The 68791-nt window shown below is 39.8% G+C and overlaps 1 non-coding gene and 1 pseudogene across 1 annotated transcript; both read right to left on the minus strand.

Annotated features, from left to right (window-relative positions):
- Window positions 1-31812: 31812 nt before the first annotated feature.
- On the minus strand, window positions 31813-32757 carry LOC145114047 (cyclin-dependent kinase F-4 pseudogene; annotated as a pseudogene).
- A 720-nt stretch (window positions 32758-33477) lies between these two features.
- TRNAL-UAA (transfer RNA leucine (anticodon UAA)) lies at window positions 33478-33560 on the minus strand. Its single transcript has one exon. It is a non-coding gene; the product is annotated as a tRNA-Leu (tRNA).
- Window positions 33561-68791: the final 35231 nt, after the last annotated feature.

Here is a 68791-nt window from a genome sequence, read left to right on the forward strand (position 1 = left end):
CCAAGGAAGAAGAAGTTCATAATTTGGTTTATAGATTGGTACACTTAAACATGTCCTTGATTATAGTTTTTGTTTATTTAGTTGTTAGTATGTCCAGCTAAATCTAGCTGCTTCTGTTAGCTAGATGAAGCTGTAACTCATGGTTTTAATGCGTTAGACTTGACTTTACTTGTTAGTGATACGCTTGTGTTGATTGATTTTACCTAGCATGCTTGAATTAATTATTTGATTGCTTTAAATTCTTGTTCTGTGTAGTTAGTGAACACAAATCTGCATGAATTTGAATACCTAATAATATAGTGAACACTAGTTATTAGAGCTAAGATCAAACCAATCTTAGATAAATAATTGAATCATTGAATTAAGCTGTGTTAGAGAACTCATATTATGACTGTAATTGTGTTTTGATTAATCAATCTTTCATGGCTCCAATCTTATTTAATAATTGATTATGTGTTAACTATTGTATGACCATACATAGATTTACATGAATTGATTAATAATTAGTAGATTTAGAACTAAATTGCTAATACTTCTTAATTTGGTAACCAACAGTAATAGTCCTAGCTAATATATAACTATTGAGTGAAAGCGGATTCGAACTAACAGAAGTGTTTTGTTTATTGATTGAGTTTTTGTTAAAGAATTAAGTTCATCTAAACTTGCAAAATTAGATAAAAACCCCTTTTTAGCTCGTTAGTAATTAGGTTAGTTTAGTAGTAAATAAATTAATTAGTCAACACCGTTCCCTGTGATCGACACCCGACTTACCAAACTATTCTATAATTCGACTAGGTACACTGCCGAGGTGCAATTTAGTTAGTTAGTTAGTTAGGTTATAAATTATAAAATTAGTGGGTACTATCGTGCACATCACTTGTTAATATGATCTCTGTTGTTGATCACAAAACATCTACACCCAAAGATATGAAAGAAGCGAACATTTGGCTTGCGGTTGTTAAGGCCCTCATACGGTGTTTTATTGAGGCGTTTGCACACAATGCTTCGGTTTTGTACAAAGCATGCGGTTGCTACTGCTTCAGCCCAGAAGTAGAGAGGAAGGTGTGCGAAGTTGAGCATGGATCTGGCTGCTTCTACTAGAGTGCGGTTCCTTCTTTCTACTACCCCATTTTGTTTCGGTGTGTAGGGAGCTGAGAAGTTGTGAGTGATGCCCTTGGACACCAAGAAACCGTTGAGGAGATGATTAGTAAACTCGGTTCCATTATCACTGCGGATGCGTCGTACTGGCAGCTTGATCTGAAGTTCTATCTCCTTGATGAAATTGATGAGAATCTGCGGTGTTTCTGACTTGAGTCTAAGGAAGAAGACCCATGTGAAGCGTGTAAAGTCATCTACAATAACCAGTATGTATTTCTTGTGATGGAGACTGGCTACAGTGGATGGACCGCAGAGATCAATGTGCAAGAGCTCCAGTGGTTCAGAAATTAAAGAGTCAATCACCATAGGGTGACTTGCTTTGGATTGCTTTCCACATTCACAAGCCGGACAGAGAGTATCATTGCTGAATTTGAGAATAGGGAGACCTCTGACTAGTTCTCCGGTGACCAAATTGTTGATGTACCTGAAGTTGAGATGAGCTAGCTTGCGGTGCCATAGCCAGCTGACTTCGGATACGGATTTGGATAGGAAACACAACTGCGGTTTGCCTATGATCAGAGAGACATCCAGAGGATACATGGTACCTTCGGATCGAGATTTGATCAAACATGTGTTCCTATCACTTGTCATTACATAGCAAAATTGATCATCAAATTCAAATCGATGGTCTGCCTTACATAGTTGGCCAACACTGATGAGATTGTGTTTAAGGCTTTCTACATAAGCAACCTTTTGAATAGAGAAGTTCCCCGTAGTGAGAACACCATAACCTCGGATGATCCCATTCGCATTGTTGCCGAATGTAACATTTCCACCATTGCAAATTGGCTTGAAATCCCGAAGGTATTCTAACCTTCCGGTCATGTGCAAGGAGCAGGCACTGTCAATTAACCATTCATCTTCTTGTTCCTCCTTGCATAAAGCCTGAGAATTACACGGTTAGTTTAGGCATCCAAACTAGTTTGGAGCCCGGGGCAATTGGTGAATTTCTGAATGATGCATGGACCGAGGTTGCAGGGACGGGTTTCTTGTCAACTTTCAATCCTATTCCTGGGTGTTTGTGCTGTTTTGGAGTGTTGTGATTTTTTGAAAAATTACGAGGTTTCTGACTCCGACTAGATTTGACATAGGATGAATCTTTTTGGCAATTACACTGACATTTACAGATTATGATTTTGTCTTTCGTTCTGACACCATGCTTGGTCAGCGGTCTAAAGGATGAGTTGGGCTTGTGACCGGTCCGAGGTTGGTAATATCTGACATGAGTGTTGTTGGACTTTGAAAAAGTTTGTTTTGAAAAAGGTTTAGCACGTGTATATCTTTGTGTCTTTTTCGTTGGATTTGGTAGAATACCCTTCCACTTGTTAAAATTTTGATGTGACTTTAAAAGTGTTGGAGTGGGTAAGATACCCTTCCATTTTGGGTCATCTGAGGAATAGATTTGAAAACCATTGTTTCGAAAGGACTTTACACTCTTTTGGGTTGTGTCAGATGAATTAGGAATGACTGTTGAAACTGTACATTCCTTTTTGTATGTTTTCTTGATGGCAGAGTTTTTCGAAAAATAGTGTGAGAAAACAAATTTTTCTGGACTTTTGGACTTTGGAAATCTGATATGCTTCTTGTTTTTCGAAAAAGTTTATCTATTTGTGCCTCGGGATCGAATTTCCTCTTTGAAAGCCTTTTTTGCTAAAGTTTTTGGGGAACCGCAGTCTTTGATGTTCAACTGCGGTTTCCTGGAATTCTTAGACAGATTTTGAAAACGTGGGCTTGAGTCGTCCGAACTTGAAGATTCAGGGGTTTGAGAGCATTGACCCACTTCAAAGTTTTCTATGGGTAATTCATGATGAATTGGCTGAAAAGTCACAGTTCCTTTTACTGATGACTGCGGTAGTGATGATCTGACTACCGCAGAGGAAGTCTGAGTTGGGACTTCAGTGGGACTTTTGTGGGACTTTTGACTACAGTGTGAGACACTGCGGTCTGAGGGCAAAGATGGGAAGTCTTTCGAGACTTCGGGGCCCTCAATGACAATTTCTTCATCAACTACAGATGAGGTTTGAGAATTTGGGTAAATGGTGCTACAGATAGGAATTTGATCACTTGTGTGACCCGAAACCTCAGGCACAATTTCCTCAATGACACAATTATTGCTTAGATTATGCAGTCTACCGAAGTGAGTTTTGATGTCTTCGGGAAAGGTCTTGTCATTGACTGGGAAATGAAATTCTCGGTCTGGAGGGACATACAGTCTGTCTTTGTTGAACCGGGGTGAGGAATCCATTGCGGTAGGATATCCATTTGACCAACCCCAATTGTATGTATTGTCCACGGTTCCATTATTTACCAAATTTTCAATAGCTTCACTTTCATTGAACAATTTTTCGATTAAAAGATTTAAGCGTACAATTTCACTCTGAGCTAAATCTCTCTGGTTCAAAGCTATCTCTAATTGTGTTTCACTCAACATTCTTGCATCTTTTTCTAACTCTAAGTCCTTTTCTAACATAGCCAGTTTGAGTCTTTTGTTATCCAGTCGTCCTCTCACATGGAACATCTCTTGGGACGCAATGTTCTTCTCATCTAAGGCTTTGTTATAGTCTGTAAGGACGGCAGCACACGTGTCATTAAGATCATCTATGAAAGGTTGACAGTCATGCATGCTATAGTTTAGAGTTTGGATCATGAGTTTTACCTGTTCGACGATGCTTAGGGTTCCATCTTTTGCCATGTAGCAGTAGTTCTTTTCCAATTTTGTAGACCCATCATCATCTGCAGTTGCCAGCATGCAGATTTTCCCTTTTCCTTTGACACTGCTGATGGCTTCATCTTCGTCTCCGGATGACGAAACTTGATGGTCTCTTTTGACATGGGCTACGTATGCCCTTGCCTTTTCCTTATCTTCCAACTCTTGAGCCATTCTAAGGTAGAATACTCTGTCTTTTACTACATTGGCCTTACAATCTCTTGCAAAATGATTCTCTTTGTTGCATTTGTGGCAAATCACAACATCAGTCTTGTATTCTGAGAGAGTACCGGAGTCAGTGGTTTGAGTAGACTGCGGTGCCTCCTTTGGTTGAGTATTTTGAGATTGCGGTGGTGGATGAGAACTTTTGGGGTAACGAGAATGGTTATTCTGTGAGTTGAAGTTACGGTTGAATGGAGGTTTGTTGAACTGCTGATTCTTGCGGAAGGAAGAAGGTGGTAGTCGATTGAACTGTTGGCTAACTAGAGCAATTGCCTTCTGAAATTCTTCTTCATCATCATACTCTGAATCAGCTTCGTATGACTGTGGTGGAGTGTCATACGAGGGAGAGTAAGATTGATTGTGTGGAGCTTGTGCTATGAGAGCAAGTGGTCCTCCGAAGTCAGCACAGTCTTTGAGTACGGTGGATTCTTGTGCTTGCAATTCTCCATAGAGCTTGTAGAGAGACAAAGAGTGAATCTTTCTATCGCCTTGGACTATCATCTTAGCTGTAGTCCAGTGTCTTTCCAAACCATTAAGAAACTGAAGATTTGTTTCATGGTTACTGCGGATGGTGCCCGCATTGGATAACTTTGTGACTATCAGCTTGAACCTTTTGAAGGAGTCTTCCAAGCTTTCGCCAGTATGAGATTTGAAGTTGTTGAACTCATTGAGTGCGGTTGTAAGTTTCTTGTCTTGTGCTTGTTCTGAGCCTTCGTATAAATTCTTGAGAACTTCCCAGATCTCTTTTGCTGATTTGCAATTTATCATAATATCGAAGTTGTCAGGAGCAACTCCACAAGAGATTTCATAAAAAGCAACAGCATCATTTTCCATTTTATCGAGATCATCCTTGGTGGGACGGTTCATGACTGGTTGACCTCCTCCTAGTCTGGTTGTAGCGCCGTCAGTTTGGACTGGTGTAAGAACCGGGACATGTGGTCCTTCTTCTACGGATCGCCATACATCTCTACCAAGTCTCCTTAAGTATCTTTCCATTCTTTGAGACCAATGATGATATTCATTTGCTACCAGTATTGGTGCTCGATTAGAACCACCAACACTGTTGGAAACATTCAGAGATAACGATTGTGCCATATTTTTTTTTTTGAAATGAGCTTCAGTGGTATAGAAGGCCCTTTGAAAATCAGAGTTCCGTTTTTCAAAAAGCAACCACTATGGCTCTGATACCAATTGTTGAGAGAAAAACTTTGAGACACACTTGAACAAAGGTTAGAACAAGTATATTGCGGAATAGTTAATCTCGAAGGATCTAAAAGCTCAACAATAATATTAATAAGTTAGAGTTAGATAGATAGAGAGTTAGCTGCGGAAAAGTAAAGAAGTGGAAATGACAACAATTGTTATATCAAGTATACACATAAGTTGATTCATAACAAGGAATGCAATCAAACCAAGTTAATAAGTAAGATCAAACTTAGTGATTAAGTCACAAGAGACTTGCTCCGAAGAGAGATTGTAATCAGTAATATTCTAGTAAGATTTGAGAGTAAGAAGTGATGCGTAGATAGAGAGATAGAAAAGATAACTTCAGAGATGTGTATTCAGATTGATAGATTGATAATAAGTGAGAATGAGCTCTATTTATAGAGACTCAAGAAGTTACATTTGAATCACTCTCTAAGAGTAGCCATGCAAGGCATACTGGACAATAGAGAGTATTACAGAAAGACAAATAAACTAAGTAAAGTAAGAATGATTGCGGTTGACTAGATGACTTCGGATGCGGTTGTTGAAGAGGGAGCTTGACTGCGGTAGCTTGTTGGCTACGGTAGCTGAAGTTCAAGAGGGTCACTTTTCATGATTCAACAAAAGAACATAATCCGCCTCTTGTGCCCTCCCTTATCACACTATTAGCCAGAGAAAACCCTAGTTCGACCTTGCACCTTTTGAGTGAGAGAAAGAGCTTTTGTGAGCAATTGTGAGGTATTTGTGAAGGATTTTAGAGCTTGAAGGAGTAAGGAGAGAAGCAGTAGATCCGACATATATTCTATATTGGCCATCATCTTGAGGTATAAAGTCGTTACCTTGATCTCTAGTTGCTTAGATCCCTTTTCTTGGAAGTAAATGGCCATTTTTGGTGCAAAATGGAGTCAAACTCGGATCTGGACTTATCACAAGGATATGGTTACAGATCTGGACCTCTCTAGGTCCCCAATGACATAAAGTTGCTCACTTTATGCAGCTTAGCCCCTTTCCATGCACTAAAACCTTGTAGGAAGCTTAGTTTTGATGTTATAGCCTTGGAGGGCCTTGCATGCACGTAAAGTTTGCAACTTTACGTGGTATCTGCACTAAGGGAAGTTGGATCTGAATATTCGGACCATAGATCCCACTGAAAAGGGCTGAACATGAAAGGGACTAAAGGAACTCGTCGAGTCCTTTAGCTGACTCTACGAGTCGGGGTAGGGTTTGCCCGTTTCTGAGTTTCTAGGTGAGTGCAGTGAAGGAATAGGGTTTTGGTCTGAACAAACTTTAGTTTTCTGGATATTTGATGAACTCGACGAGTCACTAGGGTGACTCGGCGAGTTGATGCGGGATTCATAGGAATGGACTTGGGAGGAACTCGACGAGTTGTTGGATGCACTCGACGAGTTAAGGTCAACATGGACTGTTGACCTTGAATTTGACTAGGGTTGACTTTGAGGGTATTTATGGTATTCCGGGATCGTGACAAGTTAATCACATGTGGGTTATAGGCAGTTGAGGGGGAGCAGTGCGTGGGACATATCTGATCTTAGCTTGACAGTTCAGCACACGAGAGGTGAGTCTTCTCACCATACCAATGGGTCTACGACACCAAGGTCGGCCCATTTTATGATATGTGGTACACTAGTTGTGGTAGAGATATGTGGTATGATAGTTAGCTTTATGCTAAGTGGTATGCTAGTGATTATGTGATATTTGCATGGAAGATCCCAGGGGGAGCCCGTGTCAGTTGGATATAAGACCATGTGGGGGAGCCCGTGGCATTCCTAGGTAAACACCATGGGGGAGCCCATGGCATGATGGTATAAGATCATAGGGGAAGCCCACGACCTCCTTATATGTTTATGTATGAGTTATGTAGTATGATAGATACTTCTGTGATATATGATATGCTAGTTGATTATTGTGTTATTGCATGGAAGACCCCGGGGGAGCCCGTGGGACTTGGATATAAGACCATGTGGGGGAGCCCTTGGCATTCCTAGGTAAAGACCAACGGGGAGCCCATGGCATGAAGGTATAAGACCCTGGGGGAGTCCACAACATCCTTCTTTGTTAGTATGCATGACTTTTGTGATATATGTAGTTTTTATAGCTGATTTGATATGTGTTATGTGGATTGTGTGTGGGGGTATGCTCTGGGGGACTCACTAAGCATTAGCTTACAGTTTGTGGATTTGTTTCAGGTAGATATGAGCCCAAGGGAAAGGGCAAGGCTTGATGGCGCGGCGTGCACTCTCTCATGCATTTTTATGGGACACTCTGATGTTTTTGAAATAAAATTGTAGTTGATATGAAGTTTGAAAACAATTGTATTTGGATTTAATGGTTTATGGAAAAGTGTTTGGCTAATCAAAAATGAAAAATTTCTTTTGAAAATTTGGGTCGTTACAATTTGGTATCAGATCCTTGGTTTGAGGGATTCGGGCACACTCTCGGGTGTGTCATGACTCAAACTAAGGAAATGGTAAATTGTTTTCAAAAATAAAATAAAAGTTAAAACTTTAAAAGTATGGAAAAGATGAGAGTTCAACGCGCGTGATCGGTCAGGCCAAGTAAGTAGTTCCCCAATGTGTTAGCCATGTTATACTGATATTTGAGCTATGATAATCGTATGGATCTTGCTATGTGTATGCTTTTAAAATTGTATACGGTTAGGAGCTTATAACCTTAGAATGATTGATTTGGCCTTATTTCCTGTTCCTCGTTTGGTTGTGGTCCTAGGGTAGAATCTCTTATTCGAAAGTCTATTTGATCCTTTTATATGTATAATTTGCATGCATAAAGGCAACCTGTTATGATTGGTTTGATTAATGTGAGTAGAGCAAATCGGGTTTGAGATATGCGGTGGTCTGTGGGATATGATTTATTGTGGGACAAATCGGAGTTATCAGGTAGAGCTTTGGGGAAGGTACAGGTAGGTGTGGAAGGTAGTATTGGGCCCGTACTACTGAAAGCACAGGACCTGTACCCGAACCAATGTTAGATCTGACAGCTCTAAGGAGGATCGGTGTGGGAAGATCCCCTATATAGATATCCTGATCGTTATGATTTATGACATTTCAGTTCAGCATGGTGGTGACACGATTTGGGACAGGGGGATCAGGATCAGGATCGGGATCGGGATCTGGGTCAGGCAGCGGCACTGAGCCCATTGATGAGAGGTTGCACGAGCTCATCCCAGCCGAGATGATGAAGGGCATCCTTGACGCCACCCCATTGATCTTTGGGACGGTCAAGGAGGGCATGATGGAGATTATGGAGGAGAGGCTCAGGTTATTCAAATCCGAGATTGCTATGAGTCAGGTCGGGGCCCGAACTCCCTCGTTCCGGGAGTTCAAGGCGTACGGAGCGCCAGAGTTTTTCGGAGTCATGGACCCCATTGTTAGCCGACGCTGGGTGGCGGATATCGAGAATGCCCAGCGCACGAGTTCTTGCCCGGATGCGGCAAATGTGGGTTTTGCTTCATGTATGCTGAGAGACAGAGCCCGAGACTAGTGGGACGAGGTGACTAGTCAGGTGGGAGCAGCCGGTGTGGCTGAGATGACATGGGCCGAGTTTGTTCGGAGATTTGATTTGGATTTTTCACCAGCTATTGAGGTGCAGCGATTGGTGAGAGATTTCCAGGAGCTCCAGCAGACCACCGAGACTGTGGTGGAGATCACCGCCAAGTTTCGGGAGCGAGCATTGTTGATCCCACAGTATGCTACCGATGAAGACCTGTAGAGGATGAGATATCATTCCATGCTGAGGGATGATATCCGAGAGTTTGTGAGCTTCACAGGGTGTAAAACACTAAATGAGATGGCGGAGAAGGCCCGTGAACGGGAGATAGAGTTGGACTTCCGCACCAAGCGGAAGCCGGAGCAGGCACATGCAGCAGTAGGTCAGGCTAAAAAGCCTAAGACCTCAGACACTTCCAGTAGGGGCTAGTAGGGTCGGGGCCGGTGTGCCAGGTGTTGTAAATCGCACAGTGGGGCTTGTCGGATAGTAGGCTCAAGGTGTTACGCATGTTGCCAGCAGGGTCACTTAAGCAGAGATTGCCCCAAGAAGGGCCTGAGATGTTTTCACTGCAACCAGACTGGCCATAAAATGCCGATTGTCCGAGGTTGTAGGGAAGGGGAGGAGCAGTGGCGGCGCTTGCTCCAGCGGTGAAGAGCCACCCTGCTAAGGCGGATGCTCCAGCGGTGAAGAGCCGCGCATTTCAGTTGACTGCCGAGGAGGCTCGGGCAGCGCCAGACGTTGTGACTGGTATGTGTTTATTCTTCCCTGCTCTATGATTATTTGCATTGCTTATGTGTTCATTGTGATTGTATAGGGACCTTTTTGGTCAATGGTATGTCTGCTCATGTTTTGTTCGATTCGGGATGCGCCGGGAACTTTGGATTCCACGCTCGAGGTAGAGATTGTAGATAACCGCACTGTGAGTGTTGAGAGGGTGTATCAGGACTGTGTTCTGAATGTGCTTGGGGAGAGGTTTCGTGTTAATCTAGTCCCGATACCATTGCGAGGGCTGAAGGTGATTGTCAGGATGGACTGGTTGGGGACCAATGGGACCATGATCAATTGTGAGCGCTAGTTAGTGAGGGTTCGAACCCCAAGTGGAGGAGAACTGGTTATTCATGGTGAGAGGGCCTCGCAGGGGACAACGCTTTGTTCAGCTGCTAGGGTTAGGAGATTTCTACAGCAGGGATGTACGAGATTTCTGGCTTATATCTCGGATACGAGGGTTGAGCCCACGACGGATGTGGGCAGTGTGTTGATTGTACAGGAGTTCCGAGATGTCTTTCCCGATGAGTTACCAGGAGTGCCTCCGGAGAGGCAAGTGAAGTTTCGCATTGATTTAGTGTCGGGTGCCGCACCGATAGCAAAGGAACTGTACCGGCTAGCACCGCCCGAGATGTAGGAGTTATCTATGCAGCTTCAGGAGCTGCTAGACCGAGGGTTTATCCGATCGAGCAGTTCCCCGTAGGGAGCACCGATCCTGTTCATGAAAAAGAAGGATGGGTCACACAGGATGTGTATTGATTATCGAGAGCTGAACAAACTAACGGTGAAGAACCGTTATCTGTTACCGAGGATCGATGATTTCTTCGATCAGCTACAGGGCGCGTCTTTGTTTTCCAAGATTGATCTACGGTCGGGATACCATCAGATGAGGATTCGGGATGAGGATATACCGAAGACAGCTTTCAAGACTCAGTATGGGCACTATGAGTTCGTGGTGATGCCATTCGGGCTCACCAATGCCCCGGCAGCATTCATGGATCTCATAAACAGAGTGTGTAGACCGATGCTGGATCGGTCGGTGATCGTTTCTATTGATGATATCCTGGTCTATTCTAAGACCAAGGAGCAGCATCTGAGAGAGGTGTTGGAGACCCTGATGGCGGAGAGGTTGTATGCCAAGTTCTCCAAGTGTGATTTCTGGTTGCGGGAGGTACAGTTTTTGGGGCACATCATCAACCAGGAGGGCATTTCGCTTGATCCAGCCAAGGTTGAGGTGGTAATGCGGTGGGAAGTGTCGAAGAATGCTTCCAAGATCCGTAGCTTCTTGGGTTTAGCGGGCTACTATCGGATATTTATTCAGGATTTCTCCAAGATTGTTGTGTCGTTGACTTACTTGATCAAGAAGAGCGTGACATTTCGGTGGGGCACTGATCAGCAGTTGGCTTTTGGGACCCTGAGACGGAGGTTATGCGAGGCTCTGATTCTAGTACTACCTGAGGGTTAGAGCATTTAGTGGTGTACTATGATGCATCGATCTTAGGGTTAGGTGCGGTATTGATGCAGAAGGGGGCATGTGATAGCTTACGCCTCAAGGCAGTTGAAGCCTCATGAGGCGAATTACCCCACTCACGACCTGGAATTGGGGGCAGTGGTGTTTTCCCTCAAGATTTGGAGGCACTACTTGTATGGAGTGCGGTGCACCATCTATACTGATCACAAGAGTTTGAAGTATTTGATGGATCAGCAGAACCTCAACATGCGACAGAGGAGGTGGTTGGACGTGCTGAAGGACTATGATTGTGAGATCCTATACCATCTAGGGAAGGCCAACGTAGTGGCCGATGCTTTGAGCTGCAAGGCGGCAGGTTCCCCAATTGGGAACGTTTGTTTGAGGATGAAGGTGATCTATCCATTGTTGGATATGATCAAGGAGACTCAGGTCGAGGGGGTGAAGAAGGAGAATTGGAAGATAGAGCGGATTCGGGGACAGTATCCATTGTTTGTTAAGGATAGTCGTGGCCTTCTGACACAGTGTGGCCGGGTGTGGGTAGCGGTGACTGGAGGAGTGAGACAGAAGATATTGGAGGAAGCACACAAGTCTAATTCTCTATACATCCGGGGGATACGAAAATGTATAGATGTCTAAGACTAAGTTACTGGTGGCCTTGCATGAAGCGGGAGATCGCCTGGTTTGTGGAGCGGTGCTTGACCTGCAGGAAGGTCAAGGTCGAGCATCAGCGGCCTCATGTCAAGGTTCATCTGCTACCCATTCCCATGTGGAAGTGGGAAGAGATCACTATGGACTTCAGCATGAAGTTACCGAGGATGGCGAGGGGTGTGGACGCCATATGGGTGATTGTGGACAGATTGACGAAGAGTGCCCACTTTATTCTGATCTCTGAGAGTATATCCGCTGAGAAATTGGCGGATATTTATGTGTGAGAGGTGGTGGCTAAACACGGGGTGCCAGTGTCGGTAGTCTCTGACAGGGATGTGTTGGATAAGGTGTCCAAGTCCACAACTTTATTTGGTATATACTTGACCCGACCCGGCATGGTCCATTTGGGTTGCACTTCGCCCGAACTATTTGTATGGTTAAACCTTTTAGAATTGTATGTTTATGATTTGTTAATATATTATAAGTTATAATATATTAATATGAAATCATATTATTTAATTAGTATTGATCATAAATTAATTTAGAATTAATTTGGTGATCAAAAAGGTGACTAATTAAATATGGGCTCTTGTATTTATATAAGTGTGGGCTAATACTTATTTGGAATGGGCTTGGCATGCATGGGAGTCCATGGATAGTCCATGGAGATTTTAACCCATGGATCCTTGGAAAGGAAGAGTCATGGGTATTAGGGTTTACATGGATGTAACCCTAATCCTCCACACTATATAAAGGAGCTTATGATGCTTGAAATGGCACTAGTTGTGTGTGTGCAAGAGGTGGCCGATTTCTACAAGCAAACATACACTCTCATAGTTTTTCCAAGTTTGTGGTGATTTGTGATTTCCATTTGAGGCATCCACATTATTGGTGCTTGGCTCTCAAACTCCAAGGAATCAACTCACTATTGAAAAGGTATATAATTCTTCTAGCTTTTATGTTTAAAGTACCTCATGCCATGCTAGATAGGTTATGAACCTTGGAAAAACAAATTTGCATGTATTCATAGTAAAACATAGATCCAAGGTTTCTAGGGTTGCATGTACACCATAGGAGTGTTAGCATGCTCAAAACCCATCAGTGGTATCAGAGCCTCGGATTGTTTTCTTGAATACTTGATGCAAACTGTTGAAAAATCGAAAAATTGAGCTGTTTGGACAGTGGACTCACCGAGTCCATGGGGGGACTCGACGAGTCCAAGCACAAACTCATCCTACTCGTCGAGTAAGTTCATGCACTCGACGAGTAGGAGGCTCTGACTGCAGTTTTTCGACTTTTGCTGCTGGAAATGGACTAGAAACATTACCCTAAACTGTTTTGATGTTTTAAAACCTGTTTTAGTTGGTGTAATGGTTGTGCAAATCCATTTACAATGGCCTATATCAAAATTCCATGTTTTATATGTGTTCATATGATTATTGAAATTTTGATATGATATTCATGTTCTTATGAGTTATTGTTGGATCATAGGAATTACTTGTTGAATTGTTTAATGATTAATTCTTGATCAATTATGTGTTTTAATGGAATCCATAATTTGTCCTCAAGTTATGGATTTCCAAAGGTCACTTTCTTTAATGTACATTTAAAACACATAAGTTACATAAAAATGAAGAGTCTTCACTTTTATGAACCTTAACTCATAAGTTATGAAATGAAAAGTTTTGAATAGTTTCAAAACTTGCCCTCAACTTTTGGAATTTGTAAAGTCACGCACACTTTAATTCCAACCCTTAGGATTTTAAAAGTTAAAATTCAACCCTTATACTATTATAAGATTAATGGTTAATATTTATATATATGTATAAGATCAAGTCGTTTTACCGTTAGTAGGCCTCATTCACGAAGCCGGTCTATAAGGGGGGTATAAGGTTGTTGCCTATAAAATGGCAGCTTAATGGGTGTCCATTCTCACTCACCGCTTCCTTGATCGGTGGAGGGTCGTTAGCCGAACGGGTAGGACAATGACTTTAAATTCTCATTAAAAGTATAATGATTATTATAAAGTAACTAAATGTTTTTATAAATTCCCAATCTTAGTTACTTTAGGAAAATGTGAAAATGGTGCTAACCCATGAAATTCACACTTTGTACCTTACCAAGTCGTTGGTGGAGCGTGTGTGGTTAACCGACACACTAACTTGGATTAGTAAGGATAACAAAGGGTGACTTAATGTTTATCATAGATCGGTGGAGCGCGTGTGGTTAACCGGCACATTGATTAGGTGATAATATTAAGAGTACCAAGTAAATTTGCATGGTTATTCACACCTTGTTTTGTGATCCTCGGCATCCCAGTCACAAAACCTGAAGGGCACAATCGAGATTGAAACATGCCATTGAAAAGTTCAATGAATCTCAAAAGAATCTAGGAATTTCAAAACCAATTAAACCTAATAATTCATTTCGTTTTCATGGTGGAAATTAGTGAATCGTCATTCACCTACCTTCAAATATGTTATAACTTAGATTACGGCATCCCTCTTCTAAGTTATAATATATTGTGTTGGGTCCTAGCCTTAATATTACATTTGGGTGTCTTATTAAGGACTCTATACATCTAATCTAAAATTGTCTTTCTTCTTTTCAGATGTCTTCCAACAATGCTTCGGGTTCTAACCCTACCGGCTCCTTCTCTCTCATGAACCTTTGTGGGAGAGTCATCTTCGATGGTTCCAACTTTATGGATTGGATCCGGAACATCAGGATGGTCACTCGTTATAAGGACAAGGAATATGTCCTCGACAAGGAGCTTAAGGAACTCGATGAGACTACTGCTACTCCTGAGGAGATCGCTGAATACAGGACACATGAAAGAGATGCCACCAAAGTGGCATGCATCATGATGGCCATGATGACAGATGAGTTCCAAAAGTCCTATGAGGACTATTACCCTTTTGAGATGCACCAGGACTTGATGGAAAGGTACCATCATAGTGCTCATCAAGAGCGGCATGAAATAATCTCCTCCATGATAACAATCCGGATGAAGGATGGTGAACCCATCACGGGTCACATGCAGAAAATGCAAAGGTATATGGACCGTTTGCTGAAACTGAATGTGAACTTCCCAGAGGAGTTAGCAATTGATATCATTTTGCACTCCCTACCCTTGAGTTATGATCAATTCTGCATGACATACCACATGAACAAGGAGGAAGTTACACTCAGCAAGCTTCAAGGACTTCTGAAGACTGCCGAAAGTGGTCTTAAAGGTAAGTCGGTTGTTACTACTCCTACTCCTACAGCTACCCCTGTTTTGGCTATCGGGCAAGGCAAAGGGAAGAAGAGGAAGACCCGTTCGAAGGGTACCAAGGGAAAGTCTCTTGATGGCTCCTCATCAAGTGGAACCAAAGGTGGTTCTGCTACTCCTTCTGCCATCCCTAAGGATGTTGATTGCTTCTACTGTCAGAATAAGGGGCACTGGAAGCGAAAATGCCCAAAGTACTTGCAGGATGTCAAGGATGGGAAAGTGAAACCATCCCATGCAGGTATTTACACTATATTGTCTAATAACTCACCATATTTTAACTCTTGGGTCCTTGATACAGGTTGTGGTAATCACATATGTTCTGGTGTCCGGGGCCTAAGAAGAAGTGAGGATGTGGATTACGGGAAGATAAACTTAATCATGGGGAATAGGAAGGTTTCACCTGTTACCAAGATTGGAGTTTATACTTTGTTGCTAGATAGTGGGTTAAAGTTAGATTTGAATAAATGTGTTTACTCGTCTGAAATGGCGAGGAATATTATTTCTTTTCATGGTTTGTACAAACAAGGGTTTACATTTTCTTTTGATAATGAAGTTGGTGGTATTAATGCTTTCTTTAATAATGTTCTTTATTTTAAAGCATTACGTTGTGATGGTGTGTATGAAACTGTGTTGGTTGTAGATAATCTAGGAAATAATGTGTTGTGTATTGATTCTTCTACTAGCTTGGATAAAGCATCATTGTGGCATTGTCGTCTTTGACATGTAAGCAAGAAACGCATAGGCCAACTCCAAAAGGATGGAGTCTTGGAATCATTTGACCTAAATTCAGATGATAGTTGTGAATCTTGTTTGCTTGAGAAAATGACAAAATCACCCTTCACTGGTACTTGTGAAAGGGTGAAGGTTTGTTGGACCTTATACATACTGATGTATGTGGACCCTTCAAAACCGCCACAAGGGATGTTAATCGCTATTATCTGACTTTTACTGATGATTATAGTAGATATGGTTATGTTTACTTAATCAAGCATAATTCAGAGACTTTTGAAAGGTTTAAATAGTTTAAACAGGAAGTAGAAAATCAATTGGGCAGGAACATTAAGATGCTTTGATCCGATCGAGGTGGTGAGTATCTTAGTACAGAGTTCCTCGACTATCTTAAGGAGTGTGGGATTGTCTCACAATTGACACCTCCCAGGACACCACAGTTGAATGGTGTAGCTGAGAGGCGTAATCGGACCTTGTTGGACATGGTTCGCTCCATGATGAGTCGAGCTTCGCTACCAATCTCTTTTTGGGGGTATGCCTTAGAGACTGCCGCCCATATCCTTAATCTAGTACCTACAAAGAAGGTTGCCAAAACACCTCATGAGATGTGGACTGGGAAAGTTCCCAACTTGGACCACATCAAGATTTGGGGTTGCGAGGCTTTTGTGAGGCGCGAAACTCACGATAAGCTCGAACCTCAAAGTGAGAGGTGTATTTTCATCGGCTACCCACATAAATCCTTTGGTTACCTCTTCTACAGACCCAGTGAGAATGTGGTCTTTGTGGCAAGGAGAGGGGTCTTTCGTGAGAGAGATTTCATGAGCCAAGGAAACAGTGGGAGGAAAATTGACCTTGAAGAAATTCAAGAGTCAAGTGGTGAAGGAACCTCAAACCCTAGCAATCAACCTGAGGAGGAAACTCCTGTTGATCCGACTGACGAGTCTGTACCTCTGAGGCGTTCCACAAGAGTTAGGAATGCACCTGAGCATTACTATGGTTTCCATATTACTGCGGAAGGTGATACACTTATCAGTGATAGTACACTGGTAAATCTGGATTAACCTAACAGCTACATGGAAGCCATGGCAAGCCCTGAGGCTGCTAAATGGAAAGAGGCTATGGACAGCGAGATACAGTCCATATATGATAATCAAGTTTGGAACTTGGTTGACAATGTGCCAGGTCGTAAGACAGTCGGGTGCAAATGGATCTTCAAGAAGAAGACCGACATGGATGGTAATGTACACACTTATAAGGCGCGACTGGTTGCAAATGGCTTTTCTCAAACTCCGGGAGTTGATTATGATGAGACCTTTTCACCAGTAGCAAAGATTAAGTCTATTAGGGTTATGTTAGCCATTGCTACATTTCATGGCTATGAAATATGACAAATGGATGTCAAAACCGATTTCCTTAATGGGAAGTTGGCTGAGGATGTTTACATGAGTCAGCCAGAGGGTTTTGTCGGTACAGAGCACCCTAATAGAGTGTGTAAGCTTGAGAAATCCATCTATGGATTGAAACAAGCACCTTGCAGATGGAATCTCTTTTTCGATGAGAAAGTAAAATAGTTTGCCTTTTCGAGAAGTGAAGATGACTCATGTGTATATGTCAGAGCTAGTGGGAGTATAGTTAGCTTCTTGGTGTTGTATGTGGATGACATAGTGCTCATAGGAGACGACACCCCAACTTTGCAGGAAGTGAAGTCCTGGCTTGGGAAGTGTTTTGCTATGAAGGACCTAGGAGAGGCTGCTTATATCCTAGGGATAAGGATACTAAGAGACAGGAGTAAAAGACTAATTGGACTTAGTCAGAGTACCTACTTGGATAAGGTGTTGAAAAGGTTCAACATGCAGAATTCCAAGAAAGGAGAATTACCGATCTAAAGCAATGCCAAACTGAGCAAGGCTCAGAGCCCGAGTACACAGTCTGAGATAGCTGAGATGAGTCGATTACCATATGCTTCCGCTGTTGGCTCGATCATGTATGCTATGACTTGTACCCGCCCTGATGTGGCCTTCGCTTTGAGCATGGTCAGCAGATATTAGGGGAACCCTGGCAAGGCTCACTGGACTGCAGATAAAGAATATTCTCAAGTACCTGCGGAGGACTAAGGATTCGATCCTTAACCTTGGTGGGAGTGATGACATGAGAGTAGTAGGGTATAGTGATGCTAGCTTTCAGACTGATAGGGATAATTTCCGCTCTCAGTCGGGCTGGGTCTTTACTCTAAATGGAGGGGCAATCACTTGGAAGAGTTCCAAGCAAGAGACGATAGCTGATTCGACTTGTGAATCAGAGTACATAGCAGCGAGTGAAGCGGCAAAGGAGGCAATATGGTTGAAGAACTTCATTGGAGACCTTGGAGTTGTACCAGCTATTAAGGAGCCTATGGAGATTTTCTATGACAGCAATAGTACGGTTGCCTTAGCCAAGGAACCGAGAGATCATGGTAGATCCAGACACATTGACAGAAAATATCACTTCATAAGACATAAGATAGAAGAAGGACTCCTCGTGGCAAAGAGGGTATCATCAGAAGAGAATCCTGCAGATCCCCTCACGAAGGGACTGACGAGGGTTAGGCATTTACAGCATGCGAGACGCATCGGGCTGAAGGATGATATTAGTTTTACAGATTAGATAGCTATTTCTGAAACTTGTAAAATTTAATCGACATTTGATGATGAATAAAAGGTGTGCTTATTTATGAGTAAGATGTTACTGTCTTTTGTCAATTATTTACTATTGTTTCAGCTTTGCATGTTTTGACTTCCAGAATAAATTACTTTATTCAAACTTCCACAGTCGGTCATACGTCGGAAGTAGGTATGAATTAAGACTGTCATGAATTGGGCTTGTAGATGACTAAAGGTGTTTAGCCATAGCAATTGTTGCTACAGCATTCATGAGTGCTCATAAGTTCTGAGTATTGGAATAAACCCACGCTCACTTGCATCACTTCATGGAATTTATCTCGAGTGATCGTGAGACGGTAATATCATATAAGTCTTCAAAACTAGAGATATGGGTTGTTGCCTATGAGTTGGTTGTGCATTGATTGCACGAAAACGCATCAGTAACTTGATGTTATAAAACGTGTCTTTGTGCATAATTCAACAAGTAGTACAACAAGTATATGAGTCGAAGTTTATCTGTTCCTTCTAGTCTTTGGAGGATTAGAAGCGATATCTGGGCCCCTCGATGATTTTGTTTTGACCTATGTACCGGGCCCGGTCAGAACCTAATTGATGTGTTTAATTTAGTTCTATGTCAAACAAATCGGAAATCGGGAAACAAACTATTGGACAATAAGTACGACGTTGTTCCATGTATTTGTCCGGCTGATATCTTGAGAACAGAGGATTATATGATCACTTATCTAAAATGGCGCTTCATAACTTTATTTGGTATATACTTGACCCGACCTGGCATGGTCCATTTGGGTTGCACTTCACCCGAACTATTTGTATGGTTAAACCTTTGAGAATTGTATGTTTATGATTTGTTAATATATTATAAGTTATAATATATTAATATGAAATCATATTATTTAATTAGTATTGATCATAAATTAATTTAGAATTAATTTGGTGATCAAAAAGGTGACTAATTAAATATGGGCTCTTGTATTTATATAAGTGTGGGCTAATACTCATTTGGAATGGGCTTGGCATGCATGGGAGTCCATGGATAGTCCATGGAGCTTTTAACCCATGGATCCTTGGAAAGGAAGAGTCATGGGTATTAGGGTTTACATGGATGTAACCCTAATCCTCCACACTATATAAAGGAGCTTATGATGCTTGAAATGGCACTAGTTGTGTGTGTGCAAGAGGTGGACGATTTCTACAAGCAAACATACATTCTCATAGTTTTTCCAAGTTTGTGGTGATTTGTGATTTCCATTTGAGGCATCCACATTATTGGTGTTTGGCTCTCAAACTCCAAGGAATCAACTCACTATTGAAAATGTATGTAATTCTTCTAGCTTTTATGTTTAAAGTACCCCATGCCATGCTAGATAGGTTATGAACCTTGGAAAAACAAATTTTCATGTATTCATAGTAAAACATAGATCCAAGGTTTCTAGGGTTGCATGTACACCATAGGAGTGTTAGGATGCTCAAAACCCATCAGGATGTTTGGTTTACCTCTAGGTTCTGGAAGAAGTTCCACGAGGAACTTGGCACTCAGTTGCATTTTAGCACGGCGTACCACCCCTAGACAGATGTCCAGAGTGAGAGGATGATTCAGACACTTGAGGATATGTTGTGGGCATGTGTGTTGGATTTTGGAGGGAGTTGGGATACGTACCTTCCATTGGAAGAGTTTTCGTACAATAACAGTTACTATGCCAGTACCGACCGACCCCCGTTTGAGATGTTGTATGGTTGGAGGTGTAGGACCCCGATATGTTAGGGCGAGGTTGGACACCGGCTCATGGGGAGCACTGAGGTAGTGCTCAAGACTACCGGGCTGATTCAGCAGGTACGCGACCAGCTGCAGTTCACGCAGAGTCGTCAGAAAAGTTATGTTGACTGGCGACTATCGGATCTAGAGTTCCAGGTGGGGGACTTTGTGTTACTAAAGGTGTCACCAAGGAAGGGAGTCATCAAGTTTTGGAAGAGGGGAAAGCTAAGGCCCCAATATATAGGATCGTTCAGGATTTCGGCCCGGGTGGGCAAGGTGGCCTATCGCTTGGATCTACCGGATGAGCTGAGCCAGATTCACAACAACTTCCATGTGTCCCAGCTTCGGAAGTGTGTCACCGACGAGGTCGCAGTCGTTTCTCTGGACGACATTCAGGTGGATGAGAGCCTGAACTACATTGAGAGGCCTGTTGCGATCCTAGATAAGAAGATCAAGGTTCTTCGAAACAAGGAAGTGAAGAGGGTAAAGGTGCAATGGCAGCACCGCAGGGGCTCCGAGTGGACTTGGGAACCGGAGGACGAGATGCGAGACCACTACCCGGATTTGTTTGGGCCAACAGACTTCGAGGACGAAGTCTAGTTCAAGTGGGGGAGACTTGTAACCCCTGTTCTAGGTATTGATTAATTTATATAATTGTTTTGTGTATGGACTCTGGGAGTTGGGGTGCCCCAACTCGTCGAGTAGAGACTATTATGAGGATGCGGGATTTGGGTTCTACTCGACGAGTCGGAAGGCCCCGACTCGACGAGTAGGAGCTGTAAAGAGAAACCCAGATTTTTAGGGTTTGCACCCTATATAAAGAACATAATCCGCCTCTTGTGGCCTCCCTTATCACCCTATTAGCCAGAGAAAACCCTAGTTCGACCTTGCACCTTCTTGAGTGAGAGAATGAGCTTTTGTGAGCAATTTTGGGGTATTTGTGAAGGATTTTAGAGCTTGAAGAAGAATGAGAAAGGAGAGAAGCAGTAGATCCGACATCTATTATGTATTGGCCATCATCTTGAGGTATAAAGTCGTTACCTTGATCTCTAGTTGCTTAGATCCCTTTTCTTGGAAGTAAATGGCCATTTTTGGTGCAAAATGGAGTCAAAATCGGATCTAGACTTATCACAAGGATATGGTTCCAGATCTGGACCTCTCTAGTTCCCCAATGACATAAAGTTGCTCACTTTATGCAGCTTAGCCCCTTTCCATGCACTAAAACCTTGTATGAAGCTTAGTTTTGATGTTATAGCCTTGGAGGGCCTTGCATGCACGTAAAGTTTGAAACTTTACATGGTATCTGGATTAAGTGAGGTTGGATCTAAAGTTTGGGACGATATATCCCACTGAAAAGGGTTGAACATGAAAGGGACTGAAGGAACTCGTCGAGTCCCTTAGCTAAATCGACGAGTCGGGGTAGGGTTTGCCCGTTTTTGAGTTTCTGGATGAGTGCAGTGAAGGAATAGGGTTTTGGTCTGAACGAACTTTAGTTTTTTGGACATATGATGAACTCGAAGAGTCACTAGGGTGACTCGGCGAGTTGATGCGGGATTCAGAGGAATGGACTTGGGAGGAACTCGACGAGTTGTTGGATGCACTCGACGACTTGAGGTCAACATGGACTGTTGACCTTAACTTTGACTAGGGTTGACTTTGAGGGTATTTATGGTATTCCGGGATCATGACAAGTTAATCACATGTGGGTTATAGACAGTTGAGGGGGAGCAGTGCGTGGGACATATCTGATCTTAGCTTGACAGTTCAACACACGAGAGGTGAGTCTTCTCACCATACCAATGGGTCTACGGCACCAAGGCCGACCCATTTTAGGATATGTGGTACACTACATGTGGTAGAGATATGTGGTATGATAGTTAGCTTTATGCTAAGTGGTATGCTAGTGATTATGTGATATTTTCATGGAAGACCCCGGGGGAGCCCGTGGCAGTTGGATATAAGACCATGTGGGGGATCCTGTGGCATTCCTAGGTAAAGACCATGGGGGAACCCATGGCATGATGATATAAGACCCTGGGGGAAGCCCACGGCCTCCTTATATGTTTATGTATGAGTTATGTAGTATGATAGATACTTTTATGATATATGATATGCTAGTTGATTATTATGTTATTGCATGGAAGACCCCGGGGGGAGCCCGTGGCAGTTGGATATAAGACCATGTGGGGGAGCCCGTGGCATTCCTAGGTAAAGACCATGGGGGAGCCCATGACATGAAGGTATAAGACCCTGGGGGAGCCCACGGCATCCTTATATGTTAGTATGCATGGCTTTTGTGATATATGTAGCTTTTATAGCTGATTTGATATGTGTTATGTGGATTGTGTGTGGGATATGCTCTAGGGGACTCACTATGCATTAGCTTACAGTTTGTGGATTTGTTTCAGGTACATCTGAGCTCAAGGGCAAGGGCAAGGCGTGATGGCGCGACGTGCACTCTCCCAGGCATTTTTATGGGACACTTTGATGTTTTTGAAAAAAAATTGTAGTTGATATGAAGTTTGAAAACAATTGTATTTGGATTTCTTAGTTTATGGAAAAGTGTTTGGCTAATCAAAAATGAAAATTTTCTTTTGAAAATTTGGTTCGTTACAGAAGAGTTGATGCCTGAACATGAAACCCTAATTTTCTGGGTTTTGCACCCTATTTAAAGACCTTATGACCCATTGTTAGCCTCCCTCACCGTCCCCTCAGTCCAAAGAAAATCCCTAATTGTGCCTCTTTCCCCATTTTGAGTGTGTGTGAGCTTAAAGAGTGTTCTTTGGTGCTCTTTTGGAAGTAATTTGAAGCTTGAAGTGGATTGATATAGAGGAAGGCTTTAGATCCAGGATTTTCATTGTTGTTGCAGTCATTCTAAGGCGGTTGAGGTTGGAGCTGTGTTTTGGGAGTTTGACCTTATCATTCAGTGATGCTTGTGTGGTGAGTTTTCCTCACTGTACTAACAGGGTCTAAGGCACAAAGTTCGACCCTTTGGATTGTTATCCTGATTTGTCGTATGATTGAGTACTATTATGATCTGTTAGATCGGTATCCTGGTAGATAGGATGTTGCTATGTTGTAATGATTTGTATCCTCGTAGATAGGATGGTGTTATGCTTAGTGATTTGTTAGATCTGTTTGACTGGTTGTAGACCGTTATATGATTATCTGTTATATGTGCACATGTTTGATTGGTGGTTGAGGCTTCATTGCTTTGTGCGTAAGCCCACAGGCCGGGGTATTCCAACCTGATGGTTGAGGGCCCAGAGTATTCCATCCCGAGGATGATTGGACTCGCAATATGTTGCATTCCAACCTGATGGTTGAGGGGCCTGGGGTATTCTAACCCGATGGTTGATTGGACCCATAGTTTGTTGGAATTCTAACCCGATGGTTGAGGGGCCTGGGGTATTCCAACCCGATGGTTGATTGGACCCATAGTATGTTGGCATTCCAATCCGATGGTTGACGGGCGTGGGGTATTCCAACCCGATGATTGATTGGACCCGTAATATGTTGTTTGTGATATGTGTTATTTTGTGTGTGTTGGTACTTTGGGGGAACTCACTAAGCTTCGTGCTTACAGTTGTGGATTTTATTTAAGGTACTTCGGATGATCGTGGGAAGGCGAAGGCTTGATCGTGCACCTCCTCATATTTTATGTTATGATTTCTGGGATTACTCTGATGACAAACAATTTTGAAAACAATTTGTAATAAATGGTGGTTTTTGCATGTTTGAAAAAGTTTTAAAATTTTGTGAATTTTATGGATGTTACATGTAATGCAAGGAAGGTGTTCAAGGAGTCTATCTTGAATTTGAGACTTCGTTACCATGGAGTTGTTTTAAGTAACAAAGTTTCAATGGAACTTTTTGTAATATTGTTGGCAAAGTCTATGTTACTTTTGAGGCCTCTACATCACAAAATGAAATTGCATGTAAAGTTGGAATTCTAACACATTTAGAAGTAACTAGAATTTGGAATTGTGAAATGAGCATCATTGGAATAGCGTCCAGTAGATTTGTTCACAAAAGAAGGAACATAGAGATACATAGTATGTATTTTCATAACATGGCATGACTGATGTTTAATTCAAGAATTTAGTTGATTACTCGAAACATTATATAATGAATAAAGTCTAATTAATACGATGATTAAATAATAAGAGTTTTATTTATATTCAATAGTTTTGAGACCATAGTTAATTAGGTTATTATTGTGTTTCACTTCACATGTTTTACTTCCTGAATAATTTGATTATTCGAAAATCCACAGTCGCTTGTACTTTTGGAAGTAAGTAGCGAATTAAGACTGTCATGAATTGAATTGTAGATTGTCTATGGGGATTAGACATAGCAATAGTTTTGCTGCAATGTTCATGAGTACTTAGAAAATGGGGATTTTGAATATTAGATTAACCCATGCTCAGAGAATTACTTCATGGATTTTATCACGAGTAATTTTGAGACGATAATATCTTATATTCTTGAAACAGAGATAAATGAGTTGCTATTTACGAGCCAGTTGTTCATTGATAATGCGTAAACGCATCAGTAACCTGATGTTATAAAAACGTATTATTGTGCATGATTTGATGAGTAAATAGTACAAGCATATAAGTCGAAGTTTATCCGTTCCTTTTGCCCTAACGGGAAAAGCGATATATGTGGGCCTCTCGATGATTTGATGTCGACATCTGAAGTGCTTTGCCAAGCATGGACTGAATTGATGTGTTCAATTGGTAGTCTGATTTCGGTCGTCATAAATCAGAAATCAAGCAACAAAACTTGGACAATGAGATTGATCATAATCCATGTCTCCTGTCTATACAATATCTTGTAGAACGGAGGAATATTTGACCACTTATCTTAGGACACGTAACTGACTGGGTCAAAGTTCGACAGCGGCTTTGAGAGCTACAATTTGTTGCTCGGTTTTAGAAGTTATATTGGCAACTATAGTGATTAGACTTATCTAAGTGGGAGACAGTTGGATTAGGTGTCTAAGCTCATAACTATAATTGGTATATACTTAAATTGATGGTAGCACAGTCCTTCTGGGTTGCCCTCAAAACTAGAAACTGGACAGATGATTTTGGAGAAAGAGGTTGATTTATTGTTTTATTAATAAATTGAAATAAATAATTTGTTAATATATTATGAGAATAATATATTAATTAGAAACAATAATGTTTAATTAATATATAATCAGAAATTAATTGGAATTAATTTTGGGATTGAAAGAATTAATTAAAAGTGCAGGGACTGAAGTGCAATTGTTCAATAGTTGAGCAAGAGGCAACCTAGAACCCTCCATAGGCTCTGGATGGTTTTCATATGCCTTAGGGTTTCTAGAATAGTCTTTGGTAGATAAACAGGAAAGTGGATAATTACCATGTTTAAGATAACCTTGGATTTGGGCTTATCTTGAAACATCCCAAAAATCATGACCAAAAATTCGTTTTTATTTATTAATCAAACCATAGTTAATAAAACATTTCATCAAAACATTCAATCATGTTCACAAATCATAGTATCCATATAAAAAACACATGTCAATATATCATAGTAAAACATCCCAGGCTAAAACCCTAAAACCCTATGAACCCATGCCTATTTTCGTGTATATGGTAGATTTATGGAATCTAGGATTTCTTTACCCTTTCTTTAGTTGGATTATGGAGCATGTGAAGTCCCATTGAGGAATAGACTTTAGATCTGGACCTTGAGAGGTCCAAAGTGTCCCAACAACCAAGCTTTATGATGTTACATGAGGGTAATGAGCCTAGGACTCCATTTTTAGAGTTATTTCATCAACTAGAGCTATATATGAGATGCATGGATGTAAAGTTCAGACCTTTACGTGACTTTAGGGTGTTAGAAGGTCAGAACTATAGGTTAGAGAAACAGATCTGACCTCAGAAGGTCGTTTGAGCATTCTCATGGAAGAAACTCGCCGAGTCCATGAGCGGACTCGACGAGTCGGACGTGTTGCACCACGATTCGCGATCAGTGGTAACCCATCGAGAGAAAGGTTAACTCGACGAGTCGAGTGAGGCCCTAGGAGGATTCAGAGGACACGCATGGACTCGCCGAGTCACCCGAGTGCACTCGACGAGTCTGGTCAAAGTTGGACCGTTGACTGGGGTTGACTTTTAGGGTTTGGTCAACATTTGGACATTGGACCATTTGAGGGGTAAAATGGTCTTTCCCCCTTCTGAGAGAATATAGGGAGGGACTAGTCTAGCCTTTGAGAGCCGTATTAATTAGAGATAATTACTTTATGTGATTAGGCGGAGGCTAGATCAGATATTCGAGTTCGAGACTTTCCGAGATTTACCCGAGGTGAGTCTTCTCACTATACATTACCTAGAGTGGTAGCTATGTGCAGACCGGAGGGTCTTATGTGTTATGTGTTATGTGTATGTTGAGTTTATGTGCATTGTGATATATGTATGCTATGTGTTATATAGACCGGACCGGAGGGTCCTACGATTTAGACCCGATCAGAGGATCCAACGATTTAGACCGGACCAGAGGGTCCAACGAGCTAGATCGGATTGGAGGGTCCAATGAGCTACGGGACTGGAGGGTCCCGCTGAGACACATTGACCGGAGGGTCATACCGAGTTATAGCCTCGAGTGGCTTATGTGTTGTATGTGGTATTTTGGGGAACTCACTAAGCATTTATGCTTACCGTGTTATGTGATATGTGTTTCAGGTACCAGCGAGGATCGCGGGAAAGCGCCGGCATGATTTGTACACACTGGCAGAGGATTATGTGTTGAGATTCTGGGATATGTTTTATTATGATGACATTTGAGACATGAGATTTGAGAATATTATATGAGTTTTATTATGTTTGAAAAATGAAAAATTGTTTTAAAATTTACGTCGTTACATCAGGACTTTAACTATATTGTTTAAATGAATTAAACAACCTGAATCAAATGACTCATAAAAAGCATATAGACGTTACATGTATAATAGTTATGAAAACTCAATAATTCTGAAATGAATGATTGACAGTATGCCCCTGAATTAGTATATGAAAGATGTATACTCTTGATTAGTTTTGAATCAAACCTTTGTTTTTGTAAAACAGTGTACTTTAGTATACTTGAATCGTGAATTAATGTCCTATGAATCATAAATTATACATATTATAATTTATATGTACTTTCTGAATTGATACTAAGTGTTCATGAATGCAACCCCTTGCTCAACATGTTACAAAGGGTATTTGAACTGAATGAAATAACTTTTATACTTATATACATATACAAATATATATAAGTAAGATTTAAATGACACTCGGACAAATAACCGATACTTATAATCCCACATCCAAACAAGGAAAAGGAACCAAAGTGGATTATCAGTCCTAAGCCTTTTAAACCTTATTTATATAAATATATATATAAATATGATTTCTGGAGAAAAATATAAGTTTATAAAACCATTTAAAAGAAGTTTAATATTTTGAAATACTTTTGGTGACTTGATGTCATTTTAAACACAATCTTTGAAACCATTTAATTTGATGATAACTGAAATCCATTTTGATAAGATATTTTGAAACCATTTGTTTATAACACAAAATCTTTGTGTTAGACTTGTATCCCCCCCCCCCCCTTAAAACAGTAAAAACTATGAAAATACGGGGGTATGAACTCACCTTTTGGAGGGTGATTCAAATGATGATTTGATATAGGATGCTTAGTTCCACGAGTGAAATCCCGTAAGAAAACAAGTCCTATATAGTGATTTGTATAGCATATATGCATCCAATTAGCTAAAATAATCATAGAAATGATTAAAAACCGGACTAATTTGTAAGTATAACTTACAAATTGAAGTGTTTGAAGCTAGATTGGAGGCTGAAATGGGTTTACGGCCAGGAGTTTACGGCCAGGAGGGTTTACGGCCAGGTGTTCTTGATGAATGAAGAACACTTGATGAATCTAAGCAACTTGTTAAGGAGATTTAAAGGTTTTCAGGTGGTTGTTCTTCGTGTTCTTCGCGTGTTCTTCGTGAAAACTAGCGAAATCAATGGATTCTAGCCTAGTATATGAAGATGGAAGGGTGTTCTTGAAGTGATAACAAGATCAAGAATTGATACCTGTTAGATCTTGTGAAGAACTAGTGTTTAACACTTGAATATGATGAATAAGGATGATCTTGATGTGTTCTTGAGGAGATATGATGTTCTAGGTGGATGATACTTGAGAGAAAAGGCTTGAAATCTCGAGTGGAAGTGAAAAAAATGAAGTAAAAACTAGCTGGAACATATATATATATATATATATATATATATATATATATATATATATATATGTGTGTGTGTGTGTGTGTGTGTGTGACTAGGGTTCACGGTCCGAGGGTTTACGGCCGTGAACCTCGTTTACGGTCCGAGGTCGGCTAGTGTTTACGACCGAGAACGTGCCCCAATGCGATAAGGTTCGGTTTCCGAGGCGATAAGGTTCGGAGAGTTTACGGCCGAAGCCTAATTACGGCCGAAGCCATTCACGGCCTCGTTCACGGCTGCGAGGGTTTGCGGCTGCGAAAGTTTGCGGCTGTGAACCTTTTTTCGGCCCGAAGGCTTTAAGCCCTTTCCTTCTAAATTTAATTACAGTTGTTTTAAGGATTTTTTATCAAACAAAGGTTATTATTATAACCTACATAAAAACCCAAACAATAAAAAGGACCTTAATTGACCCTCGTTTGACTTTGGTTGACTTTACAAGATAGAAATTAACGGGATGTTACGCTATTGCACACGAGCAACCTCTATTCCCTCATGTTGTCGCAGGAATACTACCTGACGATGAGGTTTTTGGGTCGTCTTCCTCACAATCTCCTGTGTCTCCTCCCGACCGTCGTCGTCTCGCCATTTTTTTTCTAGCGTCTCTTCCTTCTTGCAATCGCTAGTAGCAACAGGTATTTACGCCCTGCTCCTTATATCCCCTTCTTTATCGGAGACAACAGTTGGATATTCCATTTAAAGTGTTCAAGGTCAGCATCGCTTCCTAATTATCAATCATCTGGTCAAGAGTTTTTCATTTTCCTCTGTATTCCTTCAATTGTTAACTTAACAATACATTACATTTAGATTCTTTTTATTTGTATTTTCTGTAAGCTTTAAAAATTGCTAATACATGGAACTTAGCTTTACTAAAAAGGCAGAATTTGGTATATACTCTTCCTAAATATCTAAATATCATCTCATTTTCCTTCAATTGTTAAATCAATAACAAGGCATAGAGCTCCAAGAAATGGAAAATCAAGGTGCGAAGAAGCCAAGAGATAAGAACACTCGTCATATGAACAATCTCTTTCTCATCATTATTATCTGCAATGTAAACTTTTATACTTTTGGTCCCTTTATAAATCCTTTTATACATAGTTTATTTTCATTTGCTTGGTATATAGTATCTTGATCAATTATGATATCATAGATTCTATGGTAATCAACAAATTTAGCTTTCCTAATAACAATATTTGAAGCAAAATGTGTATCTGATTCTAGATTGTCAATGTGTATCTAAAACTAATGTTAACATGTTGACGACAAAAAGAGATACATAGAACGATTATAATAGTTTGTTGTTTTATCCATGGTTTGTTTGACTTTGGTTTTCTGGTTTAATGAAAGTGATTATATTTTTAATTCTTTGTAAGTAATACTTCAGTACGAGTCTCAGTTATAATCCCTTTAGAGGTAAACAAATTGGTCTACAACTCATTTCTTTTCTGCTCTTAAGCCTACTGGGATGTTTATGGTTTGATTCACTTGAAGAAGCGGGTTGCGATTTAGATATTCACATGATCTGGTGTTGTATTGGAATTTAGAATCAAGTACAAAATTGTTCATTCAAAATGTTTTTTAGTTTTAATGATTTTAAAATGATAAAAAAAAGATTATAAATCAATAAAAAATGTTTAAAAAATAGATTTGGACATATATGATATTAAAAAAAAAACATTAAGAATGACAAATACAATATTTAAAGTTTAGGTTGGGCAAATATGATATTTAGATGTTTAATAAGGGTATATAGGAAATTATGTCTACTAAAAATACAATAATAATGAGACCAATAGAAAAACCAGTTTCAAAAAAGCATAAAATAAAAAATAAAAAACCAAAAAAAAAATATTACTAGAAAATGAGATTACAACGATGATTTCGTCTTTTTTGAAGTTGGCGAACTGACAAAACAACTAATTGAACTATTAAAAAGAAATGCAATCCCATCATAAATAAGAAATATAATTAAAAAAAATTCAAAAAACCGAAAAATTGACTGAACTTATACAAAACTAAAGCGGGGCCGAAATTACGTAACTACGGTAGGAGGCAAACCTACAAATATACAAAACTCATGTGACTAAAGTGTGAGAACAAAAAACTAGAGAGACGAAACATGACAATATATTGCGACCAGGGGGAGCCGGGGGGAGTAATCTGCAAATTTTCTATTATGTACGGACTATTTTGTAATTTTTTTAAACACATTGATTGTTTATGTAAAAAATAATGCACAATGACCTTTTTGTAAATTACGGGACAATTTTTATACTTTATTTTCTATACAGATAACAAACTTGCCGACATATTAAACATATGAATTGTTTCCGTAAAAAAGACCTCACGCGGACCTTTTTGTAAATTACAAAATTATAGGGATTAAATGTGTCTATAGTGAAAAGATGTGTGACAAAAATCTAAAATGTATAAAATTCATTATTCCTAAGCTCATTTATATTTAATATATAGTATAGTATAATTTGTTGTTTGCTGAAATTACAAAAATATCAAAAATAGTTTATAGTAACTTATTAAAAACAAAACTTAAAGGGGTTAAAACTTAAAAGTGTGATAATTAATGAAGTGGGCCCAAAACTATGTTTACAAAAAATAAAACTTAAAGGGGTTAAAAATGTGTAACTTAGGTGGGCCCAAAGCCATATTTGTATAAAACAAATTCAAAATGCTTTATTTCTACAAATAGATTTAGAAACGTTTGCAAAAAAAAAAAAAAAAAAAAAAAAAAAAAAAAAAAAAAAATCGAAGATTGTTCTAAGTGATATTATACCTAAATAGTTATTAAGGAATTCGATACTATTGGTTTTAAAATTATTGGTATTATTATTATTATTATTTTTAAACAAATTATGATCATATTAGAACAGTTATTACTGATTTAAAATAAACAAATGTATTTTGGGTGACCTCCTTCGGGTCAAAATAGGATTAGTAAAATGTAAATTAAATCCTGTTTAGCATGTTGATTTTGGCAACGAAACAAGAATATATATTCATTTAAGAAAACATGATAAATTTTTTAAAAGCCTTCAAATGCAATCATGATATAACAACTTGTATCGAATATAAGGACAATGATATGCTATTATCGAAAAAAAAAATGACGAACGATTTTAGATATTTGATAATTGCCAAGCTTTTAATTACCAACAACCATCTTTATGATTGATTAACGAAAAACAAATTGAATCCATGCAAACTAAAACCCATAACCAAATTAACGCTAAATTTGCAATTAACTCGTCCGATTATCTAATTAGAATCTATGCAGGCTGTGCAATTATCAAGTCAAAAACAATTACTTCTCCGATCTCAAAAATCAACTTAATTTTTTTGGAGCATAAAAGTATGATCATATCTTCAACTAGATCTTCGAACTTCTTGCCGGCTTCAACAACGCCCGCTTCCATGGTAGATCTTTGTTCACGTGGATTGGAGGTGTGACATCATCGAAGAAAGGATGCTCAAGTGCCTCCATAGCAGTCGGCCTCAAACATGGATTCCAAGAAAGAAGTGTAGCAATCAGACACAATGCTTCGCTGCTTGCAGATGGTAACAGGGACGCAAGAGGCACACCAAGAAGATCTGGGAACTGATAATTCACATTAACTGCAAGTTGAAGTCCCAAACTCCATTTGCTTTCTGTTGGACTTCCGATCACACTGCAAATCTTGTACAATACTTCTCCGCCATTATCACCTTTAAACAGTGGCTGACGGGTGAATAACTCCGCCATGATTGCACCCATTGCCCACATATCAACCGCAGGATCATGTACAGAAGAACGGAGAAAAACCTCAGGGGCACGATACCAGCGCGTCGTGACATAATCGGTGTATGGAGGTTCCCCATCTGTCTCTCGAGCTTGACCAAGATCAGCAATCTTTATGATGCCATGATCTTTAGAAAGAAGAAGGTTATCTGGTTTGAGGTCACGATGAAAGTAGCCATTGCCATGCATGTGTGCAAGACCTTGAAAGAGTTGGAAGCACAAGTTTTTGATCTCGCTTTCAGAAAAAGACACCATTCTGATATTTTTCAAACGATCGTAGAGACTGCATTCCATGCATTCGAATACCAAGAATACGTCAGCGTTTTTTCCGTTGATTTCTTTGAGCTTTACGATATTGGGATGCTTCATCTTCCGCAGTGCCTTGACTTCTATCAGATTTTTGCATTCTTCCTTCGAGCTACACTTTCTCTTCAGTTTCTTGATCGCCACCACTTCACCGGTTAGTTTATTCAATGCTTCGTAGACAATCCCATATGATCCTTCCCCAAGTTTCTTGATTTTGACATACTTTTCCATTATGTATGTCACTTTCTTTCTAACGAAAAAACACAAACGAGGAAGAAGAAGTGAAAGAATTTTTTCACTTCAGAAAATATCGAAAAAGAGGCTCAACAATGGGGATGGAAAACGAAGAGATGTGGAGGATATGTTCGGTAGTGCATTGTGATTTGTGAATGTGGATTGTGGAAGTAGAGTATTATTTATACTAGTTTGTGAGAGATTTCAGATATGGAAAGATTCTGGGTTAATTAGGAGTTTGAGTTATCATAATTAGGATCTATCAATTAATCGATTTACTTTCCTATTATGAGAAGATTGATTGGGCTCCAAGGTAGCTCTTCCAGATATTCCCACAAATAGTTAACCAATCGTATAAAAATGTACAAACAACGACACAAATTTGGAATTTAAAATTAACGAAATCCATGAAAATCGTAGGGTTTTGAGATCATATATTTCAAGATGCGTCCACGTGGCCATAAACTTCGTCATATTTTACTTCATAAACTCTACGAAACAGAATTCAAGCACAAGTCAAAATCAAGTTCAAACAGCCTCCAAATCACAAACGTTTAGTAGTGTAAATTAATTCTTTGGGAATTAAATGGAAATATTGACTTGTGAACTCTGGGAGAGTAGTAGGGTAGTAAATTTAAGATATTTATTAGAAAATAATCATTTAAGATAAATAAACAATCCAGAGAATAAAAAACCAAAAAAATACTTTAAATATTTTGCTGGCTATGGGGTTCGAACCCATGCGCACTTATGTGCAGAAGATCTTAAGTCTTCCCCCTTAACCTCTCGGGCAAACCAGCTAATACGTGCTTTGTCTTGCGAATTGTGATAAATATACGTTTTATTTGGGCCGATTCTTTGGAATCCAAATTCTCCGTATTATTTTTCACCAATTGGATTTGGCGTTTGAAACACTTCAAAGTTCAACCCGGTTCGTTATTCTGTGCACCAGACATTTTCAACATAAATCAAGTAGTTTCAATTCCAAGAAAGCCCTTATTATTATTATTATTTTTGAAAAACCTTTGATATTTATTTATTTTTTGTGGTAAAACATTATTATTCTCCAATAACGTTTGTTTTAACTAATTATTATTTATTGAGCCGGTTGAAATGTTGATATAGGAGAAGGTGAAAAAAATTTATAAGAAAACCCTATATATTATATGTTAATGTTTTAAAAAACTTTTTATAATAGAACACTTTCACTATTATTTTTTTGTGAAACCTCCTAAATTATATATTTTATCCGGTAACCCTAGGTTAAACTGATGTCATAAATCGACGTGACTTACCCCTTACCTTCAAGCTTCAAGCTTCAATACCGTTCTTTTAACCTTCAAGAGATCACGCCTATAAAACAGATTTTCTAACGTCAAAAAGGGCAAAGGTTTGTGAAATTAGGCAGTAAAATCAGTCCAACATGCTTCATCAACAGGAAATCAACTTGAATCCAGGCTCGTTGTCTTTTATAATATAGTTAGCGGGTCTTATTTTGTTGTTTGTATTGATTCTTTAACAAAGCTTTAACTGACACCAATGCCTTTAACTTTAAATGTTGAAGAAGTTGATATGAATGGTTTGAATGGAACAAATGATGAGTCCAATGAAACTTGTGATGTGTTTGGGTTTGATATTGACACCAATCCCTATGATGAAGAGTATGTTGCTTCTTTAATGAAGAAGATAATATGACATCCTTTTTTAGATGACTTGGTATAAGAATATATGAAATTGCCTGAAATATCATCTAATGACGATGATTAATCCCTTCAGATGAAGAGTTTGACAAAACAAAGGACGGAGATCAAGATATTAGGGTTCAATTCCTTGTACACAACCTTATGATATCTTGGAATAAATTGGAATCATACTTGGGGAAAAAAGCACATAATAGTTCAAGTTTTGTTTAACAAATTATGTGGTGGCTAATGGGTACCAATTGAGGTTTTTCAGGTGTAATCATTGTAGGATATTAGTACGTTGTGGAAAAAGAGTGACGATAATAGGTGTCTATTTCAATGTTATGCATCTTGAATGGGGAATGAACTAACATAGCAAGTGAATCCTTGGAAAGTCAAAATTTGACAACATGACCTTAAGGAAAGTTGTAGTACTGGTAAAGAGCTATACAAATATATAAATATGGTAAGAAACAAGATTCATAAAAGGAAGATGTGAATTTTTATAAAAGATTTAAGGGTGCACACCTAGTGCGCGCCATGCCCGTCGCGCACACCTGACACCCAGATTTGTCGAAGATTAGGGAGACGTGGACCATCAGAAGTGTGACACGTGGCAAGCTTTGGATGGAGCCACAAAACGAGTGCACGTCGCGCATGAAGTGTGTCGCGCGCACAACCACTATAAATAGAGGTGCTCACTTTCTGATTTTCTCATCCCAAACACTCTCCCAAAACCCTCTCTATACTTCTCAAGCTGTTTCGGAAGTCCTCCCAATGGCGCGGATCTCCGGGTGCAATGGCTTGGATGCTTCAGAATACGCTACAAAAGTGAGTTCACGACCCCTATTTTACAATTTTAAATGTTTTATGGGGGGGGATACATGATTATCAAATGGTTTTATTAAAATAAATTTATGTTTATAAATATCAAATCATTTTATAATGCTTAAAGCCTTAAGATAATATAGCTATAAATATTATGCCTAGTTGCTATGATATTATCTCTAAGATATATGATACCTGGTAGTCTAGGAAGAGATAATACCTAGAAGTTATGTTGGTCAAATATAGGGATGTGCAACGTACCTAATTGTTACTCTGCCCAAATATCATGTTTTCAAATAACCATAATTAGGGTATATATATGAATACTTATATATACAAACTGATTATGAGATCAAAAGTTATAATTATCATATATAAGATAAAATATTTATATTGTGATAGTTTTAGAAAATACCTAGGAAGGATAAAAGATAAAAGATAAAAGATAAATACCTAAGGTTAATACGTTAGTGAGCTGATAATATTCATCCAAAGGCCTTGATTAAATTCGGCATTCCCCGATACTTATAATCGTTAATCTTGCGAGAGCTAGAAAGATATGTATAGATCTATACGGGGATTGACGCCCCCACCTGCGATTGCTATCTACAATCCCGGCAGGATAACTTTCTTATTATTCACTATTCAACGTCCGATGAAAGCGTCATGGCGGGGCAAATTATTAGTCAAACAACGTCGATTATGGGGGCTCATGGTAATACATTACAAAATCATTAGAGATCTGACTACCATTAGGGACGCCTTAGAATGATAGATAAAATACGTTAGGGTTGTTAGTTATCCTACAAAGATAGTAAATTAGGATTAATAAAATATCCTAAAAAGACAATAAGATAGGATCGTTAGATATTCTATAAAGATAGTAAGTTAGGATTAATAATACATCCTAAAAGTTAATAAGATAGGGTTAGTAGATAAAGAGGTGATATAATAAGACATAGGAAACTAGGAATCTAGGAAGATAAATATTTCTAAAAAGTTTTCAAAAGATTTTATTATACATTTTACCTCAAAAACTGTGAACTCACCAATATCAAGTTGACGTTTTCAAAATTTGCATGTGTTCCTAAGATGGAGAAGAAATTGAGTCAAGAAAGGATTATCAACATGAAGACTTGTAGATTTTTGTTTAGTTAAGGTAAACTATGATTGGTGCTATGTGATTTGGTAAATCTGTGTACCATCACCACTCGGTAACCAGACACTGCATCATGTCATGAAGAGTCGGCTCCGGTTGGTCGGGCTCCGCATACCTAGGCCTCTGAAGCCTCACGAAGGCAGGATTAGGGATGTCCTTCGGCTCCACTTGCTGGATTGGCTCCACGATATCTTCCTTCGGAATCCTCCACTGCTACCCCACTCCACGAACCAACACCCGCATCTTCCCGAGAACGGTAGTACCCATCTCTCGGATAGGCATAAGAACCATCCCAATAGTATCAACCTCATAAGATAAGGCCAACATAGTAACCCGGTGACCCCTGCAAATCCTACTCAAAGGTGTAGAACCTAGAGCCATGCTAGATAAATAAAGAGCAAGAGAAAAGGGAAGATGAAGGCAAACCTCAGTCTGAGTGAGGCACCACATATAGAAAAGGTCGTCGGAGGGAACCTTGTCACACTCCTATCCATGACAAATGGTAGAAGCGACCAATCGGTGAATCAACCGATAGATAGGAGAACGGAAGGCGCTTTCCTTGGCCGTCCTGGAAACATAAGTCCCCCGAGCGTGACCCCAGACCTGCATGTAGGTGTACTCTCATGGTGGCGCAGTAATACAGCTATCAAGATAAGTATAAAAATGAGGACTCAGAGTCTCCTCAGCAGTATAGGTCCCTAGATGCCTCCCCAGCTCAATCAGGCTGCAGGAGCGGGATATGCCTCCCAGGCAAAAAGTAAAAACCGATCTATCAGCCCATCTCTTCGACTCCGTGTCGAAGCAGACTATCGAAAAGAACTCCCAATAAAGCTCCTTGTAGACCACCTCCCGAACCCCGACAACCCGCTGCCATCCATGGCAGACAAAAAGCTCCAGACCGCTATCACCTCGCAATACACAGGTAAGGAACGACGCCAGTGGAGCCGTCATCCCAGAATCGTCTGCCACTCTCCAGGAAAGAGCCTGGGGAATATTGATCTTCTTAGACAGAAGAGAAGTCAGGCGAGATACAAAAGAGCTCCGATCAGGAAGATCATTGGGGAACTCTAGAAATGGATGTGAAGGCCATTTAGGAGGTAATTGACCCACAACTTGTCGACCTTGTCTCGCCATACCTATAGAAAAATAAACCAAAAAGCAGTTAGGAATAAGTTAGAAAAGATAAAGGTTGAATTAGGTGTTGAAATGGGACAAACGTGTCAGATGCACGCTGCATGCGAGTGCACGTGGCGCACATGCATCTGTATGGCGCGCTCGAAGAACAAGAAGAACAGAAGGTATGGCAACCTGTTTTTTCGTCCAATTTAAACATAAAAACCATATAGGGATGTTCGACTAGCTTCCTAGAACACATATAGGTAACCCATTTCGTCTAAAACATCACAAATTTGCAGATTTAGTTGAAAATTTTTTAAAATCTAAAAATTCAGAAAGAGGATCAATGGATGAATTAAATCCAAAATTGAGAAAAAAAACTCAAAAACTAACCCAAATTCATCAATTGAGATAAACCTCAAAAACCCTAAAAAAAACTAAAACTTAGCCCAAAATCTAAGTTAGAATTAGGCATGGAAGTTACCTAGAAGTAGAGTAATCGAACGAGATGAAGAAATCGAGGATTGGAGGTAGGCGAGCGAAATATGCGTCGTGCGTGTGGGACCCAGTCAAGATAAATCTGATGGGGACAAAAAGAATGTTGGAAAGTTTTCGAATGAAGCCAAAACTAAACTTTAATGTTGATCTGCAAGTGCACGACACGCGTATTGTGTGCCCGGCGCGCATGTTCAAGATTTCTAAAATTTACACTTTTCATCCCAAAAAACCATTAAATAACCTAGATGCTAAAAGCCTTTAGGAGTTTAATTTAATTAAAAGATGAAGGGCAAGGAAGAGGGATTTCCTTGAAGTAATAGGAAATCTCATTCGTAATAAAATTTGTTAGGAATGCAACAGTAGTAGGAAATTTCATTTGTAATAAAAGTTGCTAGGAAAGCAAGAGTACTAGGAAATTTCATTCACAATAAAAGTTGCTAGGAAAGCAACAGTAGTAGAAAATTTCATTTGTAATAAAAGTTGCTAGGAAAGAAACAATAGTAGGAAATTTCATTCGTAATAAAAGTTACTAGGAAAGAAACAGTAGTAGGAAATTTCATTTGTAATAAAAGTTGCTAGGAAAGCAACAGTAGTAGGAAATTTCATTTGTAATAATAGTTGTTAGGAAAACAAAGGTAATCTAGGAACCCAGTTCATAATAAGAGTTGATAGTATGTCGTGATACAAGAGAAAACGACAATAAAAGAAAAGATACCAGTAAAGTCTCTATTTAAACAAGTAATAAGGAGAGAAGTTGTTGGGAGAGCAACTATAGTACCCTACAAATGAAAAAGTAGTGTTAACCCCTTAGGAACAAAAAATAACCTTCTTGCCGTTATTTCAGGACAACAACCCTGCTATGTTAACCTTGATTGACCCGACCACCATTCAGACAATGATTCAGAGTCAAGTCTTTGATACATTAGAGAATCTCAGAGATATTAAGGAAGAGGGAAGCAATAAGGAAGGTGGTCAATTGACAGGAACCTATCAAGATTTTCTCAACAGCAAGCCGGGATCATTTTATGGAGACATGGGAATAGATAGTGTGATCTATTGAGCGAAAGAGATAGAGAGCAAGTTTGCTAGTGAACATAGAGTTACGTTTGCAACTTGCATGTTTATGGGATAAGCTCTCCTATGGTGGAGTATCCAGGTTAAGGATTTGGGAGTAGACGGAGCCTATGCAACTCCCTGAGAAGAGTTGAAGAAGAAGATGATAAAGGAATTCCATTCTGGCAGAGATGTGGCACGACCCGAGCAGGAATTCAATAATCTGAGCACCAAAGTGTCAGACTTGGCTTTCTATACGGTACGCTTTGAGTACCTAGTCACCATATGCCCTGAATTGGTCAACTTGGAGATCCAGAAGATCAATGCATATCTCCAAGGGTTAGCTCCCCATATCAGAGTCGAAGTACAGTCGCACCAGCCTAATTCCTATAAGGAAGCTAAATATTTAGCCTTCAATCTCAAGGATCATGTGCCCTGGAACCTAAGAATGAGTAAGAAGAAGTTCAAAGAACTTAAGAACAAGTGGGGAGGAATCGTCAATGGAAAATCTAGTCGACCCTTGTGGAAGGAAATATAGGAAAGGAAGCCTCATGAGATATCACCCACTTCACCAAGGGGATACTTGGGAAGACTCCCTTGTACATCAATCTTGGAATTCATCATCTGGGCAAGTGTGAGAAGTTTGGGTGTAATAACTGTGGAAGGACAGGTCACATAGATGTTAGAATAAGGAGGTTTAGGAAAAAGACCCATAGGAATAATTATGTAATGTTTGAGCAAGGGAATTGGAAACCCTTGAAGTTGTATTCAATATTTTTATATATAAAGGTCTATTTTGAATGCATGTAGTGATAGACAAATAAAAATAGAAATCCTTCTAGAAATCCACACCAATATAGAGATAAAAGATTTAGGTTTCCTATTGGTGTAAAATAGGGATAAGATCAAGTAGGATTTCAAAAGACAAATATTAGATGTTAATGATAAAGTTAAAGAATTAGAAGTAGAAAACCAAAAAGGAAATTTAGTTGTCCCAGCAGATAGGAAATGGAATCGATTTCCTGATTAAGAAACCTGCCCCCCACTTAAGATTACCATAAGTTCCGACTTTCAAGGACGAAATTCCTAAAACAGGGGGAGAATGTAACAATTGGGAATTTCCCGTCACCAATTGTCACTAGAGATTAACATCAACCGATGATAAGGATAAAACTTTTCATATTGAAGGAAAATATGATCAGTTAAATGATTATAGGGTCAAAAATGAGCGACCAAAAAGTTATATCAATTTTATGATTGTTAGTGTATTTGGAAAGTACACAATAAAGTGGTTCCAATGATATAAGTGTTGCAAAATCTGACTCTGATTGGAGGAGTTATGATTTTATAAAAAGATAAAAACCAACCGCATTAATAACGCTATTAACGTCAAAATAGCATAAAGAACTTGGTTGAGTTTCGGATAACGTCACTAAAAGGAAATTTGTAGTACTCTGAGAGATAAGGACTTTTAAAGAAAAAATAAAATAAAAAATGGAGTTCTTATGAAGGAGATATGATTTTTAGAAAAATATAAAATAGGGGTTAAAAATGAAAGTCAAAATTTGGCAACGCGACCTTAAGGAAACTTGTAGTACTAGTAGGGAGCTACACAAGTATATAAAGAGGGTAAGAAACAAGATTCATATGAGGAAGATATGAATTTTTGTAAAAGATTTAAGGGTGCACGCCAATTACGTGCCATGCCCGTGGCATATACCTGACACGCAAATTCATCGAAGATTAGGGAGACGTGGACCATTAGAAGTGTGATACATGGCAAGGTCTGGATGGAGCCACAAAGCGAGTGCACGCCGTGGATGAAGAGTGTCGCATGCACAACCACTCTAAATAGAGGTGCTCACTTTCTGATTTTCTAATCCCAAACCCTCTCTATACCTCTCAAGCTGTTTCGGAAGTCCTCCCAATGGTGCGAAGCTTCGGGTGCAATGGCTTGGATGCTTCGGAATACGCTACAAGAGTGAGTTCACGACCGATATTTTACTATTATAAATGTTTTACGGGGGGAATGCATGCTTATCAAATGGTTTTATCAAAATATATTTATGTCTATAAATATCAAATTATTTTATAAAGTTTAAAGCCTTAGGATAATGTAGCTATAGATACTATGCCTAGTTGTAAGTTATGATATTATGCCTAAGAGATATGATACCCGATAGTCTAGGAAGAGATAATACCTAGATATTATAATGGCCAAATCCCTAGGATAACGTAGTACCTAGAAGTTATGATGGTCAAATATAGAGATATGCACCGTACCTAATTGTTACTTTGCCCAAATATCTTGTTTTCAAATAACCATAATTAGGGTATATATATGAATACTTATATATAAAAAATAATTATGAGATCAAAAGTTATATGTAACGCCCCAAATTTCAACCCAAAATTTTCAATTAAAACATTAAGTGTTTATTCACATCACAACTACAAGATCTTAAAACATTTATCATAGTATCGTTAAAAGTTATCATGTGCACAAGTCCCCCATTGATGCGATGCAATCGCGTCGTGCCCCTCCTTTAATATAAGAAAACCTGATACATGTAAACCACAAATCGTAAGCAAAAAGCTTAGTGAGTTCCCCAAAATACCACACACAGCACAACACAAATTGTAACATCCCGTTTATTAAATAAATAAATGGATAAAATTAATAAACGAATAGAGGCCTTAAATCCGTAATAAGTTACCATTGTGTGTCATAAGGGCTAAATAACATAATTCCTAAAAATTTGGGGTCTTTATTGTAAGAAAGTTTGCGAAGCAAGGGCTAAAGAGTAAAATAGGGACTTAAATTGTAATGTTTAGAGAAGGAAGGGCTGAACATGTCATAAGTTAGATTTTTGGGGGCTAAGTGTAATTCTAGGATTAAAAGGTAATTTCGGGATTAGTTTTGCAAAAGATTCTCAAAGCGGAGGGTTGTTTGGTTAGTATTGGAACTGAATTGAAATGGATTTTGAATGTTGAGGGCTAAAAGGGTAAACTGTGGATTCATATTGAAAGAAATTGATAAGGACGGATCCCATGACGTGGTGGTATGATCACCACGCCATGGTGGCGGGACTTCTCATGATTGTTTTGTCGTGAGGCTGCCATGATGTGGTCTATGCTTGGCCATGATGTAGTGGTCAACTGAGGTTGACTTTGATCATTAATTTTTGACCAATTTGACCTTGGGTCTAACTTAAAGGATTTGAGTTGATTGATTAATGTTTGACCTTTTTTTAGGTGATAGTCGGTTTGTGGGTCTGTCCAGTACGAGGAGTCGTGAATGTAGCAGTGTTTCTCCAGTTCTGCAGATCAGGTGAGTTTCCTCACTATACTATGTGTTACAATGTATATCCTTGCATTGTACGATATAAGGGGTAGTGATATGTCGGTTAGAGTATCAGTAGGTTGGTGGTCATCCAGTTGAGTGCCCTAGGGGTTATATGTAGTAATGTATGATAGCTTGAGAACTCTTGATCTAGGTTTTCTTGCATGTTCCTTGTTTGTTGTGGCTCTAGAGTGGGATAACGTGTTCGAATGTCTATCTCGCTACTGATTATATAAACCTATACACTCATTTGGTGATCTACCAGTTGTGGCGTAGTGTGCTGTATGAGACCATGTATGATGTATGTAACGACCACAAAATTTCAAATAAATTTTTCATTTTTAATTAACCAAACATTCCCATAAAATGTGAAGTAACATTAACCACTATTTTCAAAATTCATAACATTAACATTTTATTCAAAACATCAGAGTGTCCCATCAAAACAAATGCCAGAGAGTGCACGTCGTGCCATCAAGCCTTGCCCTTTCCCTTAGGCTCAGATGTACCTGAAACAAATCAACAAAATATAAGCTAATGCTTAGTGAGTTCTCCAGAGCATACCCCACACACAATCCACATAAACACATATCATATTAGCTATAAAAGCTACATATACCACATAAGCCATGCATACAAACATATAAGGATGTCATGGGCTCACCCCACATGATCTTATACCAAAGTGTCATGGGCTCCCCCCATGGTCTTTAACCGACAAGCCATCGGCTCCCCCACATGGTCTTCCATTCGACTGCCATGGGCTCCCCCATGGTCTTTAACTATTAAGCCATGGCTCCCCCACATGGTCTTATCCAAGTGCCATGGGCTCCCCTATAGTCTTCCCTGCAAGTATCAAATAATCACTAGCATACCATTTAGCATATAGCTAACTATCATACCACATATCTCTATTATAGCTAGTGTACCACATATCACAAAATGGGTCGGCCTTGGTGCCTTAGACCCATTGGTATGGTGAGGAGACTCACCTTTCTCTGCTGAATCCGAAAGATACTCTCCTAACAGTCTGTAACCACCAGTGCTGAACAATAATACCATTACCCAAGGTTAGGGCTAAACATAATCCAATTGAAGAACCCAAACCCCAAGTCCTTTCACAATGGCCCAAAAAGTCCTCCTTTGCTAATAGGCCCAAAGTCCATGTCCAAAATCATTAATGGGACTCATGGCCCAATAAATCCAAACCATAGGAACCATGGCCCAAAACATATAAGTTGGCCTACTAACTCCAAAACGTGACCAAGACCAATGACTAATTAAGGCCCAAAGGCTTACAAGCCCAAAACAAGTCCGAGTCCATATGATGTGCGTACGCCTTGAGTACCACCCTGGTACGTGCAGCGTACTGAGTCCTGAGTCGTACGCGCTGCGTACTCTAAGTTACGCCCAACGTACAAACAGATTAAGCACATTTTCCCTTAAGTGCTTAATACTCAATGTTCTAACGTCCAAACTTTAGATCTGATTTCATTAAGACGTCCTAAGGCATAAAGTTGGCAACTTTATGCCTTTGCATGTCCCATATGTTCCCAACAACCCATTAAGACCTTTCCAAGAGTCTAAATCCATGCATGAGGTCAAAACACCCATCAAGAGTCTATTTTTATGCTATGAATGGACCAAAGGACTTCAGATCTATCCTCACTAAGCTCTGTAGTTGCTCAAACTCTCAAGAGGTGGTTCAAGAACACAAAAAGGGCCTAAGGAGAAAACCCTAGCTCTAGAAATGGAAATGATAACCAAGGTGAAAGCTTTTTACCTCGGTAAGCTTCCTAGACTGCTCAAAATGTAAGATCCAGAAGCTCCTCTTCGTTTAAGCTTGTTTCCTCTTCTTCTTAGTAGCTAACAAACAAAAGGATGGTGTTTAAACACTTAAAAGCTCAAGAACACAATCTCTAATGATTTTAGGGTTTTCAGGGACGTTTGAAGGTGAAGGAGGCTGGTTAGGGTGAAGCTCAAATGAGATAAGGATGCTTATATAGGTCTCAAGTCCAGAAATTAGGGTTTGAACATCTGTCACGTACGCCCCGCGTACCCTTTGGTACACCCAACCTACATGCTGGCCCTCCGTGATCATCCATGCATGGTACGCTAAGAGTACCCATGAAGTACGCCCAGCGAACTTAAGGGACTTATTATGCAATATTTAAAATTCCAAGGGCTTCAAAGGTAACACCTGATTTGGAGTGTTACAACTCTCCCCCACTTGAACTAGACTTTGTCCTCGAAGTCCGTAGATGCAAACAGATCGGGGTAATGCTCCCGCATCTCAACCTCCGGTTCCCATGTCCATTCGGAGTCCCTTCGGTGCTGCCATTGCACCTTTACTAGCTTCACTTCCTTGTTTCGATGAACCATGGTCTTCCTATCCAAAATCGCAACGGGCCTCTCAATGTAGTTCAGGATCTCGTCCACCTGAAGGTCGTCCATAGAAATGATCGTGGATTCGTCGGTGACACACTTCCGAAGCTGTGACACATGGAAGGTGTTGTAAATCTGGCTAAGCTCATCCGATAGCTCCAAACGATAGGCCACATTGCCTACCCGGGCCGTAATCCTGAACTGTCCAATATATCGGGGCCCCAACTTGCCTCTCTTCCGAAACCTGATAACTCCCTTCCATGGCGACATGTTTAGTAACACGAAGTCCCCCACCTGGAACTCAAGATCCGATCGCCGACGGTCAGCATAGCATTTCTGACGGCTCTGCGCGACTCGCAGCCGGTCGCGCACCTGCTGAATCAGCCCGGTAGTCTTGAGCAGTACCTTAGTGCTCCCCATGACTCGTTGTCCAACCTCACCCCAACAAATCGGGTTCCTACACCTCCGACCATACAACATCTCAAATGGAGGTCAGTCGATACTGGCATGATAATTGTTATTGTATGAAAACTCTGCCAACGGGAGGTATGTATCCCAACTACCTCTAAAATCCAACACCCATGCCCGAAGCATATCCTCGAGTGTTTGGGTCGTCCTCTCACTTTGGCCATCTGTCTGGGGGTGGTACGCCGTGCTAAAATGCAATTGAGTGCCCAGTTCCTCGTGGAACTTCTTCCAGAATCTAGATGTAAATCGAACATCTCTGTCAGAGACTACCGATACTGGAACCTCGTGTCTAGCCACCACCTCTCGCACATAAATATCCGCTAACTTCTTAGAGGATATACTCTCAGAGATTGGAATAAAGTGGGCACTCTTCGTCAACCTGTCCATAATCACCCATATGGCGTCCACACCCCTCGTCGCCCTCTGTAACTTCGTGATGAAGTCCATAGTGATCTCTTCCCACTTCTACATGGGAATGGGTAGCGGTTGAACCTTGTCATGCGGCTGCTGATGTTCAGCCTTGACCTTCCTGCAGGTTAAGCACCACTCCACGAACCAGGCGATCTCCCGCTTCATGTAGGGCCACCAATAGCTCAGTCTCAAATCTCTATACATTTTCGTAGCCCCCGGATGTATAGAGAACTTGGACTTGTGTGCCTCCTCCAATATCTTCTGTCTCACTCCTCCAGTCACTGGTACCCACACCCCACCACACTGTGTCAGAAGGCCTCGACTATCCCGAATAAACAAGGGATACTGACCCCGAATGTAACATACACGTTCAATTATCGTGTTATGTAATTTTAAAAGTGAATAATATAATAAAATATAATATGAATTTGAGCGTTGAGTTCTAACAGATAGTTTTTACTAGAAATGAAGTAAAACTATGTTTAGAATCACTCGGAAAATATTGGAAGTCTTATGAGATTCGAATCTAATGTCAAATATCGAAATTAACGAAAATATAAAGTTGGAAATAAGTAAAAATAATGTTATTAAAAGTTTTAAAGAATCTTGTTAGAACCATTTAGGCGAAAACCTCATCGAAATCCGAGTTATAACGAAGAAGTTATGACTTATTGAAGTTTCGCGACAGAACTTGCACGACGCCGTATGACGTAAAAAGTGAGTTTTCGATAAACTACTTTTTAGCTTTAGTGATCTAAACGAAAGTCGTAGTATTCGTTAAACCGAGAATTTTCATAAAAAGAACGTCCAAATCTGACTTCGTATGAGGAAGTTATGATTTTTCTGAGTTTCGGAATAGCAGTAAACAGCTAAAAACTCGAAATAAAGATCGAGTGATTTTTAGCCAACGCAACCTAAACGAGAATCAAAGGTCTCGTCAATAGTAGTACAACGGTAAAAAGACAAAAGAAAACGGACGTCGGATGAAGAAGTTATGAATTTTTAACAAATTTTTCTTGTCCCGGCCCGTTAAAAATATAATAATAAAAATAAAGTCAAAATTAGCCAACGGAGTCTAAACGAAAGTTGTAGAGTATATTCTCTCCTACGCGTGGATATAAAGAGCGTCAAAAACGGAGCTCGTACCCAAAAGATATGAATTTTCGAAGTTTTTAAATAAAAATAAATGAAAATTCGAAGCCTTATCCGAGGAGGTACACCCAGCGTTCGCATGCGGGGTCAGAAGTCGGCCACGTCCTTCTCTCTTCGCACGAAGCACACGTATCGGATAAGACTGCCACGTCCGAGACCCGGGTTCCGATCAGAGGACACGCCTCGCATGTACACCCCGCATACGAAGGCTACGCCCCACGTAGATGGTCGCCTCGCAGTACGCCCAGCGTACAGAGGACTTACGCTTAGCGTAGTCAGCAGCTTCGGTCCCCTATAAATAGAGACCGAGGGTCTCCGGATTTATGTTACATTTTTTGATCTCTTTCACCCTTTTTCACATTTTTAGCCCACTTTTAACCCTCCGAAGTCCCGGTATCATTCCCAACACCCGAAGCAAGCCCCGACGCTCCGAAGTTCCCGAGAAAATTTTATTTACAAGCCTAAAATCTGCCCGTGTAAGGCCGGTTTTCAACTAAAATGAAACACCCAAAAATGCAACCCGAAAATTTTTGTTTTAATATTACTAAAAACCCACAATATCAAATGCCATATAATAAAACCATGAATCGTATGTCTCAAAACGCCATAGTAAAAGTATCAAATCAAACTAATGTCACTATCATATCAAACATCTGAACAAACTCCCAGGATAAAACTGTGGTGTGTGCCATGCCATCATCCCGAGCTCTTTCCCTTGCTGGCGGAAGTACCTGAAACCAAAACTGAAACTGTAAGCACGAAGCTTAGTGAGCTCCCCCAAACCACCACATACCATACAAACATATACACACATATTGGGCCTTGCCCACTGCATCGGACCGAAGTCCAGAAACTGCATCGGACCGAAGTCTGGAACTAACCAGGGCCTTGCCCTCTGCATCGAGCCGAAGTCCGGAAACTGCATCGGACCGAAGTCCGGAACTACCCAGGGCCTTGCCCTCTGCATCGGACCAAAGTCCGGAAACTGCATCGGACTGAAGTCCGGAACTAACCAGGGCCTTGCCCTCTGCATCGGACCGAAGTCCGGAAACTGACTGAAGATAGCATAGCATAATCGTAACTACTAGCATGAACACATATACTGCATACTGCATCAGACCGAAGTCCGGAACACATAACACAAAGACATGCTTGAATCACAAAGACCTCAAGCACACTGAACTGCTGCATCGGACCGAAGTCCGGAACTACTGCTAACTAAACGGGTCGGCATTGTGGCCGTAGACCCATTCCTACTAGAAAGGAAACTCACCTCGTAACGCTGGCAGCTGAGATGCTAAATCTGAAACTGGCTGATTGCTGCTCCGGAACTCCCCGGCTACAAATTCCATAGACACTGAATCAGATACTGATAACTGTTCTCAGGGTAAAATGACTAATTGGGCCGCCAACTCGCCGAGTCCCTAACACCTCTTCTAATCCTCTATTCGCTTCAACTCGTCGAGTTTGGCAACAACTCGACGAGTTCTCCTTCCGTACTAACGTCGAATCTAGCTTCATCCGACTCGCTGAGTTGTATGAACAACTCGTCGAGTTCTCCTTCATCATAAGAACACGTCCAGACAGTGACTCGCCGAGTTGTATGAACAACTCGTCGAGTCTGTTCTTGAGGCAAGAAGATTGCCTTGGACTCGCTGAGTCACGACATGGACTCGCCGAGTCTCTTGCATGCATTCTTATACAGTCGATTCTAGTCGATTTCAGTGCATCCAATTCATAGATCTGGGCTTCTAGGGCTGGTTTTGCACGTAAAGTTTCCAACTTTACGTGCATGCACACGAGAATGGGGCTAAAACACCAAAATCATCCTACACTAAGCACTTAGGGTTTGGAACAAGGCTATAATTGCATAAAGGTAGCTATATTGAGTTCCTAGAGCTCAGTAACATCCAGATCTATGGTCTCCATCCTAAGGAGAGCTCAAATCTCGAGTTTGAATCATATAAAGCTCCAAAAGAGACATAATCAAGCATAAAAGAGGGTTTAATGGAAGAACAAGCAAGGTAATAACTTTATTACTAGAATAAGAAGCAGATGGAAACTAGCTCTTGGATCTCCTTTCTCTTCTATTGATCTTCTTTCCTTCCTTCTCTTCTACAACTCCTAAGCTATCACAAAACACTCAAGCTAAACAATGGGGACTAGGGTTTTACAGAGAAATGCTCTAAAGGTGCTAGAGGCTGGGGTGGGAGGCTATAATGACGTTTAAATAGGGTACAAACCCTGGGATTTAGGGTTTCATCCAGACTCGCGGACTCGCCAAGTCGGGAATAACCGACTCGTCGAGTCGGCACGCCCAAACCACGTGCAGACCCGCTGCTACTCGACGAGTTAGGGCTATTGACTCGTCGAGTAGCTTCTAAAACAAGAAGAATAATAATTAAAAATGCGTACCAGGAACGGGGCGTTACATAAAATCCCCGGTTTCATCATAGAAAATCATATTTAGAGCCAAAGTGCTGCCCAAAATATCATTTATTCCTTCGGTTATTTCACGGTGAGTTCAATATATAGGAACAATTGTATGTTATGTGTTATATGTGCTATGTGCTTTTCCGTGTTATCATCTTGTGTTATTATTTCTGCTATTTTGATAGCAAAGCTGTACCTTTGGCCATGTGATCAGTGAAAGGACTTAGATTCACAGTGGTATTGGTATGTAGCCTCTGGCCATGTAGAGCATGTCTCGTAAGAGAATGACTTCTATTCTATGACATTGGCAGAAGGTTAGACAGAGTTGAAAGCCTGAAATCTACCAAAATGTTTAATCAGAAATTGTATGTCTTCTGTGCCATTTGGGCCGAAGTGTTATTGATGTATATCAAGTATTGAAATTGTTATGTCTCATTGATTGTATATCATTGAATCAAATCATCGATTGATATTGAAAGCTTGTTGCATTTCACATATGCCTTTGTTGTTCCTTGTACCCCTTTGCTTCTGCCATATTAAAGTATATATATGGCATAATGTTATATTGTATCTATTATTGAACTCACTAAGCGTCACCGCTTACCCCTCTCAGTGTTTAACATTTGCAGGAAATAAACATCCAGTATAGTCATATACTATTGGAAGATTTAGAATAGTTTATACTATTACTTTTGTATTTGGGTTTATGTTTGTATAAAAATTATAATATCCTGGGTAGTTATGTAATATACTAAAACTTAGTCGGTTTGTATCCAGTCTTTTGTAATCAAATTATCAATGTAAAATATTGTTTTTTTGAATATGCATGTAGCATGTTTTGGAGTAACAATTGTCAAGTATGAAAGTTTGGGTCTTTCAGAAATACGAAAGTTTATGAAAGTTCAGGTTCTTTCAATCATGGTATCATAGCAGTAGTTTAAGTGAACTAAATATCACGTATTGGTATTTAGACTTAAACCGTCAGAAGTTCAATATATGAACGGATTCATTAGGAGTATATGGATACAAAACATAGGAAAGATTTAAGTGGGGTATTGGGTAGTGATAAACCCTAGTATTTTAAGATATTAAGTTATTTCAAAATTTTCAGAGAATTAATTTAAGTGAACTAGGAATTTTGAGAATTTCTAGACTTAAACATGGATTACTAAGGGATGATCATACGATGTGTATCTAATATATTTTAGGTTGAATACCTAAATGAACACAAGCACTAGAATATTAGAGGAGATATGCCTTATATTCTAATATGTGCTAAATGATAAATGGATATAGCGTGCCTTAGGTTGCTTACCTATATTGCTATTACTTGAGAAAGTTTAAGGTCTGTTGCCGACCTTGGTTTGGAAGAAAAAAATTTAAGTATTTCAGATTCTAAAAATTTCCGTGTTATATCTGATAAGAAACTTTTCGAAGTGATAAAGAGACTTATGATAGTCGACACCGATAATTTTATAGATAAACGATCGAGGGATATCGTAAAATAATATTTATGAGGTGTTATCGTAAATAGTGTATTAATACCTATAGAGTGGTATTGTACATTTAAAGTATGTTTGATGAAATAATAACATCTTTGGAAGAATGATGTGCGTATGAAACATATTTGGACGAGATAAATGTGTTGGTGCAATCTATAAAGTTGTTTCACCACTGTCCAGATTGAAGCAATGATTGTTTGTAGAGTCAGAAGAACCGAAGATGGTGATCAATACTTCGACAGTATCGCAATTGATGTTGTGCAAGATTTAGAAGAATTAAATGAAGATCAAAGGAAAGGCTAATGAAGTTTTCAGACTTAATAGGCCAAGACTTTGCCTAAACATTTTGATGTAGTATATAGTTCAAGTAGTAACCCTATACAGGATGCTCAGACTTAGTATTTAGTAATACTGAGTGACAATTGACTTCTATCACATCCTTATGAAAGTTCCATTATGTGTTAAGTCGACTTTAACATACATGATTAGGATGGTGAAATAGGTTATTTGGTTGTGAAAAGGCTGAGTAACTTACTTGTTAGAGTAAGGTAGAGTACTTAGTTGAAGAAGATTTACATTCATAGTATTATATGAGAAGAGATGTTGTAGTTAGGAATGACATAGAACCAAGTTGAAGCTAGTAGAACATGCTGAGATGCAGCTATAATGCGGATTTCTTTGGATAGACTCCTATGAAGAAGACTTAAAAGATACAACCACGAGAAGAAGACTTACTCATATACAGGAATGACGATGTCATAGAAGGATAATGAAATGAAAAAATATGCATAATGACTTGCATGAGATAGAAGATGATACAGGTAGTTGGAAATCGTTTATCTCCACACTGCTAGAATAAAGTATGGTATAGTGTGTCTTGCAGAGTAGACACTATCCGAGAAAGAATTTATATGAAGAATATGGAAGTGAAATTCCTTTCGACTTAGGAAAAATATTAGGATATGCTAGATCGAGCTTATGTATAAAAGAATTATAGAAAAAAATGAATTTAAGAAATCCAAGATATGTTTGATAGAAACGTGAAATCCCTAGTTGAGTCTAGGAGAAATTGTACTATGTACTTGTTTGAAGACACTCAGGTGTGAAAAGTTTTTTTGTGAAAACTTTTGAATGGTGACTTGGGAACTGCACGACAATACTTGGGACGAGTATGAGTAGGTGTGGATAGTAGTAGAGGCCTATACTACTGGAAGCATAGGACTCACACTTGGATCAGGGAAAGTCACAAGGTTACCAAGAAACTAGTAATTGATTCCGTTTTTGTTCAAATATGTTGTTACCATCGTTTCGGTGATGACTAAGAAGATGATTTTCGTTCATAACTTAGTGGTCATAAAGAATCGACTCAGATTAAAATAACTCTGTGAAGTGAATTGATTGGTTAAGAGAACCATGTCTCGTGTAGTGATGAAATTCCAGTCAGAGAATTGAAGAAGTAGATGGTCAAGGTAGTCGATAGAAATATAATGATCTTCATTAAAGGATTGAGCAATCATTAGCTAGAGATGTTACCTATTATGAAGACGATGAAAATTTAGTTATTTATGGAAGGATTACGGTATGAAATCCGTGAATTCGTAATTAACTAATATATTCTATCATTCGACAAAGTTGTTGACTATGCACGAAAGCGTGATCATGACTTAGAAATACGTGGTGCCACTCCTTCTGTTCCGAAGCATCCACGTGTTGATCAAACTGTCTCTGTTTTCTCTATTCCATCAGCTCGATCTGTTCGATCTGATTCTAATACAAGAGTATGGTTTGTTATGTGTCTTTTGCGTTATAAAATCAAAGGTCATTAGAATATGACCATTCGAGTTGTTATTGTAGCAAAAGTGAAAACCTTATCTTGGGTTGAGTCTATAACCCAAATTCAAGAAGGAGTAAGAGTCTGCAATGAGAATTGATTTTTCTCAGAGATTAGGACCGAAGGCCCGATAGAGAATGAAGAGCGAGTGCAGATTTGAGCACCGCCATCAATTAAGAAGTTTGAAGAGTTTGACAATCGTTTAGTTAAAGGCCGTACATTTCATATTACCGTAGAGGAGGCACACGAGGACCCGAATATTGTGAATGGTTCATTTCTCGTCAACTCTAGACTTGCTCATATATTATTTGATTCTGGTGCCTCAAATTCTTTTGTGTCTCATGAATTCGTGTATTCCTTCCAAATTGCTTGTTATTCATTCGCCCATTCATTTCATGTAGATACCATAGGAAGTGTATCATTACTTGCTGGTAAAGTCCATAGAGATTTTCTCATAGAAACTGAAGGTTACAGTTTTCTTGCTAACCTGATTCCTATCTTCTTGCCCAACTTTGATATTATTCTCAACATGGATTGGTTGTTAAAGAACCACGCAGAAGTCTGGTGTTACGAAAAGATGGTACGCAACCCTATCGAAGGGAAGGATCTTATTTATGTCAACAGTGAACAAAGACTTAAAAATCTTAAAGATAAATTCTTTCTTAAAAACTTGTAAATTTATATTGAAGGGGGTGTTCTATCTATCTGGTTTATACAGTTGATATCTCAAAGAGGAGAAGAAAACTATAAATGATGTGTACCACTGAAGATTATTTCTGATCGTAATACTCGCTTCACTTCTCATTTTTGGGCGAGTATGCAACATGAATTGGAATCTCGTGTTACTCTTAGCACAACTTATCATCCCCAGACAGATGGCCAGACAGAGAGAACAATCCAAACAATAGAAGATATGCTTTGTGCATATGTCTTGGAATTGGTGCACGTCAAGTGGAAACACCATCGAGGCCCAAATTATACTTGCGAAAATAAGAATGAGATAGGAACGAAATATCACCATTTGTTTAATTCGTAATGATTTCGGTGACGAAATCCTCAAAAGGAGGAGGTATTTGTAACATACACGTTCAGTTATCGTGTTATGTAATTTTAAAAGTGAATAATATAATGAAATATTATATGAATTTAAGCGTTGAGTTCTAACAGATAGTTTTTACTAGAAATGAAATAAAACTATGTTTAGAATCACTCGGAAAATATTGGAAGTCTTATGAGATTCCAATCTAATGTCAAATATCGAAATTAACGAAAATATAAAGTTGGAAATAAGTAAAAATAATGTTATTAAAAGTTGTAAAGAATCTCGTTAGAAACATTTAGGCGAAGACCTCATCGAAATCCGAGTTATAACGAAGAAGTTATGACTTATTGAAGTTTCGCGACAGAACCGGCACGACGCCGTATGACGTAAAAAATGAGTTTTCGATAAACTACTTTTTAGCTTTAGTGATCTAAACTAAAGTCGTAGTATTCGTTAAACCGATAATTTTCATAAAAAGAACGTCCAAATCTGACTTCGTACGAGGAAGTTATGATTTTTCTGAGTTTCGGAATAGCAGTAGACAACTAAAAACTCGAAATAAAGATCGAGTGATTTTAGCCAACGCAACCTAAACCAGAATCGAAGGTCTCGTCAATAGTAGTACAACGGTAAAAATACAGAAGAAAACGACCGTCGGATGAAGAAGTTATGAATTTTTAACGGACTTTTCATGTCCCGGCCCGTTAAAAATATAATAATAAAAATAAAGTCAAAATTAGCCGATGGAGTCTAAACGAAAGTTGTAGAGTATATTCTCGCCTATGCGTGGATATAAAGAACGTCAAAAACGGAGCTCGTGCGCAAAAGACATGAATTTTCGAAGTTTTTAAATAAAAGTAAATGAAAATTCGAAGCCTTATCCGAGGAGGTACGCCCAGCGTTCGCATGCGGGGTCAGAAGTCGGCCACGTCCTTCTCTCTTCACACGAAGCACACGTATCGGATAAGATTGCCACGTCCGAGACCCGGGTTCCGATCAGAGGACACGGCTCGCATGTACGCCCCACGTACGAAGGCTACGCCCCGCGTAGATGGCCGCCTCGCAGTAGTTGATCGAAGATCAATCTTGGAAAACCAAGACGCACCCTGTAGTTGATCGAACAAATCATCGATCCTCGGTAACGGATAACGACATTTCACCGTTAGCTTGTTCAGCTCTCGATAATCAATGCACATCCTGTGTGATCTGTGACATCCCCATTTTCACGGCCAAAAAAGACCGATTTTGTTTATGCTTTACAAAAATCAGAGTACCTCTTTTAATAAAAATGTTGCGGAATTTGTTCCCAGTAAAACATGATAAATACGTTATCAAAGCATTTCTGAAGAAAAGTATTTTTTTTATTAATTTTAAAACATTTGGGATGTCATCGTCAATACAGAAACATAAGCATAAATAGAACTTACATTCATTATCACTAGTGATTTATATCTCCTTAATCTCTCAGTGTAATGTGACTTCATATCAACACATGTGATATAAATAAATTGAGTGGGTCAGGTTGGGAAACCTGGTGAGTACATAGGGTTTTCAACCCACAATAAATAAGTTTATTAACTTTATCAAACCAAACAAACCCGATTACCCGTTCGTGTTATCCTCACTCTACGTCCCTAAAACATCTAACACAAGGGACCTAGTCTAAGGACTTTCATCGGGGTGACAACACATGCTTCGGGGGTTCCTCAGCAATTCATGTCAAATAAGGCAACCATGGGGGGGATGGAGTATTGTTGGTGAGCACACAGTTCAAATAAACACCTACAGGTTGCGAGCCTGCTAGCGTTCCACTGGACTGTCTAGAATAGTCTGTGGTCGTCATCTATACTCCGCTAGATGACTAGATCATCAATAACATCTATATCGAGGCCTCTCAGTATTTTATTTGGTCACACAACAACTATTACATCTACCCATATTTTACCCAACACGTTTTGTAGATATAAAATACATATACAGTTTAAATCATATAAAACGTGTATAAAAATATTTCACCCAGCATAGACAGCAAGTATTCAGACAATATGCACACATAGCACGTAATTTATATTTAATACTTCATATCTATGTGTAAGATGAAAGGTACCATGCACTCACTTGAAAAGGTGGTGATTCCGAACTCAGACAGCGCTTCGCTTCTTAAAAAAATAATTTCCTTCGACGAAACAGCGGGTTTTATAGAAAACCGGGCTTTGCTTGGAGCAGCGTTCCCGAGCCGAAAAGCTCTTCTTCTCAGAGCCGTCGAGCACTCCGGGGCTTCCGCCTCGTGCTAGGGAGGTTCCCTAGGCTTTTCGGGGGGTTTCGGGGCTAGAAAGAGGTTCTAGAGAGAGAGAGAGTAAAGAGAAGAAAGAATGGGAAAGGTGTGTAGAAAATGAGGGTGGGAGAGGTTCTATTTATAAGGTGAAAAATGGCTGAACTACGTACCACATGTCACCATCTACTGGCAAGACTTGGGGAGAAAGCAATGGCCAAGATTGTGCCACATCACCCATTTTCGCACAACACACTTCCGACTTCTAAAATCCGTAACTTTCACATACGACCTCCGTTTTTGACGTTCTTTATATCCACGCGTAGGTAAAAATAAGATCTACAACTTTCATTTTGACTCCGTCGGCTAATTCTCGACCGATCTTAAATTTAATAGTACGAGGAGATTATATTGTTAAATGTCCGCGTAAAATTCATAACTTCTACATACGGACTCTGTTTTCGTCTGTCTTTTTACCGTTGAGTTCCTATTAATGAGATCTTCAATTCTCATTTAGGTCGCGTAGGCCAAAAACCGCTCGATCTAAAATCCGAGTTTCGGGCTGTGCACTGCTAAGCCAAATTTTAGAAAATTCATAACTTCCTCATACGAAGTCAGATTTGGGCGTTCATTTTTTGTATGTTCTCAGTTTAACGTATACTACAACTTTTGTTTAGATTTCTAAGGCTAAAAAGTCCTCCATCGTAAATTCACTATTTACGTCTCCCGGTGTCGTGCCGGTTTTGCCATAAAACTTCGACGGACCATAACTTCTTCGTTATAACTCGGATTTCAACGTTCTTTATATGTACGGAACCCTTGAGACGTATTCTACAACTTGGTTAAGATTATTTATTCTAAATAATATTTTGTCAAAAAGTCATTTTCGACCCCTATTATCTCTAAATTGACTAGCCCGGATCTACGGGCGTTACATGATCAATCCTTCTTTTTCACGAACAGGATCGAAGCTCCCCATGGGGAACTGCTCTGACGAATAAACCCTTGGTCTAGTAGCTCCTGAGGCTGCATAGATAGCTCCTGCATCTCGGGCGGCGCTAGTGGGTACGATGCCTTTGTTATTGGAGCGGCACTCGACACCAAATCAATGCAAAAATCCACTTGCCTCTCTGGAGGCACTACCGGTAACTCCTCGGGAAAGACATCCTGAAACTCCTATACAACCAGCATACTGCCTACATCCGTCGTGGTCTCAACCCTCGTATCCGAGATATATGCCAGAAATCCTGTACAACCCTGCTGCAAAAATCTCCTAGCTCTCGCAGCTGAACAGAGGGTTGGCCCCTGCGAGGCCCTCTCACCATGAATAACCAGTTCTCCCCCACTTGGGGTTCGAACCCTCACCAACTGGTGCTCGTAATCGATCATGGCCCCGTTGGCCTCCAACCATTCCATCCCGAAAATCACCTTCAGCCCTCGCAACGATATCGGGACTAGATCAACACGAAACCTCTCCCCAAGAACATTCAGGACACAGTCCCGATACACCCTCGCAACACTCACGGTACAATTATCCGCAATCTCCACCTCAAGCGGGGAATCTAAGGTTCCCGGCGCATCCCGAAACTTCTTGCTAAGCGCAAGAGATACAAACGATCGGGTGGCACCCGAATCGAACAAAACGTGAGCCGACATACCATTGACCAAAAAGGTCCCTATACATAAGCAATGCAATAAATATAGAGCAGGGAAATAAAATACGTACCAGCCACAACGTATGGCGCTGCCCGAGCCTCCTCGGTGGTCAAATGAAATGCACGACTCTTCACCGCTGGAGCATCCGCCTTACCAGGGTGTCCATCGGTAATCCTTATCGTGGCGGGCACAGGCGTCGCCACTGCTCCTCCCCCTCCCTGCAAAATTGTACAATCGGCCTTTTTATGGCCAGCCTGGTTGTAGTGGAAACAAATCAAGCCCGTCTTGGGGAAATCCTTGCTCAAGTGACCCAGCTGGTCACATGCATAGCATCCTGAGCCCGCTATCCGACAAGCCCCACTGTGCGGTTTACCATACTTGGCACACCGGCCACGGCCCTGCTGGCCCCTACTGGAAAAATCAGAGGTTTTGCACCCTGTGAAGCTCATAAACTCCCAAATATCATCCCTCACCATGGAATGATACCTCGTCCTCCTCATGTCCTCATCCGTAGCATACTGTGGGATTAACAATGCTCGTTCCCGAAACTTCGCGATAATCTCCACCACAGTCTCGGTGGTCTGCTAGAGCTCCTGGAACTGCCTCACCAACCGCTGTACCTCAATAGCTGGTGCAAAATCCAAATCAAATCGCCGAACAAACTCGGCCCACCTGACTAGTCACCTCTCCCCACCAGTCTCGAGCTCTGTCTCTCAGCATACATGAAGTAAAACTCACCTTTGCCGCATCAGGGCAAGAACTCATGCGCTGGGCGTTCTCTATATCCGCCACCCAGTGTCGGCTAATAAGGGGTCCCTGACCCCGAAAAACTCTGGCGCCCTGCACGCCTTGAACTCCCGGAACGAGGGAGTTCGGGCCCCGACCTGGCCCGCAACAATCTCGGCTCTGAATGCCCTGAGCCTCTCCTCCATGATCTCTATCATACCCTCCTTGACTGTCCCAAAGATAACTAGAGTAGCGTCAAGGATGCCCCTCGTAACCTCGGCTGCGATGAGCTCACACAGCCTCTCGTCGATGGGCTCGGTACCATCGCCCGACCCAGATCCAGATCCCCCAGCTTCGGGTCGTGTCACCACCATACTGTACTGCAATACTATAAAACATAATGATCAGGATGTTTATAGAGGGAATCATCCCACACCGGTCCTCTTTAGAGCTTCCAGGTCTAACATTGGTTCGGGTACAGGTCCTGTGCTTTCAGTAGTACGGGCCCAATACTACCTTCTATACCTACCTGTACCTTCCCTAAGGCTGTACCTGATAACTCCAATTCGTCCCAAAATAAATCATATCCCACAGACTACCGCATATCTCAAATCCTAGGCGATCCTAAGATTTGCTCTACCTACATCAATCATACCAATCATAATAGGTTGCATTTATGGATGCAAATTATACACAGAAAATGATCAAATAGACTTTCGAATAGGAGATTCTACCCTAGGAACACAACCAGACAAGGAATAGGAATTAAGGCCAAATCAATCATTCTAAGGCTATAAGCTCCTAACTGTATACAATTTTTAAAGCATACACATAGCAAGATCCATACGATTACCATAGCTCAAATATCAATATAACATGGCTAACATATTGGGGAACTACTTACTTGGCTCAGCCGATCACGGGCGTTGCACTCTCCTCTTTTCCATTCTTTAAAAGTTTTAAATTTTATTTTTATTTTTGAAAACAATTTTACCATTTCCTTAGTTTGAGTCCCGACACACCCGAGGGTGTGCCTGAATCCCTTAAACCAAGGCTCTGATACCAACTTGTAACGACCCAAAATTTTCAAATAAAATTTTCATTTTTAATTAACCAAACATTCTCATAAAATGTGAAGTAACATTAACCATTGTTTTCAAAATTCATAACATTAACATTTTATTCAAAACATCAGTGTCCCATCAAAACAAATGTTGGAGAGTACACGCCGCGCCATCAAGCCTTTCCCTTTCCCTTAGGCTCAGATGTACCTGAAACAAATCAATAAATTGTAAGTTAATGCTTAGTGAGTTTCTTAGAGCATACCCCACACACAATCCACATAAACACATATCATATTAGCTATAAAAGCTACATATACCACATAATCCATGCATACAAACATATAATGATGTCATGGGCTCCCCCCACATGGTCTTATACCAAAGTGCCATGGGCTCCCCCATGGTCTTTAACCGACAAGCCATGGGCTCCCCCACATGGTCTTCTATTCGACTGACATGGGCTCCCCCACTGGTCTTTAACTATTAAGCCATGGGCTCCCCCACATGGTCTTATCCAAGTGTCATGGGCTCCCCCATGGTCTTCCCTACAAGTATCATATAATCACTAGCATACCACTTATCATATAGCTAACTATCATACCACATATCTCAACTACAGTTAGTGTACCACACATCACAAAATGGATCGGCCTTGGTGCCTTAGACCCATTGGTATGGTGAGGAGACTCACCTCTGTCTGTTGAATCCGAAAGCTGCTCTCCTAACAGTCCATAACCACCAGTGCTGAACAATAATACCATTACCCACGGTTAGGGCTGAAAATAATCCAATTGAAGAACCCAAACCCCAAGTCCTTTCACAATGGCCCAAAAAGTCCTCCTTTGCTAATGAGCCCAAAGTCCATGTCCAAAATCATTAATGGGCCTCATGGCCCAATAAAGCCCAACCATCGGAACCATGGCCCAAAACAGATAAGTTGGCCCACTAACTCCTAAACGCGACCAGGCCCAATGACTAATTAAGGCGCAAAGGCTTACAAGCCCAAAACAAGTCCGAGTCCATCTGATGTGCGTACGCCTTGCGTACCACCTTGGTACGCGTAGCGTACTGAGTCCCTGAGCTGTACGCGCTACGTACTCTAAGTTACGCCCAACATACAAACAAATTAAGCACATTTTCCCTTAAGTGCTTAATACTCGATGTTCTAACGTCCATACTTTAGATCTGATTTCATTAAGACGTCCTAAGGCATAAAGTTGGCAAATTTATGCCTTTGCATGTCCCATATGTTCCCAACAACCCATTAAGACCTTTCCAAGAGTCTTAATCCACGCATGAGGTCAAAACACCCATCAATACTCCATTTTTATGCTATGAATGGACCAAATGACTTCAGATCTATCCTCCCTAAGCTATGGAGTTGCTCAAACTCTCAATAGGTGGTTCAAGAACACAAAAAGGGACTAAGGAGAAAACCCTAGCTCTAGAAATGGAAGTGATAACCAAGGTGAAAGCTTTTTAGCTCCTTAAGCTTCCTAGACTGCTCAATATGTAAGATCCAGAAGCTCCTCTTCGTTTAAGCTTGTTTCCTCTTCTTCTTAGTAGCTAACACACAAAAAGGATGGTGTTTAAACACTCAAAAGCTCAAGAACACACTCTCTAATGATTTTAGGGTTTTCAGGGACGTTTGAAGGTGAAGGAGGCTGGTTAGGGTGAAGCTCAAATGAGATAAGGATGCTTATATAGGTCTTAAGTCCGGAAATTAGGGTTTGAACATCCGTCACGTATGCCCCGCATACCCTTTGGTAAGCCCAACGTACGTGCTGGCCCTCCGCGATCATCCATGCATGGTACGCTAAGCGTACCCATGAAGTACGCCCAATGTACTTAAGGGACTTATTATGCAATATTTAAAATTCCAAGGGCTTCAAAGGTAATACCTGATTTGGAGTGTTACAATGTAGTGGGCTGTTAAACAGGTAGACTAGTGTAGACAGTTGTTTGTGTTGGCGGTTTGTTTGTTTGTTCATTATATATGTCGACATATCTTGTGGTGGGTTGAGGCGGTCCTGATTTGTGTGGTAGGCCAATATACCAGGGTGGGTCAGCAGTATGCTGAAAGCCAAGTATGGACCAACTATATGCTAAAGGCGAGTAGGCAGACCAGTCTTGGACTGAAGGACATTGTGTGTATGCTTGTATGTATGTTGTGGTATGTGGTATTTTAGGGGAACTCACTAAACTTTGGCTTAAGTTGTGGATTAAATATTTTCATGTAACACCCCAAAAATATGAAGGTAAAAATTTCATTTTTAAAACAACCAAAACACCCATTGATCATTCACTTAAACACTTAAATATATTTTACAATAAAAGCAGTTATCAGAGTACAATCCCAAAATCTCAAGGTTGCGGAAAATATGGGTGTATGCGATGCGATCAAGTCGGACCCTTCCCTTTCAAACTGGAAGTACCTGAAACCATAAACAACAACTATAATCACAAAGCTTAGTGAGTTCCCTAAATACCACATACCATACATAACATACAAGTCATACTTATCAAACATGCAATAGGAGGTGCTATGTGCCAACCATAGTCTTGCCATTATGCCACGAGCCGTGTCGTGGTCTTTCCTTGCTAGGCCGGGGACCAAAACCCTGGGTCTTACAGAAAAGTGCCAAGAGCCACCTCCTGGTCTTCCATGCAAGCATCACAAAGACAACTAGCATACAATCTACAACTACTTATCTACTTAACTGCTAGAGTCCAAACTCTGGTCTTGCATACATATTTGCCAGGAGCCACCTCCTGGTCTTTCATACAAATTCCAAGGGCCACCCCCTGGTCTTCCTATAATACATAAACCAAATGGTTCGACATTGGTGCCTTCGACCCATAGTACAGTGAGGAGACTCACCTCGATAGTTGAACCCACGAATAAATCTCTGACTGCAGATCCGCTAAAATCCATGCGCTATCAAACATAAATAACATTCAATTAATTACTGGGTCCCGACTCACACTAGGAGTCTAAATCAGGGTAAAAGACCTTTTTACCCGTCCTCAAACTTGGCCCAAGGCCAAGGCCCAAACTAGATGACCCAAAATCCCAAAATCTAACAAAAGCACCTAAGGCCAAATTATGGCCCAATTTTCCAAATTGGGCCCAATCCCTTTCATGGGCCTTCACCTAAGAGAGTCCAATAAAGTCTCAATAGCCTAACCATAAAATCCAGATAGCCCAACATGGCCCAAGACAACCAAGCCCATCCTAGCCCAAAGCTGATGCCCAAAACGAAGAAATCCAAGCCTGCTGAGTACGCGGGGCGTACTCAGCCTGTACGCTTAGCGTACTGCATTAAAGGCTTATACTCGCAACGTATAAACTTGTACGCCAGCGTACTCACCAGTCATGGCCAACTTTCCGATTTAGCTCTTAATCCATTAAGACTTTGATCCAAACTCAGATCTGACTTCCCCAAGGTGGTTAATCACATAAGGTTGCCAACTTTATGTGCATGCATGGCTAAATGGGGATCTAGAGCTTAAAGGAGCTTAATACTTGACTTAATACATGCATGGGACCAAAACCACCATAAAGTATGCACCTTTATGCCCAAGGAACCCATAATATATCCAGATCTACAAAAATAAGCTCCAAAACGAACTTAACTCCCAATCACCAACCAAAAGGACCAAAAATGAGCAAAACATGCCAAAGAGTAGATCTAAGAAATGAGATGGCAAGCTTTGAACTTTATACCTTACAACCCACAAAATGAAGGTGCTTAAGCTGGATCTCAAAGCCCTCCTCCAAAGAATGAATCTTCAAGCTTCCTCTTTCTCTTCAAGATGCACTAAATCCTCCACAAAAGCTTCACAAGACCTCAAAGGCACCAAACATAGGCTAAGGAATGAATTAGGGTTTTCAAGGGTGAGGAGGTTGGTTAAACAAGGCAACCCAAGGCTAACTTATGGCTTAAATAGGGTACAATCTTCAAATTTAGGGTTTCACGCTGAAGGGAGTACGCCCCACGTACCCCTTAGTACACTCGGCGTACTCAAAAGAACTCGCGACCAAATGACTCACTACGCCCAACGTACTTGGTGAGTACGCCCCACGTACTCGACCAAACTCCAAAACACATGAACTTCAAATGGCCCTAACTTCTTCGCCCTAAGTCTGTTTCCAATGAACTTTATATCCATGGAAAAGTGACAAGAAGCCCTACACTTCTATAAACTCACCCTCGCCTTAAAGCTTCCCGGACAAAGACCCAAAATTCATAAAGGCTCGAACTGCCAAAATTACAATTATACCCTTGAGCTCCAAAACACAAACGAACAGTTGGATCACTCAATCTACATTATACCTACCCAAAGGGGCCTAAATCTCTTTTTCCCCAAGGCCCAAAGCCTTATGATAACCGATAATTGGGCCACGGCCCCGAATAATGAAACGAGTCAAAACTGAGTGTTACATTTCAGATACTTTCGATGATCGTAGGAAGGCGAAGGCGTGACTTTACACACTCATGAGCAATATTAGTGTTTCGTATTTTTGTGATACTCTAATTCTCGTAAAATTGTATTTTAAACAAATGAGATTCTAGACTTGGGGTTTTTATAAAAATGGTAATTTATCTCAATTAAAAATGGAAAGTTTTTGTTGTGAAAAAGGGGACGTTACATTTAAACCGAAATTTTCATTTTTAAAATAAGAACAAACATCTACAACCCATCCTTTGAATACACAACATAACAATCATTTGTTTTAGAATCATAAATCATAATGTTAAATTAGATTCAAATCATAAAAACTAGCGGAAGTCTCAAAACAATATCATAATATTGATGTGATTGTACAGTCACACCAAACCCTCCCCTTATTACTCGAACAACCTAAAAAACATTTAAATACAACGAGTAAGCATAAAGCTTAGTAATTTCCCCAAGATACCACATATTTCATCACATATACAATGTATACCAATAGTAGGCTCATTATTCGTTGTGATGTCATCCTCCCACCAGGCCTGTAGACTCACTATACACTGTGACACTATCATCACATATGATCTATACCGATTCTAGGCTCACTATACTTCGTGACATCATCCTCCTACTAGCATGTAGGATCACCATACGTTGCAACACATCATCCTATAAGATCTATACCAAATCCAGGCTCATTATTCGTTGTGACGTCATCTGTCACACCCCCGAACCAGACGGCGGAATCGTCCGAGGGCTCGCGTGACTTAAATTGAATATCATCACAATGAATATACATGAAGCATAACATAAACATCACCATGCATTAATACATTACAACTGACCTTGTTCACATCAAGTACATTGTCTAAATATTATATATCCATAGCATAAATGTTGGGTTATGAGCATTCTAACACTCCTAAGTGTACATGAAACCCTAAATACCTTGGATCTATGTTTTCTCTATTATACATACAATTATGAACATCCAAGGTATTATCCTAATCTAGCATACAAAATAATAAATATAACAAGATAGAATACATACCTCTTTGATGTAGAATGTCTTCATGAAGCTTGAGTGCCTAGTGCCCCAAGTGTGACACCTCAAATGGTTCACACAACACCAAATACACTTGGAATAACTTGAGAGAAACTTGAACACTCCTTGAAATCGTCTAGCCCTCACACTCACACATTAGTGCACGATTTCTTGAGCCATGAGATTCTTTTATATGGTGGCTATTAGGGTTACACCATGTAACTCATAACTTTACCCATTCCTTATGCTCCATGGATTTTAACCTCCATGGAGTATCCATGGGTCACCCCATGGACTTAGTCCAACATAAGGAATCTTGGATCACAAGCCCACATATATAAGAATGAATGATTTACACAATCAACCCATATATTTAATTAGTCTCCTTTTGATCACTTAATTAATTCCAAATTAATTCTTGATCAATACTAATTAAATAACCTTATTAATATATTAGAACTTATAATATATTAACCAACCTTAAGTGTTATTTCTCTCATTATAGTCTATCCAAATGCATGATGCCATGCAACCCAAATGGACCATGCCGGGTCGGGTCAAGTCTTACCAATTATAGTTATGGACTTAGACATTAATCCAACAGTCTCCCACTTGGATAAGTCTAAAACTATTATTGCGTATGACTTCAGGAACCGATCAGCAATCGTAGCTCTCAAAAGCTTCTGTCGAACTCTGACCTTGTCGATGAACTCTGACCTTTGTCAATGACTTGTCCATTAGATAAGGGATCATATATTCCTCCATTCTAGATATCATATGGACTGAGACATGGATTATCAATCATTCTCTCTGTCCATTTGTTGTTTCCCGATTTCCGATTCATGATGACTGACTGATTGAACAAATCAAATCAGTCCTGGCTTGGCCAAGCACTCACATGTATCATCTTTAAATCATCGAGGGGCCCACAGATATCGCTTTTATCCCGAAGGTAAAAGGAATGGATAAACTTCGACTCATATGGCTTGTTCTACTACTTGTTGAATCATACACAAAGGCACGTTTTATAACATCGAGTTACCAATGCGTTTTCGTGCAATCAATGTATAACCAACTCATAGTAACAACTCATATCTCTAGGTTTGAAGAATATAAGATATTATCGTCTCATGATCACTCGTGATAAAATCCATGAAGTGATTCAAATGAGCGCGGGTTGAATCCAATACTCAAAACTTATGAGCACTCATGAGTGTTGTAGCACCACTTTTGTCCACCAACTTGGACCTCTACAAACCAACCCATGACAGTCTTGATTCATATCTACTTCCAACATATGACCGACTGTGGATGGTTTGAATAACTTAATCATTCAGGAAGAGCGACTTAGTTATTCTGGAAGTCAAAACATGCAAAGTGAAACACAAGAATAAATGAATCAAATATGGTATCAAACCCTATGAATATAAATAAACACTTTTATTTATCACCATACTGATTACTCATTATTCATTGTTTCGGTTTTATCAACTTTATACTTGAATTTAAAACAATAGTTGTCCCATGCTCCAAGCATGTACACTATGTTTTCTAAACACTGGTCATGCCATACACCAAGTATGCATACTATGTTTGTCTATGATCTTTACTTTGTAAAATAGATCAATTGAACATCACTCCAATGATCCTCTTTTCACAGTCCCAAATCCTTACTGCAAATGCAAGAATTCCAAATTCATGCCATTTACTGAAATCTGTTAGATTCTAAACTTATATGCATTGATCCTCTTAATGATTATGCACGAAGTCAGAAAGACTTGACAACAATCATTACAGAGCATTCCAAAGGAGATCAGCTCCTTGGAAACATCCTTCTTTCATTAAGTTTCCTAATCTTACACAGATTGAATAATTTCTAACTTTGAAACATTTCCATATTCCATTTTGACTATCACTTCTGAACAAGAGTTGCCTCCTTACAGATTATGTCAATATGGTCCTTCCAGAATTAACATTATACTTCCAACTGTCCTTGAGCAACCAATCTTTGGTAAACCTTAGATTGTCCTCGACAATTGCTTAATCATTTTAGTCATATCCAATTCTAGACCTTTTCCCTTCATAATGCCCCAGGCATTTGGAAAATTTTAGAAAGGATGAATATAGCACATGTAATCGATCCTATATCCGAAGCATATGGGACACGATTCATGATGTCTCACATAAAGACTAAACCAGTCTTTTGCTATAATATTTCCATTTCAATTTGCCAAGTTCTCAAAATTCAGATTATGAAAAGGGATGCCGTAATCATAATCGAATTTTAGAACGCAAATAATGGACCCATATATAGAATTTCCTTATGTTGAGCCATTCCAACATGAAATTCATATATATATCCTTGATTAAATACGATTAAAATCTCAATCTAAGCTTTTAGAATTGAAATGAAGTATAATTTCCTCTCCCTTAATTATAGCAAAACAACTTTTTCAACCCCTGCAACCTCACGAATTGAAACTTTTGTTTTCTATAATTAACATTGCTAACTTGCAACCTTTGTCATAATTATCATGCTCCCACTAACATGATGATTATTAGCATAACACTTATGCTCCCACTAGCTTTGACATGTACTCAGAAATCAGCTGACTTTCTTACCAAAGTTCAGATTTCTGATACTAGATTGTTTTGATAAAACTTTATCAAAATCATACACCTCTCTTAGATAGCTCACATGTGTGTCTAAACAATTTTAGAGCTATGAAAAGGGATGCCGTAATCATAGTCTCAATTGTTTAGACCTTTGCCACTTCTCACAAGTCCATGTTAGTGTGCCGGTAAACCACACACGCTCCACTAACGACTTTGAGAATGCAAATATCACAATTGCTATCTAGCTAAAATCTACTTAGTGAAAGTGTTTCCTCATCATCATTTTCATGAATCGGAGAGAAACCTTATGACACTTAGATTTAATAGTGTATGTGTTCTTATCCATGTGAATTTGTCAAAACCATAATCACAAGACAAGGTTAGTGACAAATCCAAACTCATATTGATTAAACTTGTGCAATCTTAAATTCTTGCCATTTGGCAGCTCAGGTGCCTGCCATTGCTTCCAAGTAGTTGTGCAACCAATTGAGAACTCTCAGAACTCCTATGCAAAGCCAACTTGAATAGGCACAAAAATTTCAACACGATAGGTTATAAACCTCAAGTCGTGTGCTAGTGAAGGACTTTAGGTTTTATTATTGATTAAGTCTTGAAACTTTCAAGAGCTTTAAGACTCCCACTGTCCTCTTGACATATAAGACTCCCTTTTCAAATATTCAAGAGATAGTGCGAATTCTTTATCAAGACTAACACTTTACACAATTGGCCTAAGTTGGTCTCTGTTTTATCCAAAACATCACAACTTACCAATTTCAAATGTACAAGAGTAGATAACCTTTTACTCTTACATTTGACTAGTGTTAACAAACCCTCTTTAAGATATGTCACTCAAGTTACAATCTTGGAGTATGACTCTAAGAATTGTTTTGGAACGAAGTATGACTCATCTTTTTGATTTAACCATTTCAACAATTCATGACTCCTCTTCTTAGTCATAAGAATGCACTAAGATGACTTTAGAGGACCAATTGTGATATGGTATCTTAATCATTAAGATGATCATAAACATGATACTAAAGTACTCTCCCATCTTTTCATATTTGAGAAACTTTTATCTTTCTGCCATACTTTGATTCTTCTTATTCGTTCCATCTCACATTGAAACTTCTCCAATGCTACAGACTTATACTTAAACTTATAAGTATAATCATATTTACTGAACTTAAGTAAATCATGACGAATAGTCTTCTTGATCTTTTGTGGTGGACTTGACCAGTGCACAAGAATGTGTACTCGATCCCTTAGTCCTTTCCTTATTCACATAAGGAAT

This window comes from Lactuca virosa, chromosome 5 (assembly GCF_052849685.1).
Source record: "Lactuca virosa cultivar CGN04683 chromosome 5, Lactuca_virosa_CGN04683_v6, whole genome shotgun sequence".
In the NCBI taxonomy this organism is placed as follows: Eukaryota; Viridiplantae; Streptophyta; class Magnoliopsida; order Asterales; family Asteraceae; genus Lactuca; species Lactuca virosa.